Below are 72,089 nucleotides of genomic sequence, written 5' to 3'. Positions count from 1 at the left end.
AGTGTGATGAAAACTAGCTTGACGATAATTCCCATGTGTCCTCGAGAGCGTTTTCCTTTATATAAGAGTTTGTCCAGGCTTGTCCTTTGCTACAAAAAGGATTGGGCTACCTTGCTGCACTTGATTTACTCTTGTTAGTTGTTACCCGTTACAAATTACCTTATCACAAAACTATCTGTTACCGATAATTTCAGTGCTTGCAGAGAATACCTTACTAAAAACTGCTTGTCATTTCCTTCTGCTCCTCGTTGGGTTCGACACTCTTACTTAACGAAAGGACTACGATAGACCCCCTACACTTGTGGGTCATCAAGACTCTTTTCTGGCACCGTTGCCGGGGAGTGAAGCGCCTTTGGTAAGTGGAATTTGGTAAGGTAAAATTTATATAGTGTGCTGAAATTTATTGTCACTTGTTACTATGGAAAGTAATCCTTTGAGGGGCTTGTTCGGGGTATCTTCACCCGACCAGTAGAGCAAAGAGTTGCTCCTCAACCTACTGAACCTACTAAAAATGTTTACTTTGAAATTCCTTCGGGTATGATAGAGAAACTGCTAGATAATCCTTTCACAGGTGATGGAACATTGCACCCCGATTTGCACCTAATCTATGTGGATGAAGTTTGTGGATTATTTAAGCTTGCAGGTATGCCCGAGGATGTTATCAAGAAGAAGGTCTTCCCTTTATCTTTGAAAGGAAAGGCATTGACATGGTTTAGGCTATGTGATGATATGGGATCATGGAACTACAACTGATTGAAATTGGAATTTCATCAGAAGTTTTATCCTATGCATCTTGTTCATCGTGATCGTAATTATATATATAATTTTTGGCCTCGCAAAGGAGAAAGCATCGCTCAAGCTTGTGGGAGGCTTAATTCAATGTTATATTCATGCCCCAATCATGAGCTCTCAAGAGAAATTATTATTCAAAAAATTTATGCTCGGCTTTCTCTCAATAATCGCTCCATGCTCGATACTTCCTGTACTGGTTCTTTTATGATGAAGACTATTGAATTCAAATGGGATTTATTGGAAAGAATTAAACGCAACTCTGAAGATTGGGACCTCAACGAAGGTAAGGAGTTAGGTATAACACATAAGTTCGATTGTGTTAAATCTTTTATGGATACTGATGTTTTCCATGAACTTAGCACTAAATATGGACTTGACTCTGAGATAGTAGCTTCTTTCTGTGAAGCATTTGCTACTCATGTTGATCTCCCTAAGGAGAAGTGGTTTAAATATAATCCTCCCATTGAAGTAAAAGTAGTTGCATCTATTAAAGTTGAAGAAAAGACTATCACTTATAATGATCCTATTGTTCCTACTGCTTATATTGAGAAACCACCTTTCCTTGTTAGAATGAAGGATCATGCTAAAGCTTCAACTGTGGTCAACAAAAGTAATATTAGGACACCCAAACCCCCTGAGCAAATTAAAGTTGAACCTAGAATTGCTATGGTTAAAGATCTCTTGGTTGATAATATTGATGGGCATGTTATTTACTTCTGTGATGAAGCTGCTAGAATTGCTAGACCGGGCACTAAAAATAAAAATAGACCTGTGGTAGGCATGCCTGTTATTTATGTTAAAATAGGAGATCATTGTTATCATGGCTTGTGTGATATGGGTGCTAGTGCAAGTGCAATACCTCATTCCTTATACAAAGAAATTATGCATGATATTGCACCTGCTGAGATAGAAGAAATTGATGTTACAATTAAGCTTGCCAATAGAGATACTATTTCACCAGTTGGGATTGTTAGAGATGTTGAAGTCTTGTGTGGGAAAGTTAAATATCCTGCTGATTTTCTTGTTCTTGGTTCCCCACAAGATAACTTTTGTCCCATTATATTTGGTAGACCCTTCTTGAATACTGTTAATGCTAGGATAGACTGCGAAAAGGATGTTGTTACTATCGGTTTGGGGGATATGTCTCATGAGTTTAATTTTGCTAAATTTCGTAGACAACCCCGTGATGAGGAATTGCCTAGTAAAGATGAAATTATTGGTCTTTCTTCTATTGCCATGCCTCCTAGTGATCCTTTAGAGCAATATTTGCTCGATCATGAAAATGATATGTTTATGAATGAAAGAAGGGAAATAGATGAAGTATTCTTTAAATAAGGACCTATTTTGAAACACAACTTGCCTGTTGAAATCTTAGGGGATCCTCCTCCACCCAAGGGTGATCCCTTGTTTGAGCTTAAACCATTACCTGATACTCTTAAATATGCTTATCTTGATGAAAAGAAGATATATCCTGTTATTATTAGTGCTAACCTTTCAGAGAAGGAAGAAGAGAAATTATTGAAAAGTCTAAAGAAGCACCGTGCTGCTATTGGATATACTTTGGATGATCTTAAGGGCATTAGTCCCACTCTATGCCAACACAAAATAAAATTGGAGAAAGACGCTAAACCGGTTGTTGATCACCAACAACGGTTAAATCCTAAGATGAAGGAAGTGGTAAGAAAAGAAATACTAAAGCTTCCAGAGGCAGGTATAATTTATCCCGTTGCTGAGTCCATTGTGTCCCTAAGAAGGGAGGTATTACTGTTGTTCCTAATGATAAAGATGAATTGATCCCACAAAGAATTGTTACAGGTTATAGGATGGTAATTGATTTCCGCAAATTAAATAAAGCTACTAAAAAGGATCATTACCCTTTACCTTTTATTGATCAAATGCTAGAAAGATTATCCAAACATACACATTTTTGCTTTCTAGATGGTTACTCTGGTTTCTCTCAAATATCCGTGTCAAAAGAGGATCAAGAAAACACCACTTTTACTTGCCCTTTCGGTACCTTTGCTTATAGACGTATGCCTTTTGGTTTATGCAATGCACCTGCTACCTTTCAAAGATGCATGATGGCTATATTCTCTGATTTTTGTGAAAAGATTGTTGAGGTTTTCGTGGATGATTTCTCCGTATATGGAACTTCTTTTGATGATTGCTTGAGCAACGTTCATCGAGTTTTGCATAGATGTGAAGAAACTAATCTTGTGTTGAATTGGGAGAAGTGCCACTTTATGGTTAATGAAGGTATTGTCTTGGGGCATAAAATTTCTGAAAGAGGTATTGAAGTGGATAAAGCTAAAGTTGATGCTATTGAAAAGATGCCGTGTCCCAAGGACATCAAAGGTATAAGAAGTTTCCTTGGTCATGCCGGTTTTTATAGGAGGTTCATTAAGGACTTCTCAAAAATTTCTAGGCCTCTGACTAACCTTTTACAAAAAGATGTTCCTTTTGTGTTTGATGATGATTGTGTAGAAGCATTTGAAATACTTAAGAAAGCTTTGATTTCTGCACCTATTGTTCAGCCACCTGATTGGAATTTACCCTTTGAGATTATGTGTGATGCTAGTGATTATGCTGTAGGTGCTGTTCTAGGACAAAGAGTTGATCAGAAATTAAATGTTATTCAATATGCTAGTAAAACTCTAGACGGTGCCAGAGAAATTATGCTACTACTGAAAAAGAATTTTTAGCAGTTGTATTTGCTTGTGATAAGTTCAGACCTTATATGGTTGATTCAAAAGTAATTGTTCACACTGATCATGCTGCTATTAAATATCCTATGGAAAAGAAGGATGCTAAACCTAGACTTATTAGATGGGTTCTCTTACTACAAGAATTTGATTTGCGTATTATTGATAGAAAGGGAGCTGAGAACCCCGTTGCTGACAACTTGTCTAGGTTAGAAAATGTTCTTGATGACCCATTACCTATTGATGATAGCTTTCCTGATGAACAATTAGCTGTCATAAATGCTTCTCGTGCTGCTCCATGGTATGCTGATTATGCTAATTACATTGTTGCTAAATTTATACCACCAAGCTTCACATATCAGCAAAAGAAAAAGTTTTTCTATGATTTAAGACATTACTTCTGGGATGACCCACATCTTTATAAAGAAGGAGTAGATGGTGTTATTAGACGTTGTGTACCTGAGCATGAACAGGAACAGATCCTACGCAAGTGTCACTCTGAGGCTTATGGAGGACACCATGCTGGAGATAGAACTGCACATAAGGTATTGCAATCCCGTTTTTATTGGCCTACTCTCTTCAAGGATGCCCGCAAGTTTGTCTTGTCTTGTGATGAATGTCAAAGAATTGGTAATATTAGTAGACGTCAAGAAATGCCTATGTACTATTCACTTGTTATTGAACCATTTGATGATTGGGGCTTTGATTATATGAGACAATTTCCTTCCTCTAATGGCTATGCACATATTTTAGTTGCTGCTGATTACGTTACTAAGTGGGTAGAAGCTATTCCAACTAGTAGTGCTGATCATAACACCTCTATTAAGATGCTTAAAGAAGCTATTTTTTTCGAGGTTTGGAGTCCCTAGATATTTAATGACTGATGGCGGTTTACATTTTATTCATGGTGCCTTTCGTAAAATGCTTGCCAAGTATGATGTTAATCATAGAATTGCATCTCCGTACCATCAACAGTCTAGTGGTCAAGTAAAATTGAGCAATAGAGAGCTTAAATTAATTTTGCAAAAGACTGTCAATAGATCTAGAAAGAATTGGTCCAAGAAACTTGATGATGCATTATGGGCCTATAGAACTGCATATAAAAATCCTATGGGTATGTCTCCGCATAAAATGGTTTATGGAAAAGCATGTCACTTACCTCTCGAACTAGAACATAAGGCATATTGGGCTATTAAAGAGCTCAATTATGATTTCAAATTTGCCGGTGAGAAGATGCTATTTGACATTAGCTCACTTGATGAATGGAGAACCCAGGCCTATGAGAATGCCAAACTGTTTAAGGAAAAGGTTAAAAGATGGCATGACAAAAGGATACAAAAGCGTGAGTTTAATATAAGTTCTTATGTGTTGCTATTCAACTCTCGCTTAACATTTTTTGCAGGAAAGCTCCTCTCTAAATGGGAAGGTCCTTACGTTATCGAGGAGGTCTATCGTTCCGGTGCCATAAAAATCAACAACTTCGAAGGCACTAATCCGAAGGTGGTGAACGGTCAAAGAATCAAACATTATATCTCAGGTAACCCCATAAATGTTGAAACTAATGTTATTGAAACCGTAACCCCGGAAGAATACATAAGGGACACTTTCCGGAACATTTTAGACTCCGAAAAGGAATAGGTACGTGGTACGGTAAGTAAACCGACTCCAAAACAGTTCTAATGGTAATTTTTCTCTGTTTTGGAATATTTAAGAAAATATAAAAATAAGAAGCAGTCCGGGAAGGACACGAGGCGTCCACGAGGGTGGAGGGCGCGCCCTACCCCCCTGGGCACGCCCCCTGCCTCGTGGGCACCTCGTGTGCTCTCTGGACTCCGTTTTCTTGCATGATACTTCTTTTGGTCGGTAAAAATTCATTATATAATCTCCCGAAGGTCTTGACTCTCGTATCACGCAAATATCCTCTGTTTTTGTTTCGAGCTGTTTCTACTGCAGATTAGAGCAAGATGTCTTCTCAAGAGTCAGTCGGGGAGAGTCGGGTGTCTCATCCAACACCGGGACCAGGAGCAAACAGCGATGCTGACCACTTTGGGCCATCAACGGAGGAAGAGATGGAGGCCGACTTGAAAAGGATAGATGCCATGGAGGAGGATCAGGAAGTTACTTCTAGTTTCCGTGCCGGATTCACGATGGGGGAACTACAGAGCTCAGCTATTCCAAACTCGGTCATCCCTTCCAATGTTAGATTTCTTTCTTATGAAAATATGAAAAAGAGTGTCACTTGTTCTCCCGCAGCTATGCAACATCCTTGGGTGAAAGGAGCTTTAGCCGTCACGGGTAAGCTCCGTAAGGAAATAATGGACCTGAAGCAGCAAGTCAATAAGCTCAAGGAGGAGAATCGTATCCTGAGGGGCATCATCGCCAAGAATATCATATCACCGCCTCCGAAGAAAGAGACATAATCACATGGGCATGGGCACTCCCCTTGGCAACTGGCAAGCTTGGGGGAGGTGCCCTGGTATCGTATCACCATCACACTCCTATCTTTACCGTTTTTCTTAGTTCGATCCTTTTGGTAATATCTTGATCTAGTAGAATAAAGTTTTAGTATGATCTAGTTTTGAGTTTTGCTTTATGATCTCTCTATGTAATCGAGTCCGTGAGCTATATAATAAAGATTAGTGTTGAGTCAAGGGCTTGATTATCTTGCTATGTTCTTGAGGGAAAAAAAGAAAAAAAGAAAGAATAAAAAAGAATTAAAGAGATCATATTGATCTTATGGAGAGTAATGACTTCACATATAAAGAGTATGATGAATAAAAGTTGTTGAGAGTTGACAAACATAGTTTTGGTCATCGTTGCAATTAATAGGAAGTAATAAAGAAAGAGAGGTTCTCACATATAAATATACTATCTTGGACATCTTTTATGATTGTGAGCACTCATTAAAATATGACATGCTAAAGATTTGATGTTGGACCAGGAAGACAACGTAATGGGATATGTTTTCTTATATCCGAAATAAAGTATATTGTCATGGATCATCCAACATGTTGAGCTTGCCTTTCTCCCTCATGCTATAGCCAACTCTTTGCACCAAGTAGAGATACTACTTGTGCTTCCAAATACCCTTAAACCCAGTTTTGCCATGAGAGTCCACCATATCTACCTATGGATTGACAAAGATCCTTCAAGTAAGTTGTCATTGTTGCATGCAATAAAAATTGCTCTCTAAATATGTATGATTTATTAGTGTGGAGATAATAAGCTTTATACGATCTTGTGATGTGGAAGAAATAAAAGCGACGGACTGCATAATAAAGGTCCATATCACAAGTGGCAATATAAAGTGACGTTCTTTCGCATTAAGATTTTGTGCATCCAACCATAAAAGCACATGACAACCTCTGCTTCCCTCTACGAAGGGCCTATCTTTTATTATTGTCTTATACATTATACAAGAGTCATGGTGATATTCACCTTTCCTTTTTACATTTTATCCTTTGGCAAACACATTGTGTAGGAAAGATCCTGATATAAATATCCAATTGAATGTAAGTTATCATCAACTATTATTGTTGACATTACCCTTGAGGTAAAAGGTTGGGAGGCAACACTAGAAGCCCCTATCTTTCTTTGTGTCCGATTAAAACTCCATACCCATAAGTATTGCGTGAGTGTCAGCAATTGTGAAAGACTAAATGATAGTTGAGTATGTGGACATGCTGAAAAGCTCTTATATTGAATCTTTCCGATGTTATGATAAATTGCAATTGCTTCAATGACTGAGATTATAGTTTGTTAGTTTTCAATGAAGTTTCTGATTCATACTTGACATTGTGAAGTTGCTGTTATAAGAATGATCATGATGCCCTCATGTCCGTAATTTATTTTATCGACACCTCTATCTCTAAACATGTGGGCATATTTATAGTTATCGGCTTCCGCTTAAGGACAAGCGAGGTCTAAGCTTGGGGGAGTTGATACGTCCATTTTGCATCATGCTTTTATATCGATATTTACTGCATTATGGGCTGTTATTACACATTATGTCACAATACTTACGCCTATTCTCTCTTATCTTACAAGGTTTACACGAAGAGGGAGAATGCCGGCAGCTGGAATTCTAGGCTGGAAAAGGAGCAAATATTAGAGACCCATTCTGCACAACTCCAAAAGTCCTGAAACTCCACGGAAGTTATTTTTGGAATTAATAAAAAATACTGAGCCAAGAAAGTACCACACGGGGGCTACCCACCATCCACGAGGGTGGGGGGCGCGCCCTACCCCCTACCTCATGGGCCCCCTGGCAGGCCTCCGGTGTCCATCTTCTGCTATATGAAGTTTTTTACCCTGGAAAAAATCATAAGAAAGCTTTCGGGACGAAACACCGCCGCCGCGAGGCGGAACCTTGGCGGAACCAATCTAGGGCTCCGGCGGAGCTGTTCTGCCGGGGAAACATCCCTCCGGGAGGGGGAAATCATCACCATCGTCATCACCAATGATCCTCTCACCGGTTGGGGGTCAATCTTCATCAACATCTTCACCAGCACCATCTCCTCTCAAACCCTAGTTCGTCTCTTCTATCCAATCTTTGTCTCAAAACCTCAGATTGGTACCTGTAGGTTGCTAGTAGTGTTGATTACTCCTTGTAGTTGATGCTAGTTGGTTTATTCGGTGGAAGATCATATGTTCAGATCCTTTATGCATATTAATACCCCTCTGATTATGAACATGAATATGATTTGTGAGTAGTTACGTTTGTTCCTGAGGACATGGGAGAAGTCTTGCTATAACTAGTCATGTGAATTTGGTATTCGTTCGATATTTTGATGAGATGTATGTTGTCTTTCCTCTAGTGGTGTTATGTGAACGTCGACTACATGACGCTTCACCATTATTTGGGCCTAGGGGAAGGCATTGGGAAGTAATAAGTAGATGATGGGTTGCTAGAGTGACAGAAGCTTAAACCCTAGTTTATGCGTTGCTTCGTAAGGGGCTGATTTGGATCCATATGTTTCATGCTATGGTTAGGTTTACCTTAATACTTCTTTTGTAGTTGCGGATGCTTGTAATAGGGGTCAATCATAAGTGGGATGCTTGTCCACGGAAGGAAACACCCAAGCACCGTCCACCCACATATCAAATTATCAAAGTACCGAACGCGAATCATATGAGCGTGATGAAAACTAGCTTGACAATAATTCCCATGTGTCCTCGGGAGCGTTTTCCTTTATATAAGAGTTTTTCCAGGCTTGTCCTTTGCTACAAAAAGGATTGGGCCACCTTGCTGCACTTTATTTACACTTGTTACTTGTTACCCGTTACAAATTACCTTATCACAAAACTATCTGTTACCGATAATTTCAGTGCTTGCAGAGAATACCTTACTGAAAACTGCTTGTCATTTCCTTCTGCTCCTCGTTGGGTTCGACACTCTTACTTATCAAAAGGACTACGATAGATCCCCTACACTTGTGGGTCATCAATAGGCTGAGGGCTGAGGTCGAGTAACTGAAAATGGAGAAGGGGCGGTTGGATGATGAATTGATGAGAAGGACATGCTGAAGAATGAGGTCACCTTCAGAGATGCACTTTTTCTAGCTAAGGACTAGGGGCAGTTAAGATGCTGAAGATGCTGAAGATGTTAGAGAAGCAGTCGAAGCCACCATCACCTTGACCTTCATGTACCCCAGTCGCAGCACTAGAGCCAGAGGGTGGACATGTTTAGCAGAACTAGTCTTAATTTGAGGGTCTGACTTGTGGATACCCTAGTTTGCACACCCTTATTTTGGTTGTATGACTTAACGGTTATATCTACCGATGCATACAATAGAAACTCTATGTTTATTTATGTGTATAGTATGTCTAGCCAATGTTCGAGATATAGCTTTTTGTTTACATCTTGGTCAGCTTGTGATTAGAGACTTAAAAAATGGCCTATTAATGGGTTTTATGGGCCGAGTATTAATCAAAGGAGGCCATCACATATCATAATCGACTCCCTGGCCTTTCGAGAGGGAACATGTCCAATTTGTGAAGAGGGTGTGGGGCCCGATCCTCCATTTCCCTCAAAAAAATTTTGTGCTCACTAGAGTCCATTCCATGACACATGATACAAGATGGCTTTTTCGAGGGCCTCCTGCCATATTCTAGGCATTTACTGCAATTCTAGGGCTTAATACTGGAAATTCAAGAGTTGAGCTGCAACCACATAAAACCATGCCCGGAAATGGGTTGGAAGTCCCTACTCGTGGTCTTTGGTCCAAGACCAGGCAAGTGAACCAAAGTAAGAGCAAGGGACCAACACGAAGAACCACGGACATGCAGCCAATTAAGAACAAGCAAGCCGCCAAAAATTCACGGGATCTGATGCGATGTCAACACACAGACCCTAGAGGGTGTGGTAAGAACCTGAGGGCATTTCACAAAACGCTTCTTGGATGTTGTGTGTAAACATGACATTTTGAGAGGGAATGTGTTCGGTTTGTGAAGGGATTGTGAGGCTTGTACCTCCATTGGCTTGGAAATTTTATTATGCTCAGCAAAGTCCATTCCACGACACATGCCAGGTCGTGGCCTTTTTTGGGGGCCTCCTGCCATGTTTTGGGCATTTACTGCATTTCTAAGTGTTAAAGCCGGATATTGAAGATCTGAGTTACAACCTGATAAAATCATGGCCAGGAAAATACTGAAAGTCCCTACCTATGTTGTTTGGTACATGACCAAGCCCTTTGTACCCAACTGAGTGGGAGGTCCCATCAAGTAGTGTCTTGGCAATAGTAGTCTGGGATGCCCTCTCGACAGCTAACCAAACCAAATCCACCAGATGATTCACTAGGCTGGTCACAGTGGGAGTAACTTAGCTTGCAACTAACGGACCCCAAGCCAAGATTGCTTATGTGGCAAGTAGTTAATAAGGAGAGAGGTGTTTGGTGGCAAAATAATATGTTACCGTAACATAACGCACCCCAAAGCAAAATGAGTCTACATCTAAATGAATGAAGGACCACACATATGTCACTATCCACAATGAAGGTAGTAACATACTCCCAACCAGTAGCATATGCATGGTACTAGTCTAAGTTACTCCCCACTATGACCAATCTTATTAAGTCAAAGTTAAGTAGATATCTCATACCATTCACGAATATCAAGCAACCCTGCCCAAAATCCTATTAGTATGCCACAACAGTAAAATAAATCTTTTGGGAATACCCTACATATTTACTTTAAATAGCCAACAAACATGCATACTACTCTTGGTGAACTTCTACACTACATAGCAACTATGATCAATAGTGCAGCTTGCCTTGGTTGTTGTCGCACTCTAACTCCGGATAATAATTTTTTTGGCACTCCGAACAATTTTGACAATCTGACGTAAAAGAAAAGAAAGGCAAATAAGCAACGTGGTCCAGAAGAGTGCAATAAAATTAACAAAATAGTAAAGTTCAAAAGAACATCACAAAAAATCATTACCCGGGGTAGCTCTTAAAGTGATTTAGGTTCTTAAGATCAAGTTTTAACTGAAAAATAATCTTTGGTTTTGGAATTATGGTTAAATAGGCCCTAACTAAATAATAAACTTTGAATGGGGATTGAAAACCTAAAAAACATGGATTGAAATTATTCTTTCTTTTGGGTTCAGTATGCAAAAAGAGTCCTGGAACAATCCTGGAAGTTAAATTAACCGGTCGATCACTTTCCCGCCATCTCTTTCCTTTCCCGTAGAATGAAAAAACTTGGACAACAAAGATAAGGAACTTTCTCGGAGCAATAAACATCACTGTTGTCCTACTAATACCACAATACTCCCTCTATTAAGAAATATAAGAACATTTAGATCTACAAATTTTTGTTATGGAGGGAGTAGTAATCAAGCTGGTTTTGGTACGAGAATACTGTGACTTAACATCGTCTTCTTCCTCCCGTTCATCGACTAGCATAATAATGAGGATCGTCCTGTATCAAACTTTAAGACCAATGAAGCAGAAGTTCATTTACTCGAAAGGATGGGCATCTACTGCTATGAATTGATTTTCGTGTGACTTTGTGTTGCGTCGGTAGTTGGCTGCTCGCTCTGGCATCTACTGCTATCAATCAGGTTTGCTGACGTCCCCAGTGATCTGCTACAACATTGACACCCTGTAGTTCTTTCGTCCTACACCGGCGTCATCATTGCAATCTTTCCTTGAGATTATTCCACAAATATCCATTTTATTTTAGTTACATATATGCATGCCACACTGGTTTCCAGAGGCATGCATTTATGGGTATGTATTCATCTAAATTGGAACAACTAACTAAATTTATCGTGATTTGTTATTAGATCTTCTATGTGGCGAAGATCAAAAAAAGAAGGTCTTCTCTGTGGCAAATCATCAATTTTTTCTATCATTCTATGGTTTAAAAATTATTCAAAGCAAAGGAATGTTATAATGTTTTTTAATAACTAGGCTGTGCTAAAAAATATCAAGAAAACTGAAGAAGCGGTGACAGATTTTTTAGCTTCCGGAGCGGTTGCAGATACCAGTGAAATAGGAGATGACAAAGAGCAAATGAGGTTTGCTAAGCTTTGCATTACGGTCTTCAATAGTGTACGGCAGCTGGACACTGGTATAATGGTACATACACTGCTGTGTGAGTTGGACACTGGTACACTAGTACGTTAGTTGGATACTGTTGCATGACTTGGACACTGGTACACTGTTGCGTGACTTGGACACTGGTACCGAACTAAGTGTTGTCTCTTGTGTGATGATGATGAAGAACAAGAGAGCCATGAGGAAAGCTAATCACATTTTGATTGAAGCGTACCTGTCAAGAGCCTGTCACATTCTCGTTTTCGAAGAACAAACTTTTCTCATTGTAAAGCGATTTTGACGTAAATCTAGTTCGTTGGTACCCATTACGTCGTTGTGTCTTCTTTGTTTACAAACCAAATCAAGCAAACTAAACTCCGCGGAGTTGGCCAAGCCATCTACAACTTTAAGTTTGGAAAGTGATGGATGCTTTAATTCTTGTGGACTATTGGTATTTTTTTAACACAGTATAATCATAGATACTCTCAACACACACGCATATACACTCACCCCCTAGAAACACAGACACACAACACCTACCATTATAAGCACCTCCAAGATACTGAGACGGGAAAACATCATAGTCAACGGGTGTCTCCTACAACTAAACGAATCCTCGGAAAACCTGAACTAAATCTAGAAAATGTGAGCGCCCTGTGCTAAGTCTAGGATCTCAACCCTTGTGGGCTGGTTCCACCACATGGAAGCTAACCACCATATTCTATTGAATAGTACTAAGATGAATGTCACGTACATAGTATGTACAGCCGCGGCCTAGCACTATTGTTCCCATCTTCTATCGTCTATCCGTCCATGTACCATGTGCATGCCATGCGCTAGTGCAGCCCAGCATCCCTGCTTTGTGCTATAGGGATGTTTGATGGGGTCATTCTACTGCACTCAGTAACCATTTAACACCAGCGTGTTACGAGTGAGGAACCCATTGCTCTCCAATGAAGTACAAAATGCGCACGTTACAAAGTAAGCTTTCCATAGTAGTGTGGTTCTGGCGCTTGCCTTCCCAGCACGTGACGCCAGATCAAGCGTTCCCACGCGCGGCTGCGAAGGAGCCTTCTCACCTTTGTTGTAGCTTTCTTTCATCAATATTTGTTCATGCAATTTTATCTCACAAGTCACAAATATCCAGATCTAAGCAATGATACCATGGTTTTTTCTACGTACACCTACCTCATAATGGCAATCTTAATTTCCTTGAGATTATTCTACACATACCCATTTTTTCTGAGTCACATATATGCATGTCACAGTTGCCTTATCAGTATATATTCACCATAACTGATACAACTTATAAATGTCACACGATTTATTTCATGGTATTCTGCAGGGCAAGCGTGTGTTCATCATTTTTTTTCCGTCATGATAATTTCTACAAATATTCCTTGCAATGAAATAATGTTATGATTTTCTGGTTACTACAAGATAAAAGATGACAAAGATAAGCACACGGGAGAAGCGTTTGGAGCGGTCGAAGGTACTAAGCCTTGCATTACTACCATTAGTGTATGTAAGTTGGACATGGATTGAAGCTTTGTATTGTCGTTCCCCGAGGTTCTTGTTTTCTTCATTCCTTTTCGACGTTTTAGTGAACTAAGTGTTGTCACTTGTCTGATGATGATGCAAAGGAGAGCCGTGAGCAAGCTAATCATGTTTCGTGCATCAAAACATACCGTTCACGTTCTCTTTTCTAAAGGACAATATTTTCCCATTGGAAACCAATTTTGATGTTTATCTAGTTCGTGGTATCCATCTACCTTGCTGTCTAGTTCTTTGGTTAGAAACTAAATCAAGCAATATATAACAGTACTGGTAAAGAAATTAAACTCGGTTGAGTTGGCCAAGCAATCTACAATGTTAAGTTGTGGGAGAGATGTATTAATTCTTGTGGAGTACCGTGGCAATCGAACCATCAACAAAACTTTGTTAATTCTTGTGACTTGATAATGAGATGACACGTGCTGTAGATCCCACAACAGCAACGCACACACAGAATTCTTTTGAAGGCGTTGTCTTGGAGGCATGATGCACTCCATGAGGAGAACACATATTGTAGACTTTGTTTCCACACTGATTGTTGCATCCCTCTGTAAAGTATTGATTTTTGGTGCCCCGACAACTATTTTCTTGTCGGGTGGTTCCCTGACTACTATGTTGGGTGTTTCATCTTTGTGGCCGTCTTGTTGATCTTTAGTGTTGTAGTTTGTCAGATTACTGATGGCGGGTTTTCGTAATGTTAGCCACTATGACGCATATTTTGTATTTAGCAAGCCGTTTGGCATTTGGTGTTTGAGGAGGGACTTCAAATATCATAAACCTCATAACTTATAGTTTTTCAGGGGAAATGGAAGAGCTTGTGACGACGTTCCAAATTAGGTGATGTAAGGGAACACAAGATTTTCCCACTCACAAATGAGGTATCTGAGGAGTCTGCTCGGTCGAGGAAAAATGATGACTATTAATGGGGCACCTCTGTTTTGATTGTAGATAATTTAGTAATGAACTAGAAAATATGACTTCATGGCATTGGAGTGCCCCCATTCACCGCGGCCAATGCGTCTCCGAGATCCAGAACACCAAGTGTTAGATCTGAAGCTATGCACTGATCGAGTGACTCACACGAGAAAGTGGAGGAGCAGGAAGCAAGTATGACACAAGAGGCCAATATTTTTTTCTCCTTGATCAAAACAAAAGGTGCCCCATAAACCAGGAAGTATGGTAATGGAGGATGCATTGTTGTCCGTCGACAAACTGGAGGAGCAGGAAGGCAAAACACATAATGTTAAACAAGGAATATCCCTACTGTGCCATTTTATGTTTTATAAATGCTGGTAATTATTCCGAATTTCACCAAAAGCAAAGATGGGTGAGTTTTGAGGGGAGTTCGCACGCCCGCCACATCGGACTTCGACACACCAGGCGCACCCATAACAGCACACCCCTTTAGGAGCCATTTTCCCCCACATTGTCCGCCTCCTCATTCTCTATATCCGCAGATACTAAGACTGTTGTTGCCTCTACAGCGCACCAGCCATGGCCTAGTTCTTGTCAGACTACTGCTTCTCCACCCAGGCCCCTTGTATTTTCCTCTCGTTGCACCCCAAGTTCTATCCACAGCCCAGGTACCATCTGTCACCTACCGACGACGTCCATGCCGGACACTAATATCTAGTAGACAACTTTATTCTGGTAGACAATGATTGGCCTCCAAGCGCAAAGTATTGTAGGATAGTAGCAAATTTCCCTCAAGTGGATGATCTAAGGTTTATCAATCTATTGAAGATGTAGGATGAAGATGGTCTCTCTCAAACAATGTCACTATTAGGCAAAACCCTAGTAGTAGCGCGGGGTAATGGGCTAGCAGTATCGTGGGGCCCGCGCTACTGCTAGCGCGCTACAACTAATTGTTAGTATTAGCGCGGGCGTAACCCCGCGCTACTACTACTTGTGTCAGTAGTAGCGTGGGGTTGGACCCGCGCTACAGTTAAAATAGCAACAACGTCGGTTGTTGCCCCGCGCCACTACTATTCATGTGTATTTTATTTATTTATTTATATATTGTATTTATACACCATTATATAAATTCTTATATAGTATCAATGAAGAGGTTGTGGAAGAAACACGATTAGATTAAAGTGGATGGATCCAAGTGACCAAGTTGAATTAGTAGGACGATATAATGTTGGAACGGCACACAAGTGTTGAATGAATGCAATGCCTATCAATTGCTTCATAGGCATTGCGTTCGTTCGACGCTTGTGCGCCATCCCAATATCATATCACCCTACTAATTTAACTTGGTCACTTGGATCCGTCCACTTTAATCTAATCCGTGTTTCTTCCACCCCAATGATATAACAACTTATCATCATCATAATGACATAACAACTCATCTGTAGTCATATAACAATTCACCATCCGTAGTCATATAATAACTCATCATCGATAGTCATATAATAATTCTTCATCATTCTAGCACATGACAAGTACTACAACCTGCTCATCATCAACGTAGTCGTATAATAACTCATCATTCATAGTCCTATAATAACTCACCATCATTCTAGCACATGACAAGTTAACCACTACTAGCTAATTGTTCATTATAAGTAAATAACTTCCTAGCACATAACAACTACTGGCTAGGGCCTACTCCTCTCTCTTAGGTAAAATAGCATAAAACAGAAGAAAAACCTCCATCTCCATTGTGAATCATAGAGATCTATCGGTCTCCAATTTGTAGCGTATGCGCGTTCACAATTTTTGTGCATCCTTTGATTTTGAGGCCTCCATCTGTTTGAGAAGGCAAGTATGCACATTCAAAAGTCTCCGTCCCTAGCCATACATTAAAAATTGTCATCTGAACTTCGACAAACATCAGTGGAGGCACGACATCATTCGGGAGGTTCTATTGAATAATATAATAGTAAGTGTTGGGGATCGTAGCAGAAATTAAAATTTTCTACGCATCACCAAGATCAATCTATGGAGTTTACTAGCAACGAGAGGGGAGGAGTGCATCTACATACCCTTGTAGATCGCGAGCGGAAGCGTTCAAGAGAACGGGGTTGATGGAGTCGTACTCGTCGTGATCCAAATCACCGATGATCCAAGTGCTGAACGGACGGCACCTCCGTGTTCAACACACGTACGGAGCGGTGACGTCTCCCACACCTTGATCCAGCAAGGAGGAGGGAGAGGTTGAGGAAGGAGGCTCCAACAGTAGCACGACGGCGTGGTGGTGGTGGAGTGACAGTTCTCCGGCAGGGCTTCGCCAAGCACACGCGGAGGAGGAGAGGTGTTGGGGAGGGGAGGGGCTGCGCCTTGGATGTGGTCTTGCAGCCCTCTCCTCACCCCTCTATTTATAGGGAGAAGGAGGAAGGGGGCCGGCCCCTCTAGATGGGATCTAGAGGGGGGGCGGCGGCCAAGGGGGAGGTGGCTTGCCCCCCAAGCAAGGGGGGCGCCCCCTTTAGGGTTCCCCCAAACCCTAGGCGCATGGGCCCTAGGGGTTTTGGCGCCCCAGCCCACTTAGGGGCTGGTTCCCTTCCACCTACAGCCCATAAGGCCCTCCGGGGCAGGTGGACCCTCCCGGAACCCCTTCGGTGGTCCCGGTACAATACCGGCATACCCCCGAACATTTCCGGTGACCGTATGGTGACTTCCCATATATAAATCTTTACCTCCGGACCATTCCGGAACTCCTCGTGACGTCCGGGATCTCATCCGGGACTCCGAACAACATTCGGTAATCACATACAAACCTTCCTTATAACCCTAGCGTCATCGAACCTTAAGTGTGTAGACCCTACGGGTTCGGGAATCATGCAGACATGACCGAGACACCTCTCCGGCCAATAACCAATAGAAGGATCTGGATAACCATATTGGCTCCCACATGTTCCACGATGATCTCATCGGATGAACCACGATGTCGGGGATTCAATCAATCCCGTATACAATTCCCTTTGTCTATCGGTATGTTACTTGCCCGAGATTCGATCGTCGGTATCCCAATACCTCGTTCAATCTCGTTACCGGCAAGTCTCTTTACTCGTTCCGTAACGCATGATCCCGTGGCTAACTCCTTAGTCACATTGAGCTCATTATGATGATGCATTACCGAGTGGGCCAAATCCCAGTCTCGATTCGTGCCAACCCAACAGACACTTTCAGAGATACCTGTAGTGCACCTTTATAGCCACCCAGTTACGTTGTGACGTTTGGTACACCCAATGCATTCCTACGGTATCCGGGAGTTGCACAATCTCATGGTCTAAGGAAACGATACTTGACATTAGAAAAGCTCTTAGCAAACGAACTACACGATCTTGTGCTATGCTTAGGATTGGGTCTTGTCCATCACATCATTCTCCTAATGATGTGATCCCGTTATCAATGACATCCAATGTCCATGGTCAGGAAACTATAACCATCTATTGATCAACGAGCTAGTCAACTAGAGGCTTACTAGGGACATGTTGTGGTCTATGTATTCACACATGTATTACGGTTTCCAGTTAATACAATTATAGCATGAACAATAGATAATTATCATGAACAAGGAAATACAATAATAACCATTTTATTATTGCCTCTAGGGCATATTTCCAACAGTCTCCCACTTGCACTAGAGTCAATAATCTGGTTCACATCACCATGTGATTAACACTCAAAGTTCACATCGCCATGTGACTAATACCCAAGAGTTTACTAGAGTCAATAATCTAGTTTACATCACCATGTGATTAACACTCAATGAGTTCTAGGGTTTGATCATGTTATGCTTACGAGAGGCTTTAGTCAACGGGTCTGCAACATTCAGATCTGTGTGTGCTTTACAAATCTCTATGTCATCTTGTAGATGCAGCTACCACACGCTGCTTGGAGCTATTCCAAATAACTGCTCTACTATACGAACCCGGTTTACTACTCAGAGTCATCCGGATTAGTGTCAAAGTTTGCATCGACGTAACCCTTTACGACGAACTCCTTTTCCACCTCCATAATCGAGAAAATTCCTTAGTCCACTAGATACTAAAGATAAGTTCGACCATTGTCATGTGATCCATTCCTGGATCACTCTTGTACCCCTTGACTAATTCATGGCAAGGCACACTTTAGGTGCGGTACACAGCATAGCATACTGTAGATCCTACGTCTAAAGCATAGGGGACGACCTTCGTCCTTTCTCTCTCTTCTGCCATGGTCAGGCCTTGAGTCTTACTCAATACTCACACCTTGTAACACAGCCAAGAACTCCTTCTTTGCTGATCTATTTTGAACTCCTTCAAAATCTTGTCACAGTATGTATTCATTTGAAAGTACTATTAAGCGTTTTTGATCTATCCTTATAGATCTTGATGCTCAATGTTCAAGTAGCTTAATCCAGGTTTTCCATTGAAAAACACTTTTCAAATAACCCTGTATGCTTTTCAGAAATTCTACATCATTTCTGATCAACAATATGTCAACAACATATACTCATCAGAAATTCTATAGTGCTCCCACTCACTTCTTTGGAAATACAAGTTTCTCTTTGTATAAACCCAAAATCTTTGATCATCTCATCAAAGCGTATATTCCAACTCCGAGATGCTTACTCCAGTCCTTAGAAGGATTGCTGGAGCTTTGCATACTTGTTAGCATCTTTTAGGATTGACAAAAATCTTCTGGTTGTATCACATACAACCTTTCCTCAAGAAAATCGTCGAGGAAACAATGGTTTTTGACATCCTATCTGCAAGATTTCATAAATAATGCAGTAACTGCTAATATAATTCCAACAGACTCTTAGCATCGCTACGAGTGAGAAAATCTCATCGTAGTCAACTCCTTGAACTTGTCGGAAAACATCTTAACGACAAGTCGAGCTTTCTTAATGGTGACACTTACCATCATTGTCCGTCTTCCTTTTAAAATCCATCTGTACCTAACAGCCTTACGACCATCAAGTAGTTCTTCCAAAGTCTATACTTTGTTTTATACATGGATCCTCTCTCGGATTTTATGGCCTCGAGCCATTCGTCGGAATCCGGGCCCACCATCGCTTCTCCATAGCTCGTAGGTTCATTGTTGTCTAGCAACATGACTCCCAAGACAGGATTACGTACCACTCTGAAGTAGTACGCATCCTTGTCGTCCTACGAGGTTTGGTAGTGACTTGATCCGAAGTTTCATGATCACTATCATAAGCTTCCACTTCAATTGGTGTAGGTGCCACAGGAACAACTTCTTGTGCCCTGCTACACACTAGTTGAAGTGACGGTTCAATAACCTCATCAAGTCTCCACCATCCTCCCACTCAATTCTTTCGAGAGAAACTTTTCCTCGAGAAAGGACCCGTTTCTAGAAACAATCACCTTGCTTCCGGATCTGAAATAGGAGGTATACCCAACTGTTTTGGGTATTCTATGAAGATGCATTTATCCGCTTTGGGTTCGAGCTTATCAGCCTGAAACTTTTTCACATAAGCGTCGCAGCCCCAAACTTTTAAGAAACGACATCTTAGGTTTCTCTAAACCATAGTTCATACGGTGTCGTCTCAACGGAATTGCGTGGTGCCCTATTTAAAGTGAATGCGGTTGTCTCTAATGCCTAACCCATAAACGATAGTGGTAATTCGATAAGAGACATCATGGTATGCACCATATCCAATAGGGTGCAGTTATGATGTTCGGACACACCATCACACTATGGTGTTCCAGGCGGTATTAGTTGTGAAACAATTTCCACAATGTCTTAATTGTGTGCCAAACTCGTAACTCAGATATTCATCTCTATGATCACATCATAGAAATTTTATCCCCTTGTCACGACGATCTTCAACTTCACTCTGAAATTACTTGAACGTTTCAATAATTCAGACTTGTGTTTCATCAAGTAAATATTCTTAGCATCTACTCAAATCATCTGTGAAGTAAGAACATAATGATATCCACTGCGTGCCTCAGCACTCATTGGACTGCATACATCAAAATGTATTACTTCCAACAAGTTGCTTTCTTGATCCATCTTACTAAAAACGAGGCCTTTCAGTCATCTTGCCCATGTGGTATGATTTGCATGTCTCAAGTGATTCAAAATCAAGTGAGTCCAAACGATCCATCTGTATGGAGTTTCTTCATGCATATCTACCAATAGACATGGTTCACATGTCTCAATCTTTTCAAAAATGAGTGAGTCCAAAGATCCATCAACATGGTGCTTCTTCATGCGTTTTATACCAATATGACTCAAATGGCAGTGCCACAAGTATGTGGTACTATCATTACTATCTTATATCTTTTGGCATGAACATGTTTATCACTACAATTAAGATTCAATAAACCATTCATTTTAGGTGCAAGACCATTGAAGGTATTACTCAAATAAACAGAGTAACCATTATTCTTCTTAAATGAATAACCGTATTGCGATAAACATAATCCAATCATGTCTATGCTCAACGCAAACACCAAATAACAATTATTTAGGTTTAACACCAATCTCGATGGTAGAGGGAGCATGCGATGCTTGATCACATCAACCTTGGAAACACTTCCAACACATATCGTCATCTCACCTTTAGCTAGTCTCCGTTTATTCCGTAGCTTTTTATTTCGAGTTACCGACACTTAGCAACCGAACCGGTATCTAATACCCTGGTGCTACTAGGAGTACTAGTAAAGGACACATTAATATAATGTATATCCAATATACTTCTGTCGACCTTGCCTGCCTTCTCATCTACCAAGTATCTAGGGTAGTTCTGCTTCAGTGACCGTTCCCCTCATTATAGAAGCACTTAGTCTCGGGTTTGGGTTCAACCTTGGGTTTCTTCACTAGAGCAGCAACTGATTTGCCGTTTCATGAAGTATCCCTTCTTTCCCTTTCCCTTCTTGAAACTAGTGGTTTTACTAACCATCAACAATTGATGCTCCTACTTGATTTCTACTTTCGCGGTGTCAAACATCGTGAGTTGCTCAAGGATCATCATGTCTGTCCCTGATATGTTATAGTTCATCACGAAGCTCTAATAGCTTGGTGGCAGTGACTATGGAGAACCATCACTATCTCATCTAGAAGATTAACTCCCACTCGATTCAAGCGATTGTAGTACTCAGACAATCTGAGCACATGCTCAACGATTGAGCTTTTCTCCCTTAGTTTGCAGGCTTAAGAAACTTGTCAGAGGTCTCATACCTCTTGACGTGGGCACTAGTCTGAAATCCCAATTTCAGTCTTTGGAACATCTCATATGTTTTGCGACGTTTCAAAAACGTCTTTGGCGCCTCAATTCTAAACCGTTAGCATTACGCACTGAACTATCACGTAGTCATCAAAACGTGTATGTCAGATGTTCGCAACATCCACAAACGACGCTCGAGGTTCAGCACACCGAGCGGTGCATTAAGGAAATAAGCCTTCTGTGCAGCAATGAGGACAATCCTCAATTTATGGACCCAGTCCGCATAATTGCTACTATCAACTTTCAACTAAATTTTCTCTAGGAACATATCTTAAACAGTAGAACTAAAGCGTAAGCTACGACATAATTTGCAAAGACCTTTTGACTATGTTCATGATAGTTAAGTTCATCTGATTATTTAATGAACTCCCACTTAGATAGACATCCCTCTAGTCATCTAAGTGATACATGATCCGAGTCAACTAGGCCGTGTCCGATCATCACGTGAGACGGACTAGTCATCATCGGTGAACATCTTCATGTTGATCGTATCTACTATACAACTCATGTTCGACCTTTCGGTCTCTTGTGTTCCGAGGCCATGTCTATACATGCTAGGCTCGTCAAGTCAACCTAAGTGTTTCGCATGTGTAAATCTGGCTTACACCCGTTTTATGCGAACGTTAGAATCTATCACACCCGATCATCACGTGGTGCTTCGAAACAACGAACCTTCGCAACGGTGCACAGTTAGGGGGAACACATCTCTTGAAATTTTAGTGAGGGATCATCTTATTTATGCTACCGTCGTTCTAAGCAAATAAGATGTAAACATGACAAACATCACATGCAAATCATAAAGTGACATGATATGGCCAATATCATCTTGCGCCTTTTGATCTCCATCTTCGAGGCGCGGCATGATCACCTTCGTCACCGGCATGACACCATGATCTCCATCATCGTGTCTTCATGAAGTTGTCTCCCCAACTATTACTTCTACTACTATGGCTAACGGTTAGAAATAAATTAAAGTAATTACATGGCGTTTTTCATTGACATGCAGGTCATACAATAAATTAAGACAACTCCTATGGCTCCTGCCGGTTGTCATACTCATCGACATGCAAGTCGTGATTCCTATTACAAGAACATGATCAATCTCATACATCACATATATATAATTCATCACATCCTTTTGGCCATATCACATCACATAGCATACCCTGCAAAAACAAGTTAGACGTCCTCTAATTGTCTTTGCATGTTTTACGTGGCTGCTATGGGTTTTTAGCAAGAACGTTTCTTACCTACGCAAAAGTCACAACGGTGATATGTCAATTGCTATTTACCCTTCATAAGGACCCTCTTCATCGAATCCGATCCGACTAAAGTGGGAGAGACAGACACCCGCTAGCCACCTTATGCATCAAGTGCATGTCAGTCGGTGGAACCTGTCTCACGTAAGTTTACGTGTAAGGTCGGTCCGGGCCGCTTCATCCCACAATGCCGCCGAATCAAGATAAGACTAGTAACGGCAAGCAAATTGAACAAATCATCGCCCACAACTACTTTGTGTTCTACTCGTGCAAAGAATCTACGCATAGACCTAGCTCATGATGCCACTGTTGGGGATCGTAGCAGAAATTAAAATTTTCTACGCATCACCAAGATCAATCTATGGAGTTTACTAGCAACGAGAGGGGAGGAGTGCATCTACATACCCTTGTAGATCGCGAGCGGAAGCGTTCAAGAGAACGGGGTTGATGGAGTCGTACTCGTCGTGATCCAAATCACCGATGATCCAAGCGCTGAACGGACGGCACCTCCGTGTTCAACACACGTACGGAGTGGTGACGTCTCCCACACCTTGATCCAGCAAGGAGGAGGGAGAGGTTGAGGAAGAAGGCTCCAATAGCAGCATGACGGCGTGGTGGTGGTGGAGTGACAGTTCTCCGGCAGGGCTTCGCCAAGCACACGCGGAGGAGGAGAGGTGTTGGGGAGGGGAGGGGCTGCGCCTTGGATGTGGTCTTGCAGCCCTCCCCTCACCCCTCTATTTATAGGGAGAAGGAGGAAGAGGGCCGGCCCCTCTAGATGGGATCTAGAGGGGGGGCGGCGGCCAAGGGGGAGGTGGCTTGCCCCCCAAGCAAGGGGGGGGGCGCCCCCTTTAGGGTTCCCCCAAACCCTAGGCGCATGGGCCCTAGGGGTTTTGGCGCCCCAGCCCACTTAGGGGCTGGTTCCCTTCCACCTACAACCCATAAGGCCCTCCGGGGCAGGTGGACCCTCCCGGTGGACCCCCGGAACCCCTTCGATGGTCCCGGTACAATACCGGCATACCCCCGAACACTTCCGGTGACCGTATGGTGACTTCCCATAGATAAATCTTTACCTCCGGACCATTCCGGAACTCCTCGTGACGTTCGGGGTCTCATCCGGGACTCCGAACAACATTCGGTAATCACATGCAAACCTTCCTTATAGCCCTAGCGTCATCAAACCTTAAGTGTGTAGACCCTACGGGTTCGGGAATCATGCAGACATGACCGAGACACCTCTCCGGCAAATAACCAATAGCGGGATCTGGATACCCATATTGGCTCCCACATGTTCCACGATGATCTCATCGGATGAACCACGATGTCCGGGATTCAATCAATCCCGTATACAATTCCCTTTATCTATCGGTATGTTACTTGCCCGAGATTCGATCGTCGGTATCCCAATACCTCGTTCAATCTCGTTACCGGCAAGTCTCTTTACTCGTTCCGTAACGCATGATCCCGTGGCTAACTCCTTAGTCACATTGAGCTCATTATGATGATGCATTACCGAGTGGGCGCAGAGATACCTCTCCGTCATACAGAGTGACAAATCCCAGTCTCGATTCGTGCCAACCCAACAGACACTTTCGGAGATACCTGTAGTGCACCTTTATAGCCACCCAGTTACATTGTGACGTTTGGTACACCCAAAGCATTCCTACGGTATCCGGGAGTTGCACAATCTCATGGTCTAAGGAAACGATACTTGACATTAGAAAAGCTCTTAGCAAACAAACTACACGATCTTGTGCTATGCTTAGGATTGGGTCTTGTCCATCACATCATTCTCCTAATGATGTGATCCCGTTATCAATGACATCCAATGTCCATGGTCAGGAAACTATAACCATCTATTGATCAACGAGCTAGTCAACTAGAGGCTTACAAGGGACATGTTGTGGTCTATGTATTCACACATGTATTACGGTTTCCAGTTAATACAATTATAGCATGAACAATAGATAATTATCATGAACAAGGAAATACAATAATAACCATTTTATTATTGCCTCTAGGGCATATTTCCAACAGTAAGATAGTTAGCAATGAGTTTACTTGAGAAGAATATATGAAGAAGATGGACTAGTGACATAATAGTAAAAAAATCTTACCATGATATTTGCATGAATGCTACTACCATTCAACTCGTGGACTAGTGGCACGTATCCACTATAATTTTGGCCAGCTCCAAGAATTTTCTTAAAAGTCAGAACAACAATAACAAAAGGACACAAGCGAATTCCTTCTCCTCCAAGTTAGCTCTGAGCCATAACTGTAGTAGGTTTTGTCTATTATCTTTCGCGCATCTTTGGATGAAAGGAAATAAGCTGTCAATTATAAATAAAAAAGTTTAGTAGGGATGAATAACAACTATTTTTAAATCAGCAATATATATTATTTAACAAATTAGTTTAACAAACTCACATCAAGGTAGAATTGGAATCATGTCCACATCCACTCAAATGTCTTTATCATGTCCGGCATCAACTTGAGGAATGCCAATATCAAAGGTTATTGTCATACCCTCCTCAAATCCGTAGGCATTGCGTAGTTCTCTCCAATTTGAACCACCAAAATGTGTGCGATTGACTGCATTGTAGAGCTTAACCTCAAAAATGAAACCATGTTTCGTCTTAAGGTTAGCTTTCTTCGTCTCCACACTCTCCCTATCTTTGAAATCAAGCTTCTATAAGACATAATATCTTGCATAGCAAGGGATGCACTAGTAGAATTGTAAAACACATAAATTACACGTTGAAGCAAAAATCTTAATTTATGCTTAATTACAAAAAAACACTTGTCGTAGTTAGATACCGTAAAATATTCGAAGGCCTCCTTCAGCACGAGGGAGAAGCACCTATTGGTTTCCAGGTGAGGCCTGTCGGACATACCCCTACGTCGATGCAGTGAAATCACTCGGGGATCCTATCATCATCAGACATTTCCTGTGTTCATAATTCAAAGATAAAAAATCGATGGCAAGTAACAGGAACTCAACACATAGATCACTATTCAGCATGGGTCCTTGGTTGGCTGGTGGTAGGCTATCTGCATACTCGCCCATCTCCTTCTCCCGGTCCTCTGGATCCTCCGATGCACCTTCAAGGATGCTAGTGAGATCTTCGATGTTGGCGATCAGTTGTCTGGTCGTTGGGACAACATTTTTGATGTGCTACTCATGGGCGCCTTGGACAATCAGCACGCTGCGGAACCCCTGACATACTCTAGGTTGTCGAATTTGACGATCCGGTCCGGGGCGTAGTTCTCGACTTGGCCAATCTTGTCATTCAAGTCGGCGACGAGCGTGACTACACCGAAGATGAACATCTGACCGGTGTCTATGAACCGGTCTATAACAAGGGGTGAGTATTTAAAAGGGTTCTTATAGTGTCCTAGCAATCCTCTAGTAGCCTAGGATGGCCTCTCGACAGCTAACCAAACCAAATCCACGTAGATGATTCATTATTACATGGAAATTAAGTTGATCTCTCATACCATTCACGAATATCAAACATCCCTCCCCAAAATCTTTTTAGCAGACCAAAAACTAAAATGAACCTTTTGGAATATCATACATATTTAGTTTAAGTAGTCACCAACATGCATACTATTCTTGGTGAACTTCTATGTTGCCTGACAAATATGATCAATACGTGCAGCTTGCCTTGTTTGTTGTTGTGGCACTCTAGCTCTTGAAACTAATTTCTTCCGCACTCCAGACAATTTTGACAATCTGGCGTAAAAGAAAGGACAGATGTTTACTCTCCATTTCAAAATAAGTCTTTTTAGAGATTTCAATACGGAATACATATGGATGCATATAGACATAGTTTAGAGTGTGAATTCACTCATTTTGCTTTGTTTGTAGTCTATATTAGAATCTCTAAAAAGACATAGATTTAGGAATGGAGGGAGTACTTGATTTTCGAATTATGGACAAATAGGCCCCAATTAAATAAATTTTTTTGAAAAGGGATTGAAAACCAATAACACTTCGTTTGAAATTGCTCTTTCTTTCGAGTTTCACCTTAGATTCAATATGCAAAAAGAATCAGTCAATAATTTGCTATGGAATTGAAATTATGAATAAATTAGGTTTAAATAATATTGAATTCAAATTAACTTGACTTATAAAACTATGAAACCTTGTTGTTAGGTGAAAGGGTGCTTCAAGCGCCTCAGTACCCAAAAAAGTTATCTCGAAAGATGTTCTAGATTTCATGTTATTGCCGAATTTAGGTTTAAATTCAGATTTGAGAAAGAAATTAATAATTTCTCTGGGTAGAAGACTTCAAATTAAGAATACGCCAGAACTTTCATCAAGTATCGATCTACAGATTAAAACTCTGAGACCTTATTGTTAGGTGAAAGGGTGCTTCAAGCTGCTCACTACGCAAAAAAATTCATCTCGAAAGATGTTCTAGATTTCCTGTTATAGCCGAATTTAGCTTTTCTGCAATGATGAAATTTTGGCGCACCAAGGACACTTGGCGTTCCTAGGGTGCATTGCTAGGCTTTAAACGTGAGGGCACAAGCAAGCCCTCCAATGATTTATGGTTTGATGCATTTCTGCCAATCCCGAAACATGGGAGCTATCTGTTTCCTTTGACATAGAAAGAAAAACTTGGACAGCGAAGATAATCAACTTTTTGGGAGCAGTAAACGTCACTGTTGTCCTATTAATACCGTAGTACTGATCAGGCTGGTTTTGCTTCGGGAAATACTGTGACTTAACATCCTCTTTTTCCACCTGTTCCTGGAGTAGGAATGCAATATGTAATGATGGAGGATAATTCTAACCAACGAAAGGATGGGCGTCTACTGCTATGAAGTGACTTTGCGTTGCGTCGGTGGGCTGCTCGCTCGAGCAATGCCTTTTGTTGAACATTTACCACCATATATCAATCCGGTCTGTTGATCTACTACAACATTTTTATCATTTCGAGCGGATCTATCAGAACATTGACACCACGTACTTCTTTGGTCCTACACCGGCGTCATCATCGCAATCCTTCTTTGAGATTTTTCCACAAATACCCATTTTATTTTAATTAAATATATGCATGGCACTCTGCCTTGATATATGTACTTATGAGTATATATTCTTGTAAACTGAAACAATTTATTAATTTTTACATGCTTTATTATTATGTATTTGTGTGACAAAATCATAAAAAACATGTTATTCAATGTTTTGACAAATATTTCTTGCAAGGAATGTTATAATGTTTTTTAATAGATGGGTCGTGCTAAAAAGAACAAGAAAACCGAAGAAGACAAAGATCATTCCTTACAATGTAATAATGTTATGATTGTTATAATCTTTGCATGACTTCTAGATATTGGTGGAAACAGATGATGACAAAGAGCAACGAAAGTGTGCTAATCTTTGCATGACTTCCTTCTGTAGTGATGTCAGTTGTACACTGATACAATGGTACGTACACTGTTGCGTGAGTTGGACACTGGTACATTAGTTGGACACTCCTGCATGTGTTGGACATTGGTACACTGGTACTCCATGTGTTCCGGAATGTAGTGCGAATAAGCGCCTTTGCACGAAGATATCCGTCCCCTGGACCACTGGAATGAAGCTGCATGCACTCACATGCGTGACAGTCAGACAAAAGCAAGGGACAATTCTAGTCCAAATAAAAGTGCCAGCAAATTTCTTTGTATAAGCGTTACAAACAAGGTGCACTATATAGGGGAATGGAGGGAGTAGGTGACTTGGACACTATTAAGTGAGTTAGCCACTGGTACACTGTTGCTTGACATGGTCGCGTGTATCGAAATAAGTGTTGTCTCTTTTGTGATGATGATGCAGAATAAAATAGTTGTGAGCAAAGCTAACCACATTTTGACAGAAGCATCAAAACGTAATTGTCACAAATCTGTTACATTTTCTTTTCGGAAAGACGAACGTTTGCCATTTGAAAACAATTTTGACGTAAATCTAGCTTGTACCCATCTACCTCACTTCATCTTCATCTTATGTCAGAAATGAAACCAAGAAGAAGTAGCTAGGTGTAAGTCGCTGAAAAACTTTTTGGTGTTATTTGATATGAGCCCTCGGATGCAAGATGAATGGGCAGATCAGCTTCTTCAGCCAACAAACCTCGTGTTCATCCCCAAAACAACCCCACATACCGCTGGCCCAACGGCCAATCTCCGTGGCCCGTTGCTTCCGGCGCTCCCGCAGCAGCCTCGTCCCACCGCCCTTCCCCCACCGCCCACCACCTTGCTTGCCGCCTCCCCCGGCCGTCCCTCTAAATTGTGAACCAACCGAATTTTTCGGCGAACCTCCAACCCCTCCCGGCACACCTAAGATAGACAAGCAGGCTGCTGCTTCTCCAGCGCCCCCTGCACCGTAAGATAGACAAGGAGGCTACTGCTTGCTCTGCACCCCACTGCACCCTAAGATAGACAAGATAAAATCTGCCGACGGCGGCCTCGCTGCTTCGAGGGTGCTTCTTCCTTATACACCGAATCAACTGGCTCAAAATCAATAATCTAGTGACTCAAAACTGAAATCAAGCAAATTTAACTCTGTGGAGTTGGCCAAGGCATCTACACCATTAAGTTATGAAAAGTGATGGATGTGCTTTTAAATTATTGTGGACTACCGAGCTTTTTTAACATAGTACACCAGAGATGCTCACACACGCACACATACACACACCCCTATTAAGGCATGTGCACACGCCCTACCCCTATGATCACCTCTGAGATACTGAGCCAGCACAACATCTTCAGATTGACGAAGTCGCTATATGTATCTTGTAGTCCACAACGACATCTCCTCCGAGTGACGTACATCTCCGAAAAATCAGAAATAAATCTAGGAAAATGCGAGCACCATTGCGAAGTCTAGGAATTAAGCCCCTAGTGGGTTGGCTCAACTAGGAGGAACCTAACCATCTGAGCTACAATCAGTATTTTTAGGGATTTCAATACGGACTGCATATGGATGTATATAGACATAGTTTAGAGTGTAAATTCACGCATTTTGCTTTGTTTGTTGTCTATATTGGAATCTCTAAAAAGACATTTATTTCGGAATGTAGGGAGTACTTGATTTTGGAATTATGGCCAAATAGGGCCCAATTAAATAACAAAATTTGAAAAGGGATTGAAAACCAATAATACTTCGTTTGAAATTGTTGTTTCTCTCGAGTTTCACCTCAGATTCAATATGCAAAAGAATGAGTCAATAATTTGCTATGGAATGGAAGTTATGAATAAATTCGGTTTACATAATATTGAATTCAAATTAACTTGACTTGTTGAAACTCTGAAACCTTGCTGTGAGGTGAAAGGGTGATTCAAGCGGCTCACTACCCGAAAAAGTTATCTCGATAGATGTTCTAGATTTCATGTTATAGCCGAATTTAGGTTTGAATTCAGATTTGAGAAAGAAATTAAAATTTTCTCTGGGTAGAAGAATTCAAATTAAGAATATGCCAAAACTTTCATCAAGTATTGATCTACAGATTAAAACTCTGAAACCATGCAGTTAGGTGAAAGGGTGCTTCAAGCTGCTTACTACGCAAAAAAGTCATCTCGAAAGATTTTATTTTAATTAAATATATGCATGACACTCTGCCATGATATATGTATTTATGAGTATATATTCTTGTAAACTTAAACAATTTATTAATTTTTACATCCTTTATTATTTTGCATTTGTGTGACAAAATCATCAAAAAAATGTTATTCTATGTTTTGACAAATATTTCTTGCAAGATGTTATAATTTTTTTTAGTAGCTGGGCCGTGCTAAAAAGAACAAGAAAACCGAAGAAGATACAGACCATTCCTTACAATGAATTAATGTTATGATTGTTATAAGCTTTCGAAGCGGTGTCAGATATTGGTGGAAACAGGAGATGACAAAGAGCAACGGAAGTGTGCTAATCTTTGCATGACTTCCGTCTGTAGCGATGTCAGTTGTACACTGGTACAATGGTATGTACACTGTTGCATGAGTTGGACACTGGTACACCGGTACTCCATGTGTTCCTTATTTTAGTGCGTACAAAGTTTTGGGTTGAATCCCGGAATGTAGTGCGAATAAGCGCCTTTGCTCGAAGATATCCGTCCCCTGGACCACTGCAATGAGGCTGCATGCACCCACATGCGTGACAGTCAGACAAAAGCAAGGGACAATTCTAGTCCAAATAAAACTGCCAGAAAATTTCTTGGTATAAGCATTACAAACAAGGTGCACTATATAGGGGAATGGAGGGAGTAGGTGAGTTGGACACTATTAAGTGAGTTGGACACTGGTACACTGTTGCGTGACATGGTCACTGGTATCGAAATAAGTGTTGTATCTTTTGTGATGATGAAGAAGAATAAAAGAGTTGTGAGCAAAGCTAACCACATTTTGACTGAAGCATCAAAACGTAATTGTCACAAGTCTGTTACATTTTCTTTTTGGAAAGACGAACTTTTGCCATTTGAAAACAATTTTGACGTAAATCTAGCTTGTACCCATCTACCTCACTGCATCTTCATCTTATGTTAGAAACGAAATCAAGCAGAAGTAGCTAGGTGTAAGTCGCTGAAAAACTTTTTGGTGAGTTTATTTGATATGAGCCCTCGGATGCAAGATGAATGGGCAGATCAGCTTCTTCAGCCAACAAACCTCGTGCTCATCCCCGAAACAACCCCACATACCGCTCGCCCAACGGCCAATCTCCGCGGCCCGTTGCCTACGACGCTCCCACAACAGCCTCGTCACACCGCCCTTCGCCCCACCGCCCACCACCGTGCTTGCCGCCTCCCCCGGCCGTCCCTCTAAACCGCGAACCACCCGAATTTTACGGAGAACCTCCACCCCCTCCCGGCACACCTAAGATAGACAAGCAGGCTGCTGCTTACCCAGCGCCCCCTGCACCGTAAGATAGACAAGGAGGCTACTGCTTTCTCTGCACCCCACTGCACCCTAAGATAGACAAGATAAAATCTGCTGATGGCGGCCTCGCTGCTTCAAGGTTGCATCTTCCTTCTACACTGAATCAACTGGCCCAAAATCAATATTCCATCGACTCAAAACTGAAATCAAGCAAATTTAACTCTGTGGAGTTGGCCAAGACATCTACACCATTAAGTTGTGAAAAGTGATGGATGTGCTTTAATTCTTGTGGACTACCGAGTTTCTTTTAACATAGTACACCAGAGATGCTCACACACGCGCGCACATACACACACCCCTATTAAGGCATGTGCACACGCCCTACCCCTATGAGCACCTCTGAGATACTGAGCCGGCACAACATCTTCAGATTGACGAAGTCGCTATACGTATCATGTAGTCGACAATGACATCTCCTCTGAGTGACGTACATCGCCTAAAAATAAGAAATAAATCTAGGAAAATGCGAGCGCCATTGCGAAGTCTAGGAATAAATCCCCTAGTGGGTTGCCTCAACTAGGAGGAACCTAACCATCTGAGCTATAATCAGTCTTTTTAGAGATTTCAATATGGACTACATATGGATGTATATATACATAGTTTAGAGTGTAAATTCACTCATTTTGCTTCGTTTGTAGTCTATATTAGAATATCTAAAAAGACATATATTAGGAATGGAGGGAGTTCTTGATTTTCTAATTATGGCCAAATAGGCCCAAATCAAATAACAAAATTCGAAAAGGGATTGAAAACAAATAATACTTCGTTTGAAATTGTTGTTTCTCTCGAGTTTCACCTCAGATTCAATATGCAAAAGAATGAGTCAAAAATTTTCTATGGAATGGAAGTTATGAATAAATTCGGTTTACATAATATTGAATTCAAATTAACTTGACTTGTTGAAACTCTGAAACCTTGCTGTTAGGTCAAAGGGTGCTTCAAGCTGCTCACTACCCAAAAAAGTTATCTCGAAAGATGTTCTAGATTTCATTTTATTGCCGAATTTAGGTTTGAATTCAGATTTGAGAAAGAAATTAAAATTTTCTCTGGGTAGAAGACTTCAAATTAAGAATATGCCAAAACTTTCATCAAGTATTGATCTACAGATTAAAACTCTGAAACCATGCAGTTAGGTGAAAGGGTGCTTCAAGCTGCTCACTACCCAAAAAAAGTCATCTCGAAAGATGTTCTAGATTTCATTTTATAGCCGAATGTAGCTTTTCTGCGCCGATGGAATTTTGGCGCACGAGGGACACTTGGCGTTCCCAGGGTGCATTGCTGGTCTTGAAACGTGAGGGCACAAGCAAGCCCTCCAATGATTTATGGTTTGATGCATTTCCGCCAATCCTAAAACACGGGAGCAATCTCTTTCCTTTGCCATAGAAAGAAAAGATTGAAAAGCGAACGTATTCAACTTTTTGGGAGGAGTAAACGTCATTGTTTTCCTATTAATACGATAGTACTGATCAGGCTGGTTTTGCTACGGGAAATAGTGTGAATTAACATCCTCTTTTTCCACCTGTTCCTGGAGTAGGAATGCAATATGTAATGATGGAGGATCGTTCTAACCAACTTGAAAGTATGGGCATCTACTGCTATGAATTGATTTTCGTGTGACTTTGCGTTGCGTCGGTGGGCTGCTCGCTCGAGCAATGCCTTTTGTTGAGCATGTACCCCCATATATCAATCAAGTCCGGGCGATCTGCTACAGCATTTTTATCATGATGAGCGGATCTGCCACAACATTGACACCACGTACTTCTTTGGTCCTGCACCGGCGTCATCATTGCAATCCTTCTTTGAGATTGTTCCACACATACCCATTTTATTTTAATTAAATATATGCATGACACTCTACCTTGATATATGTTTTTATGAGTATATATTCTTGTAAAATTAGACAATTTACTAATTTTTACATCCTTCATTATTATGTATTTGTGTGACAAAATCATCAAAAAAATGTTATTCTATGTTTTGACAAATATTTCTTGCAAGGTATGTTAAAAAGATTTTAATAGCTGGGCGTGCTAAAAAGAACAAGAAAACCGAAGAAGACAAAGACCATTCCTTACAATGAAATAATGTTATGATTGTTATAAGCTTTCGATGCGGTGTCAGATATTGGTGGAAACAGGAGATGACAAAGAGCAACAGAAGAGAAATTATTGAAAAGTCTAAAGAAGCACCGTGCTGCTATTGGATATACTTTGGATGATCTTAAGGGCATTAGTCCCACTCTATGCCAACACAAAATAAAATTGGAGAAAGACGCTAAACCGGTTGTTGATCACCAACAACGGTTAAATCCTAAGATGAAGGAAGTGGTAAGAAAAGAAATACTAAAGCTTCCAGAGGCAGGTATAATTTATCCCGTTGCTGAGTCCATTGTGTCCCTAAGAAGGGAGGTATTACTGTTGTTCCTAATGATAAAGATGAATTGATCCCACAAAGAATTGTTACAGGTTATAGGATGGTAATTGATTTCCGCAAATTAAATAAAGCTACTAAAAAGGATCATTACCCTTTACCTTTTATTGATCAAATGCTAGAAAGATTATCCAAACATACACATTTTTGCTTTCTAGATGGTTACTCTGGTTTCTCTCAAATATCCGTGTCAAAAGAGGATCAAGAAAACACCACTTTTACTTGCCCTTTCGGTACCTTTGCTTATAGACGTATGCCTTTTGGTTTATGCAATGCACCTGCTACCTTTCAAAGATGCATGATGGCTATATTCTCTGATTTTTGTGAAAAGATTGTTGAGGTTTTCGTGGATGATTTCTCCGTATATGGAACTTCTTTTGATGATTGCTTGAGCAACGTTCATCGAGTTTTGCATAGATGTGAAGAAACTAATCTTGTGTTGAATTGGGAGAAGTGCCACTTTATGGTTAATGAAGGTATTGTCTTGGGGCATAAAATTTCTGAAAGAGGTATTGAAGTGGATAAAGCTAAAGTTGATGCTATTGAAAAGATGCCGTGTCCCAAGGACATCAAAGGTATAAGAAGTTTCCTTGGTCATGCCGGTTTTTATAGGAGGTTCATTAAGGACTTCTCAAAAATTTCTAGGCCTCTGACTAACCTTTTACAAAAAGATGTTCCTTTTGTGTTTGATGATGATTGTGTAGAAGCATTTGAAATACTTAAGAAAGCTTTGATTTCTGCACCTATTGTTCAGCCACCTGATTGGAATTTACCCTTTGAGATTATGTGTGATGCTAGTGATTATGCTGTAGGTGCTGTTCTAGGACAAAGAGTTGATCAGAAATTAAATGTTATTCAATATGCTAGTAAAACTCTAGACGGTGCCAGAGAAATTATGCTACTACTGAAAAAGAATTTTTAGCAGTTGTATTTGCTTGTGATAAGTTCAGACCTTATATGGTTGATTCAAAAGTAATTGTTCACACTGATCATGCTGCTATTAAATATCCTATGGAAAAGAAGGATGCTAAACCTAGACTTATTAGATGGGTTCTCTTACTACAAGAATTTGATTTGCGTATTATTGATAGAAAGGGAGCTGAGAACCCCGTTGCTGACAACTTGTCTAGGTTAGAAAATGTTCTTGATGACCCATTACCTATTGATGATAGCTTTCCTGATGAACAATTAGCTGTCATAAATGCTTCTCGTGCTGCTCCATGGTATGCTGATTATGCTAATTACATTGTTGCTAAATTTATACCACCAAGCTTCACATATCAGCAAAAGAAAAAGTTTTTCTATGATTTAAGACATTACTTCTGGGATGACCCACATCTTTATAAAGAAGGAGTAGATGGTGTTATTAGACGTTGTGTACCTGAGCATGAACAGGAACAGATCCTACGCAAGTGTCACTCTGAGGCTTATGGAGGACACCATGCTGGAGATAGAACTGCACATAAGGTATTGCAATCCCGTTTTTATTGGCCTACTCTCTTCAAGGATGCCCGTAAGTTTGTCTTGTCTTGTGATGAATGTCAAAGAATTGGTAATATTAGTAGACGTCAAGAAATGCCTATGTACTATTCACTTGTTATTGAACCATTTGATGATTGGGGCTTTGATTATATGAGACAATTTCCTTCCTCTAATGGCTATGCACATATTTTAGTTGCTGCTGATTACGTTACTAAGTGGGTAGAAGCTATTCCAACTAGTAGTGCTGATCATAACACCTCTATTAAGATGCTTAAAGAAGCTATTTTTTTCGAGGTTTGGAGTCCCTAGATATTTAATGACTGATGGCGGTTTACATTTTATTCATGGTGCCTTTCGTAAAATGCTTGCCAAGTATGATGTTAATCATAGAATTGCATCTCCGTACCATCAACAGTCTAGTGGTCAAGTAAAATTGAGCAATAGAGAGCTTAAATTAATTTTGCAAAAGACTGTCAATAGATCTAGAAAGAATTGGTCCAAGAAACTTGATGATGCATTATGGGCCTATAGAACTGCATATAAAAATCCTATGGGTATGTCTCCGCATAAAATGGTTTATGGAAAAGCATGTCACTTACCTCTCGAACTAGAACATAAGGCATATTGGGCTATTAAAGAGCTCAATTATGATTTCAAATTTGCCGGTGAGAAGATGCTATTTGACATTAGCTCACTTGATGAATGGAGAACCCAGGCCTATGAGAATGCCAAACTGTTTAAGGAAAAGGTTAAAAGATGGCATGACAAAAGGATACAAAAGCGTGAGTTTAATATAAGTTCTTATGTGTTGCTATTCAACTCTCGCTTAACATTTTTTGCAGGAAAGCTCCTCTCTAAATGGGAAGGTCCTTACGTTATCGAGGAGGTCTATCGTTCCGGTGCCATAAAAATCAACAACTTCGAAGGCACTAATCCGAAGGTGGTGAACGGTCAAAGAATCAAACATTATATCTCAGGTAACCCCATAAATGTTGAAACTAATGTTATTGAAACCGTAACCCCGGAAGAATACATAAGGGACACTTTCCGGAACATTTTAGACTCCGAAAAGGAATAGGTACGTGGTACGGTAAGTAAACCGACTCCAAAACAGTTCTAATGGTAATTTTTCTCTGTTTTGGAATATTTAAGAAAATATAAAAATAAGAAGCAGTCCGGGAAGGACACGAGGCGTCCACGAGGGTGGAGGGCGCGCCCTACCCCCCTGGGCACGCCCCCTGCCTCGTGGGCACCTCGTGTGCTCTCTGGACTCCGTTTTCTTGCATGATACTTCTTTTGGTCGGTAAAAATTCATTATATAATCTCCCGAAGGTCTTGACTCTCGTATCACGCAAATATCCTCTGTTTTTGTTTCGAGCTGTTTCTACCGCAGATTAGAGCAAGATGTCTTCTCAAGAGTCAGTCGGGGAGAGTCGGGTGTCTCATCCAACACCGGGACCAGGAGCAAACAGCGATGCTGACCACTTTGGGCCATCAACGGAGGAAGAGATGGAGGCCGATTTGAAAAGGATAGATGCCATGGAGGAGGATCAGGAAGTTACTTCTAGTTTCCGTGCCGGATTCACGATGGGGGAACTACAGAGCTCAGCTATTCCAAACTCGGTCATCCCTTCCAATGTTAGATTTCTTTCTTATGAAAATATGAAAAAGAGTGTCACTTGTTCTCCCGCAGCTATGCAACATCCTTGGGTGAAAGGAGCTTTAGCCGTCACGGGTAAGCTCCGTAAGGAAATAATGGACCTGAAGCAGCAAGTCAATAAGCTCAAGGAGGAGAATCGTATCCTGAGGGGCATCATCGCCAAGAATATCATATCACCGCCTCCGAAGAAAGAGACATAATCACATGGGCATGGGCACTCCCCTTGGCAACTGGCAAGCTTGGGGGAGGTGCCCTGGTATCGTATCACCATCACACTCCTATCTTTACCGTTTTTCTTAGTTCGATCCTTTTGGTAATATCTTGATCTAGTAGAATAAAGTTTTAGTATGATCTAGTTTTGAGTTTTTCTTTATGATCTCTCTATGTAATCGAGTCCGTGAGCTATATAATAAAGATTAGTGTTGAGTCAAGGGCTTGATTATCTTGCTATGTTCTTGAGGGAAAAAAAGAAAAAAAGAAAGAATAAAAAAGAATTAAAGAGATCATATTGATCTTATGGAGAGTAATGACTTCACATATAAAGAGTATGATGAATAAAAGTTGTTGAGAGTTGACAAACATAGTTTTGGTCATCGTTGAAATTAATAGGAAGTAATAAAGAAAGAGAGGTTCTCACATATAAATATACTATCTTGGACATCTTTTATGATTGTGAGCACTCATTAAAATATGACATGCTAAAGATTTGATGTTGGACCAGGAAGACAACGTAATGGGATATGTTTTCTTATATCCGAAATAAAGTATATTGTCATGGATCATCCAACATGTTGAGCTTGCCTTTCTCCCTCATGCTATAGCCAACTCTTTGCACCAAGTAGAGATACTACTTGTGCTTCCAAATACCCTTAAACCCAGTTTTGCCATGAGAGTCCACCATATCTACCTATGGATTGACAAAGATCCTTCAAGTAAGTTGTCATTGTTGCATGCAATAAAAATTGCTCTCTAAATATGTATGATTTATTAGTGTGGAGATAATAAGCTTTATACGATCTTGTGATGTGGAAGAAATAAAAGCGACGGACTGCATAATAAAGGTCCATATCACAAGTGGCAATATAAAGTGACGTTCTTTCGCATTAAGATTTTGTGCATCCAACCATAAAAGCACATGACAACCTCTGCTTCCCTCTACGAAGGGCCTATCTTTTATTATTGTCTTATACATTATACAAGAGTCATGGTGATATTCACCTTTCCTTTTTACATTTTATCCTTTGGCAAACACATTGTGTAGGAAAGATCCTGATATAAATATCCAATTGGATGTAAGTTATCATCAACTATTATTGTTGACATTACCCTTGAGGTAAAAGGTTGGGAGGCAACACTAGAAGCCCCTATCTTTCTTTGTGTCCGATTAAAACTCCATACCCATAAGTATTGCGTGAGTGTCAGCAATTGTGAAAGACTAAATGATAGTTGAGTATGTGGACATGCTGAAAAGCTCTTATATTGAATCTTTCCGATGTTATGATAAATTGCAATTGCTTCAATGACTGAGATTATAGTTTGTTAGTTTTCAATGAAGTTTCTGATTCATACTTGACATTGTGAAGTTGCTGTTATAAGAATGATCATGATGCCCTCATGTCCGTAATTTATTTTATCGACACCTCTATCTCTAAACATGTGGGCATATTTATAGTTATCGGCTTCCGCTTAAGGACAAGCGAGGTCTAAGCTTGGGGGAGTTGATACGTCCATTTTGCATCATGCTTTTATATCGATATTTACTGCATTATGGGCTGTTATTACACATTATGTCACAATACTTACGCCTATTCTCTCTTATCTTACAAGGTTTACACGAAGAGGGAGAATGCCGGCAGCTGGAATTCTAGGCTGGAAAAGGAGCAAATATTAGAGACCCATTCTGCACAACTCCAAAAGTCCTGAAACTCCACGGAAGTTATTTTTGGAATTAATAAAAAATACTGAGCCAAGAAAGTACCACACGGGGGCTACCCACCATCCACGAGGGTGGGGGGCGCGCCCTACCCCCTACCTCATGGGCCCCCTGGCAGGCCTCCGGTGTCCATCTTCTGCTATATGAAGTTTTTTACCCTGGAAAAAATCATAAGAAAGCTTTCGGGACGAAACACCGCCGCCGCGAGGCGGAACCTTGGCGGAACCAATCTAGGGCTCCGGCGGAGCTGTTCTGCCGGGGAAACATCCCTCCGGGAGGGGGAAATCATCACCATCGTCATCACCAATGATCCTCTCACCGGTTGGGGGTCAATCTTCATCAACATCTTCACCAGCACCATCTCCTCTCAAACCCTAGTTCGTCTCTTCTATCCAATCTTTGTCTCAAAACCTCAGATTGGTACCTGTAGGTTGCTAGTAGTGTTGATTACTCCTTGTAGTTGATGCTAGTTGGTTTATTCGGTGGAAGATCATATGTTCAGATCCTTTATGCATATTAATACCCCTCTGATTATGAACATGAATATGATTTGTGAGTAGTTACGTTTGTTCCTGAGGACATGGGAGAAGTCTTGCTATAACTAGTCATGTGAATTTGGTATTCGTTCGATATTTTGATGAGATGTATGTTGTCTTTCCTCTAGTGGTGTTATGTGAACGTCGACTACATGACGCTTCACCATTATTTGGGCCTAGGGGAAGGCATTGGGAAGTAATAAGTAGATGATGGGTTGCTAGAGTGACAGAAGCTTAAACCCTAGTTTATGCGTTGCTTCGTAAGGGGCTGATTTGGATCCATATGTTTCATGCTATGGTTAGGTTTACCTTAATACTTCTTTTGTAGTTGCGGATGCTTGTAATAGGGGTCAATCATAAGTGGGATGCTTGTCCACGGAAGGAAACACCCAAGCACCGTCCACCCACATATCAAATTATCAAAGTACCGAACGCGAATCATATGAGCGTGATGAAAACTAGCTTGACAATAATTCCCATGTGTCCTCGGGAGCGTTTTCCTTTATATAAGAGTTTTTCCAGGCTTGTCCTTTGCTACAAAAAGGATTGGGCCACCTTGCTGCACTTTATTTACACTTGTTACTTGTTACCCGTTACAAATTACCTTATCACAAAACTATCTGTTACCGATAATTTCAGTGCTTGCAGAGAATACCTTACTGAAAACTGCTTGTCATTTCCTTCTGCTCCTCGTTGGGTTCGACACTCTTACTTATCAAAAGGACTACGATAGATCCCCTACACTTGTGGGTCATCAATAGGCTGAGGGCTGAGGTCGAGTAACTGAAAATGGAGAAGGGGCGGTTGGATGATGAATTGATGAGAAGGACATGCTGAAGAATGAGGTCACCTTCAGAGATGCACTTTTTCTAGCTAAGGACTAGGGGCAGTTAAGATGCTGAAGATGCTGAAGATGTTAGAGAAGCAGTCGAAGCCACCATCACCTTGACCTTCATGTACCCCAGTCGCAGCACTAGAGCCAGAGGGTGGACATGTTTAGCAGAACTAGTCTTAATTTGAGGGTCTGACTTGTGGATACCCTAGTTTGCACACCCTTATTTTGGTTGTATGACTTAACGGTTATATCTACCGATGCATACAATAGAAACTCTATGTTTATTTATGTGTATAGTATGTCTAGCCAATGTTCGAGATATAGCTTTTTGTTTACATCTTGGTCAGCTTGTGATTAGAGACTTAAAAAATGGCCTATTAATGGGTTTTATGGGCCGAGTATTAATCAAAGGAGGCCATCACATATCATAATCGACTCCCTGGCCTTTCGAGAGGGAACATGTCCAATTTGTGAAGAGGGTGTGGGGCCCGATCCTCCATTTCCCTCAAAAAAATTTTGTGCTCACTAGAGTCCATTCCATGACACATGATACAAGATGGCTTTTTCGAGGGCCTCCTGCCATATTCTAGGCATTTACTGCAATTCTAGGGCTTAATACTGGAAATTCAAGAGTTGAGCTGCAACCACATAAAACCATGCCCGGAAATGGGTTGGAAGTCCCTACTCGTGGTCTTTGGTCCAAGACCAGGCAAGTGAACCAAAGTAAGAGCAAGGGACCAACACGAAGAACCACGGACATGCAGCCAATTAAGAACAAGCAAGCCGCCAAAAATTCACGGGATCTGATGCGATGTCAACACACAGACCCTAGAGGGTGTGGTAAGAACCTGAGGGCATTTCACAAAACGCTTCTTGGATGTTGTGTGTAAACATGACATTTTGAGAGGGAATGTGTTCGGTTTGTGAAGGGATTGTGAGGCTTGTACCTCCATTGGCTTGGAAATTTTATTATGCTCAGCAAAGTCCATTCCACGACACATGCCAGGTCGTGGCCTTTTTTGGGGGCCTCCTGCCATGTTTTGGGCATTTACTGCATTTCTAAGTGTTAAAGCCGGATATTGAAGATCTGAGTTACAACCTGATAAAATCATGGCCAGGAAAATACTGAAAGTCCCTACCTATGTTGTTTGGTACATGACCAAGCCCTTTGTACCCAACTGAGTGGGAGGTCCCATCAAGTAGTGTCTTGGCAATAGTAGTCTGGGATGCCCTCTCGACAGCTAACCAAACCAAATCCACCAGATGATTCACTAGGCTGGTCACAGTGGGAGTAACTTAGCTTGCAACTAACGGACCCCAAGCCAAGATTGCTTATGTGGCAAGTAGTTAATAAGGAGAGAGGTGTTTGGTGGCAAAATAATATGTTACCGTAACATAACGCACCCCAAAGCAAAATGAGTCTACATCTAAATGAATGAAGGACCACACATATGTCACTATCCACAATGAAGGTAGTAACATACTCCCAACCAGTAGCATATGCATGGTACTAGTCTAAGTTACTCCCCACTATGACCAATCTTATTAAGTCAAAGTTAAGTAGATATCTCATACCATTCACGAATATCAAGCAACCCTGCCCAAAATCCTATTAGTATGCCACAACAGTAAAATAAATCTTTTGGGAATACCCTACATATTTACTTTAAATAGCCAACAAACATGCATACTACTCTTGGTGAACTTCTACACTACATAGCAACTATGATCAATAGTGCAGCTTGCCTTGGTTGTTGTCGCACTCTAACTCCGGATAATAATTTTTTTGGCACTCCGAACAATTTTGACAATCTGACGTAAAAGAAAAGAAAGGCAAATAAGCAACGTGGTCCAGAAGAGTGCAATAAAATTAACAAAATAGTAAAGTTCAAAAGAACATCACAAAAAATCATTACCCGGGGTAGCTCTTAAAGTGATTTAGGTTCTTAAGATCAAGTTTTAACTGAAAAATAATCTTTGGTTTTGGAATTATGGTTAAATAGGCCCTAACTAAATAATAAACTTTGAATGGGGATTGAAAACCTAAAAAACATGGATTGAAATTATTCTTTCTTTTGGGTTCAGTATGCAAAAAGAGTCCTGGAACAATCCTGGAAGTTAAATTAACCGGTCGATCACTTTCCCGCCATCTCTTTCCTTTCCCGTAGAATGAAAAAACTTGGACAACAAAGATAAGGAACTTTCTCGGAGCAATAAACATCACTGTTGTCCTACTAATACCACAATACTCCCTCTATTAAGAAATATAAGAACATTTAGATCTACAAATTTTTGTTATGGAGGGAGTAGTAATCAAGCTGGTTTTGGTACGAGAATACTGTGACTTAACATCGTCTTCTTCCTCCCGTTCATCGACTAGCATAATAATGAGGATCGTCCTGTATCAAACTTTAAGACCAATGAAGCAGAAGTTCATTTACTCGAAAGGATGGGCATCTACTGCTATGAATTGATTTTCGTGTGACTTTGTGTTGCGTCGGTAGTTGGCTGCTCGCTCTGGCATCTACTGCTATCAATCAGGTTTGCTGACGTCCCCAGTGATCTGCTACAACATTGACACCCTGTAGTTCTTTCGTCCTACACCGGCGTCATCATTGCAATCTTTCCTTGAGATTATTCCACAAATATCCATTTTATTTTAGTTACATATATGCATGCCACACTGGTTTCCAGAGGCATGCATTTATGGGTATGTATTCATCTAAATTGGAACAACTAACTAAATTTATCGTGATTTGTTATTAGATCTTCTATGTGGCGAAGATCAAAAAAAGAAGGTCTTCTCTGTGGCAAATCATCAATTTTTTCTATCATTCTATGGTTTAAAAATTATTCAAAGCAAAGGAATGTTATAATGTTTTTTAATAACTAGGCTGTGCTAAAAAATATCAAGAAAACTGAAGAAGCGGTGACAGATTTTTTAGCTTCCGGAGCGGTTGCAGATACCAGTGAAATAGGAGATGACAAAGAGCAAATGAGGTTTGCTAAGCTTTGCATTACGGTCTTCAATAGTGTACGGCAGCTGGACACTGGTATAATGGTACATACACTGCTGTGTGAGTTGGACACTGGTACACTAGTACGTTAGTTGGATACTGTTGCATGACTTGGACACTGGTACACTGTTGCGTGACTTGGACACTGGTACCGAACTAAGTGTTGTCTCTTGTGTGATGATGATGAAGAACAAGAGAGCCATGAGGAAAGCTAATCACATTTTGATTGAAGCGTACCTGTCAAGAGCCTGTCACATTCTCGTTTTCGAAGAACAAACTTTTCTCATTGTAAAGCGATTTTGACGTAAATCTAGTTCGTTGGTACCCATTACGTCGTTGTGTCTTCTTTGTTTACAAACCAAATCAAGCAAACTAAACTCCGCGGAGTTGGCCAAGCCATCTACAACTTTAAGTTTGGAAAGTGATGGATGCTTTAATTCTTGTGGACTATTGGTATTTTTTTAACACAGTATAATCATAGATACTCTCAACACACACGCATATACACTCACCCCCTAGAAACACAGACACACAACACCTACCATTATAAGCACCTCCAAGATACTGAGACGGGAAAACATCATAGTCAACGGGTGTCTCCTACAACTAAACGAATCCTCGGAAAACCTGAACTAAATCTAGAAAATGTGAGCGCCCTGTGCTAAGTCTAGGATCTCAACCCTTGTGGGCTGGTTCCACCACATGGAAGCTAACCACCATATTCTATTGAATAGTACTAAGATGAATGTCACGTACATAGTATGTACAGCCGCGGCCTAGCACTATTGTTCCCATCTTCTATCGTCTATCCGTCCATGTACCATGTGCATGCCATGCGCTAGTGCAGCCCAGCATCCCTGCTTTGTGCTATAGGGATGTTTGATGGGGTCATTCTACTGCACTCAGTAACCATTTAACACCAGCGTGTTACGAGTGAGGAACCCATTGCTCTCCAATGAAGTACAAAATGCGCACGTTACAAAGTAAGCTTTCCATAGTAGTGTGGTTCTGGCGCTTGCCTTCCCAGCACGTGACGCCAGATCAAGCGTTCCCACGCGCGGCTGCGAAGGAGCCTTCTCACCTTTGTTGTAGCTTTCTTTCATCAATATTTGTTCATGCAATTTTATCTCACAAGTCACAAATATCCAGATCTAAGCAATGATACCATGGTTTTTTCTACGTACACCTACCTCATAATGGCAATCTTAATTTCCTTGAGATTATTCTACACATACCCATTTTTTCTGAGTCACATATATGCATGTCACAGTTGCCTTATCAGTATATATTCACCATAACTGATACAACTTATAAATGTCACACGATTTATTTCATGGTATTCTGCAGGGCAAGCGTGTGTTCATCATTTTTTTTCCGTCATGATAATTTCTACAAATATTCCTTGCAATGAAATAATGTTATGATTTTCTGGTTACTACAAGATAAAAGATGACAAAGATAAGCACACGGGAGAAGCGTTTGGAGCGGTCGAAGGTACTAAGCCTTGCATTACTACCATTAGTGTATGTAAGTTGGACATGGATTGAAGCTTTGTATTGTCGTTCCCCGAGGTTCTTGTTTTCTTCATTCCTTTTCGACGTTTTAGTGAACTAAGTGTTGTCACTTGTCTGATGATGATGCAAAGGAGAGCCGTGAGCAAGCTAATCATGTTTCGTGCATCAAAACATACCGTTCACGTTCTCTTTTCTAAAGGACAATATTTTCCCATTGGAAACCAATTTTGATGTTTATCTAGTTCGTGGTATCCATCTACCTTGCTGTCTAGTTCTTTGGTTAGAAACTAAATCAAGCAATATATAACAGTACTGGTAAAGAAATTAAACTCGGTTGAGTTGGCCAAGCAATCTACAATGTTAAGTTGTGGGAGAGATGTATTAATTCTTGTGGAGTACCGTGGCAATCGAACCATCAACAAAACTTTGTTAATTCTTGTGACTTGATAATGAGATGACACGTGCTGTAGATCCCACAACAGCAACGCACACACAGAATTCTTTTGAAGGCGTTGTCTTGGAGGCATGATGCACTCCATGAGGAGAACACATATTGTAGACTTTGTTTCCACACTGATTGTTGCATCCCTCTGTAAAGTATTGATTTTTGGTGCCCCGACAACTATTTTCTTGTCGGGTGGTTCCCTGACTACTATGTTGGGTGTTTCATCTTTGTGGCCATCTTGTTGATCTTTAGTGTTGTAGTTTGTCAGATTACTGATGGCGGGTTTTCGTAATGTTAGCCACTATGACGCATATTTTGTATTTAGCAAGCCGTTTGGCATTTGGTGTTTGAGGAGGGACTTCAAATATCATAAACCTCATAACTTATAGTTTTTCAGGGGAAATGGAAGAGCTTGTGACGACGTTCCAAATTAGGTGATGTAAGGGAACACAAGATTTTCCCACTCACAAATGAGGTATCTGAGGAGTCTGCTCGGTCGAGGAAAAATGATGACTATTAATGGGGCACCTCTGTTTTGATTGTAGATAATTTAGTAATGAACTAGAAAATATGACTTCATGGCATTGGAGTGCCCCCATTCACCGCGGCCAATGCGTCTCCGAGATCCAGAACACCAAGTGTTAGATCTGAAGCTATGCACTGATCGAGTGACTCACACGAGAAAGTGGAGGAGCAGGAAGCAAGTATGACACAAGAGGCCAATATTTTTTTCTCCTTGATCAAAACAAAAGGTGCCCCATAAACCAGGAAGTATGGTAATGGAGGATGCATTGTTGTCCGTCGACAAACTGGAGGAGCAGGAAGGCAAAACACATAATGTTAAACAAGGAATATCCCTACTGTGCCATTTTATGTTTTATAAATGCTGGTAATTATTCCGAATTTCACCAAAAGCAAAGATGGGTGAGTTTTGAGGGGAGTTCGCACGCCCGCCACATCGGACTTCGACACACCAGGCGCACCCATAACAGCACACCCCTTTAGGAGCCATTTTCCCCCACATTGTCCGCCTCCTCATTCTCTATATCCGCAGATACTAAGACTGTTGTTGCCTCTACAGCGCACCAGCCATGGCCTAGTTCTTGTCAGACTACTGCTTCTCCACCCAGGCCCCTTGTATTTTCCTCTCGTTGCACCCCAAGTTCTATCCACAGCCCAGGTACCATCTGTCACCTACCGACGACGTCCATGCCGGACACTAATATCTAGTAGACAACTTTATTCTGGTAGACAATGATTGGCCTCCAAGCGCAAAGTATTGTAGGATAGTAGCAAATTTCCCTCAAGTGGATGATCTAAGGTTTATCAATCTATTGAAGATGTAGGATGAAGATGGTCTCTCTCAAACAATGTCACTATTAGGCAAAACCCTAGTAGTAGCGCGGGGTAATGGGCTAGCAGTATCGTGGGGCCCGCGCTACTGCTAGCGCGCTACAACTAATTGTTAGTATTAGCGCGGGCGTAACCCCGCGCTACTACTACTTGTGTCAGTAGTAGCGTGGGGTTGGACCCGCGCTACAGTTAAAATAGCAACAACGTCGGTTGTTGCCCCGCGCCACTACTATTCATGTGTATTTTATTTATTTATTTATATATTGTATTTATACACCATTATATAAATTCTTATATAGTATCAATGAAGAGGTTGTGGAAGAAACACGATTAGATTAAAGTGGATGGATCCAAGTGACCAAGTTGAATTAGTAGGACGATATAATGTTGGAACGGCACACAAGTGTTGAATGAATGCAATGCCTATCAATTGCTTCATAGGCATTGCGTTCGTTCGACGCTTGTGCGCCATCCCAATATCATATCACCCTACTAATTTAACTTGGTCACTTGGATCCGTCCACTTTAATCTAATCCGTGTTTCTTCCACCCCAATGATATAACAACTTATCATCATCATAATGACATAACAACTCATCTGTAGTCATATAACAATTCACCATCCGTAGTCATATAATAACTCATCATCGATAGTCATATAATAATTCTTCATCATTCTAGCACATGACAAGTACTACAACCTGCTCATCATCAACGTAGTCGTATAATAACTCATCATTCATAGTCCTATAATAACTCACCATCATTCTAGCACATGACAAGTTAACCACTACTAGCTAATTGTTCATTATAAGTAAATAACTTCCTAGCACATAACAACTACTGGCTAGGGCCTACTCCTCTCTCTTAGGTAAAATAGCATAAAACAGAAGAAAAACCTCCATCTCCATTGTGAATCATAGAGATCTATCGGTCTCCAATTTGTAGCGTATGCGCGTTCACAATTTTTGTGCATCCTTTGATTTTGAGGCCTCCATCTGTTTGAGAAGGCAAGTATGCACATTCAAAAGTCTCCGTCCCTAGCCATACATTAAAAATTGTCATCTGAACTTCGACAAACATCAGTGGAGGCACGACATCATTCGGGAGGTTCTATTGAATAATATAATAGTAAGTGTTGGGGATCGTAGCAGAAATTAAAATTTTCTACGCATCACCAAGATCAATCTATGGAGTTTACTAGCAACGAGAGGGGAGGAGTGCATCTACATACCCTTGTAGATCGCGAGCGGAAGCGTTCAAGAGAACGGGGTTGATGGAGTCGTACTCGTCGTGATCCAAATCACCGATGATCCAAGCGCTGAACGGACGGCACCTCCGTGTTCAACACACGTACGGAGCGGTGAAGTCTCCCACACCTTGATCCAGCAAGGAGGAGGGAGAGGTTGAGGAAGGAGGCTCCAACAGCAGCACGACGGCGTGGTGGTGGTGGAGTGACAGTTCTCCGGCAGGGCTTCGCCAAGCACACGCGGAGGAGGAGAGGTGTTGGGGAGGGGAGGGGCTGCGCCTTGGATGTGGTCTTGCAGCCCTCTCCTCACCCCTCTATTTATAGGGAGAAGGAGGAAGGGGGCCGGCCCCTCTAGATGGGATCTAGAGGGGGGGCGGCGGCCAAGGGGGAGGTGGCTTGCCCCCCAAGCAAGGGGGGCGCCCCCTTTAGGGTTCCCCCAAACCCTAGGCGCATGGGCCCTAGGGGTTTTGGCGCCCCAGCCCACTTAGGGGCTGGTTCCCTTCCACCTACAGCCCATAAGGCCCTCCGGGGCAGGTGGACCCTCCCGGAACCCCTTCGGTGGTCCCGGTACAATACCGGCATACCCCCGAACATTTCCGGTGACCGTATGGTGACTTCCCATATATAAATCTTTACCTCCGGACCATTCCGGAACTCCTCGTGACGTCCGGGATCTCATCCGGGACTCCGAACAACATTCGGTAATCACATACAAACCTTCCTTATAACCCTAGCGTCATCGAACCTTAAGTGTGTAGACCCTACGGGTTCGGGAATCATGCAGACATGACCGAGACACCTCTCCGGCCAATAACCAATAGAGGGATCTGGATAACCATATTGGCTCCCACATGTTCCACGATGATCTCATCGGATGAACCACGATGTCGGGGATTCAATCAATCCCGTATACAATTCCCTTTATCTATCGGTATGTTACTTGCCCGAGATTCGATCGTCGGTATCCCAATACCTCGTTCAATCTCGTTACCGGCAAGTCTCTTTACTCGTTCCGTAACGCATGATCCCGTGGCTAACTCCTTAGTCACATTGAGCTCATTATGATGATGCATTACCGAGTGGGCCAAATCCCAGTCTCGATTCGTGCCAACCCAACAGACACTTTCAGAGATACCTGTAGTGCACCTTTATAGCCACCCAGTTACGTTGTGACGTTTGGTACACCCAATGCATTCCTACGGTATCCGGGAGTTGCACAATCTCATGGTCTAAGGAAACGATACTTGACATTAGAAAAGCTCTTAGCAAACGAACTACACGATCTTGTGCTATGCTTAGGATTGGGTCTTGTCCATCACATCATTCTCCTAATGATGTGATCCCGTTATCAATGACATCCAATGTCCATGGTCAGGAAACTATAACCATCTATTGATCAACGAGCTAGTCAACTAGAGGCTTACTAGGGACATGTTGTGGTCTATGTATTCACACATGTATTACGGTTTCCAGTTAATACAATTATAGCATGAACAATAGATAATTATCATGAACAAGGAAATACAATAATAACCATTTTATTATTGCCTCTAGGGCATATTTCCAACAGTCTCCCACTTGCACTAGAGTCAATAATCTGGTTCACATCACCATGTGATTAACACTCAAAGTTCACATCGCCATGTGACTAATACCCAAGAGTTTACTAGAGTCAATAATCTAGTTTACATCACCATGTGATTAACACTCAATGAGTTCTAGGGTTTGATCATGTTATGCTTACGAGAGGCTTTAGTCAACGGGTCTGCAACATTCAGATCTGTGTGTGCTTTACAAATCTCTATGTCATCTTGTAGATGCAGCTACCACACGCTGCTTGGAGCTATTCCAAATAACTGCTCTACTATACGAACCCGGTTTACTACTCAGAGTCATCCGGATTAGTGTCAAAGTTTGCATCGACGTAACCCTTTACGACGAACTCCTTTTCCACCTCCATAATCGAGAAAATTCCTTAGTCCACTAGATACTAAAGATAAGTTCGACCACTGTCATGTGATCCATTCCTGGATCACTCTTGTACCCCTTGACTAATTCATGGCAAGGCACACTTTAGGTGCGGTACACAGCATAGCATACTGTAGATCCTACGTCTAAAGCATAGGGGACGACCTTCGTCCTTTCTCTCTCTTCTGCCATGGTCAGGCCTTGAGTCTTACTCAATACTCACACCTTGTAACACAGCCAAGAACTCCTTCTTTGCTGATCTATTTTGAACTCCTTCAAAATCTTGTCACAGTATGTATTCATTTGAAAGTACTATTAAGCGTTTTTGATCTATCCTTATAGATCTTGATGCTCAATGTTCAAGTAGCTTAATCCAGGTTTTCCATTGAAAAACACTTTTCAAATAACCCTGTATGCTTTTCAGAAATTCTACATCATTTCTGATCAACAATATGTCAACAACATATACTCATCAGAAATTCTATAGTGCTCCCACTCACTTCTTTGGAAATACAAGTTTCTCTTTGTATAAACCCAAAATCTTTGATCATCTCATCAAAGCGTATATTCCAACTCCGAGATGCTTACTCCAGTCCTTAGAAGGATTGCTGGAGCTTTGCATACTTGTTAGCATCTTTTAGGATTGACAAAAATCTTCTGGTTGTATCACATACAACCTTTCCTCAAGAAAATCGTCGAGGAAACAATGGTTTTTGACATCCTATCTGCAAGATTTCATAAATAATGCAGTAACTGCTAATATAATTCCAACAGACTCTTAGCATCGCTACGAGTGAGAAAATCTCATCGTAGTCAACTCCTTGAACTTGTCGGAAAACATCTTAACGACAAGTCGAGCTTTCTTAATGGTGACACTTACCATCATTGTCCGTCTTCCTTTTAAAATCCATCTGTACCTAACAGCCTTACGACCATCAAGTAGTTCTTCCAAAGTCTATACTTTGTTTTATACATGGATCCTCTCTCGGATTTTATGGCCTCGAGCCATTCGTCGGAATCCGGGCCCACCATCGCTTCTCCATAGCTCGTAGGTTCATTGTTGTCTAGCAACATGACTTCCAAGACAGGATTACGTACCACTCTGAAGTAGTACGCATCCTTGTCGTCCTACGAGGTTTGGTAGTGACTTGATCCGAAGTTTCATGATCACTATCATAAGCTTCCACTTCAATTGGTGTAGGTGCCACAGGAACAACTTCTTGTGCCCTGCTACACACTAGTTGAAGTGACGGTTCAATAACCTCATCAAGTCTCCACCATCCTCCCACTCAATTCTTTCGAGAGAAACTTTTCCTCGAGAAAGGACCCGTTTCTAGAAACAATCACCTTGCTTCCGGATCTGAAATAGGAGGTATACCCAACTGTTTTGGGTATTCTATGAAGATGCATTTATCCGCTTTGGGTTCGAGCTTATCAGCCTGAAACTTTTTCACATAAGCGTCGCAGCCCCAAACTTTTAAGAAACGACATCTTAGGTTTCTCTAAACCATAGTTCATACGGTGTCGTCTCAACGGAATTGCGTGGTGCCCTATTTAAAGTGAATGCGGTTGTCTCTAATGCCTAACCCATAAACGATAGTGGTAATTCGATAAGAGACATCATGGTATGCACCATATCCAATAGGGTGCAGTTATGATGTTCGGACACACCATCACACTATGGTGTTCCAGGCGGTATTAGTTGTGAAACAATTTCCACAATGTCTTAATTGTGTGCCAAACTCGTAACTCAGATATTCATCTCTATGATCACATCATAGAAATTTTATCCCCTTGTCACGACGATCTTCAACTTCACTCTGAAATTACTTGAACCTTTCAATAATTCAGACTTGTGTTTCATCAAGTAAATATTCTTAGCATCTACTCAAATCATCTGTGAAGTAAGAACATAATGATATCCACTGCGTGCCTCAGCACTCATTGGACTGCATACATCAAAATGTATTACTTCCAACAAGTTGCTTTCTTGATCCATCTTACTAAAAACGAGGCCTTTCAGTCATCTTGCCCATGTGGTATGATTTGCATGTCTCAAGTGATTCAAAATCAAGTGAGTCCAAACGATCCATCTGTATGGAGTTTCTTCATGCATATCTACCAATAGACATGGTTCACATGTCTCAATCTTTTCAAAAATGAGTGAGTCCAAAGATCCATCAACATGGTGCTTCTTCATGCGTTTTATACCAATATGACTCAAATGGCAGTGCCACAAGTATGTGGTACTATCATTACTATCTTATATCTTTTGGCATGAACATGTTTATCACTACAATTAAGATTCAATAAACCATTCATTTTAGGTGCAAGACCATTGAAGGTATTACTCAAATAAACAGAGTAAGCATTATTCTTCTTAAATGAATAACCGTATTGCGATAAACATAATCCAATCATGTCTATGCTCAACGCAAACACCAAATAACAATTATTTAGGTTTAACACCAATCTCGATGGTAGAGGGAGCATGCGATGCTTGATCACATCAACCTTGGAAACACTTCCAACACATATCGTCATCTCACCTTTAGCTAGTCTCCGTTTATTCCGTAGCTTTTTATTTCGAGTTACCGACACTTAGCAACCGAACCGGTATCTAATACCCTGGTGCTACTAGGAGTACTAGTAAAGGACACATTAATATAATGTATATCCAATATACTTCTGTCGACCTTGCCTGCCTTCTCATCTACCAAGTATCTAGGGTAGTTCTGCTTCAGTGACCGTTCCCCTCATTATAGAAGCACTTAGTCTCGGGTTTGGGTTCAACCTTGGGTTTCTTCACTAGAGCAGCAACTGATTTGCCGTTTCATGAAGTATCCCTTCTTTCCCTTTCCCTTCTTGAAACTAGTGGTTTTACTAACCATCAACAATTGATGCTCCTACTTGATTTCTACTTTCGCGGTGTCAAACATCGTGAGTTGCTCAAGGATCATCATGTCTGTCCCTGATATGTTATAGTTCATCACGAAGCTCTAATAGCTTGGTGGCAGTGACTATGGAGAACCATCACTATCTCATCTAGAAGATTAACTCCCACTCGATTCAAGCGATTGTAGTACTCAGACAATCTGAGCACATGCTCAACGATTGAGCTTTTCTCCCTTAGTTTGCAGGCTTAAGAAACTTGTCAGAGGTCTCATACCTCTTGACGTGGGCACTAGTCTGAAATCCCAATTTCAGTCTTTGGAACATCTCATATGTTTTGCGACGTTTCAAAAACGTCTTTGGCGCCTCAATTCTAAACCGTTAGCATTACGCACTGAACTATCACGTAGTCATCAAAACGTGTATGTCAGATGTTCGCAACATCCACAAACGACGCTCGAGGTTCAGCACACCGAGCGGTGCATTAAGGAAATAAGCCTTCTGTGCAGCAATGAGGACAATCCTCAATTTATGGACCCAGTCCGCATAATTGCTACTATCAACTTTCAACTAAATTTTCTCTAGGAACATATCTTAAACAGTAGAACTAAAGCGTAAGCTACGACATAATTTGCAAAGACCTTTTGACTATGTTCATGATAGTTAAGTTCATCTGATTATTTAATGAACTCCCACTTAGATAGACATCCCTCTAGTCATCTAAGTGATACATGATCCGAGTCAACTAGGCCGTGTCCGATCATCACGTGAGACGGACTAGTCATCATCGGTGAACATCTTCATGTTGATCGTATCTACTATACAACTCATGTTCGACCTTTCGGTCTCTTGTGTTCCGAGGCCATGTCTATACATGCTAGGCTCGTCAAGTCAACCTAAGTGTTTCGCATGTGTAAATCTGGCTTACACCCGTTTTATGCGAACGTTAGAATCTATCACACCCGATCATCACGTGGTGCTTCGAAACAACGAACCTTCGCAACGGTGCACAGTTAGGGGGAACACATCTCTTGAAATTTTAGTGAGGGATCATCTTATTTATGCTACCGTCGTTCTAAGCAAATAAGATGTAAACATGACAAACATCACATGCAAATCATAAAGTGACATGATATGGCCAATATCATCTTGCGCCTTTTGATCTCCATCTTCGAGGCGCGGCATGATCACCTTCGTCACCGGCATGACACCATGATCTCCATCATCGTGTCTTCATGAAGTTGTCTCCCCAACTATTACTTCTACTACTATGGCTAACGGTTAGAAATAAATTAAAGTAATTACATGGCGTTTTTCATTGACATGCAGGTCATACAATAAATTAAGACAACTCCTATGGCTCCTGCCGGTTGTCATACTCATCGACATGCAAGTCGTGATTCCTATTACAAGAACATGATCAATCTCATACATCACATATATATAATTCATCACATCCTTTTGGCCATATCACATCACATAGCATACCCTGCAAAAACAAGTTAGACGTCCTCTAATTGTCTTTGCATGTTTTACGTGGCTGCTATGGGTTTTTAGCAAGAACGTTTCTTACCTACGCAAAAGTCACAACGGTGATATGTCAATTGCTATTTACCCTTCATAAGGACCCTCTTCATCGAATCCGATCCGACTAAAGTGGGAGAGACAGACACCCGCTAGCCACCTTATGCATCAAGTGCATGTCAGTCGGTGGAACCTGTCTCACGTAAGTTTACGTGTAAGGTCGGTCCGGGCCGCTTCATCCCACAATGCCGCCGAATCAAGATAAGACTAGTAACGGCAAGCAAATTGAACAAATCATCGCCCACAACTACTTTGTGTTCTACTCGTGCAAAGAATCTACGCATAGACCTAGCTCATGATGCCACTGTTGGGGATCGTAGCAGAAATTAAAATTTTCTACGCATCACCAAGATCAATCTATGGAGTTTACTAGCAACGAGAGGGGAGGAGTGCATCTACATACCCTTGTAGATCGCGAGCGGAAGCGTTCAAGAGAACGGGGTTGATGGAGTCGTACTCGTCGTGATCCAAATCACCGATGATCCAAGCGCTGAACGGACGGCACCTCCGTGTTCAACACACGTACGGAGTGGTGACGTCTCCCACACCTTGATCCAGCAAGGAGGAGGGAGAGGTTGAGGAAGAAGGCTCCAATAGCAGCATGACGGCGTGGTGGTGGTGGAGTGACAGTTCTCCGGCAGGGCTTCGCCAAGCACACGCGGAGGAGGAGAGGTGTTGGGGAGGGGAGGGGCTGCGCCTTGGATGTGGTCTTGCAGCCCTCCCCTCACCCCTCTATTTATAGGGAGAAGGAGGAAGAGGGCCGGCCCCTCTAGATGGGATCTAGAGGGGGGGCGGCGGCCAAGGGGGAGGTGGCTTGCCCCCCAAGCAAGGGGGGGGGGCGCCCCCTTTAGGGTTCCCCCAAACCCTAGGCGCATGGGCCCTAGGGGTTTTGGCGCCCCAGCCCACTTAGGGGCTGGTTCCCTTCCACCTACAACCCATAAGGCCCTCCGGGGCAGGTGGACCCTCCCGGTGGACCCCCGGAACCCCTTCGATGGTCCCGGTACAATACCGGCATACCCCCGAACACTTCCGGTGACCGTATGGTGACTTCCCATAGATAAATCTTTACCTCCGGACCATTCCGGAACTCCTCGTGACGTTCGGGGTCTCATCCGGGACTCCGAACAACATTCGGTAATCACATGCAAACCTTCCTTATAGCCCTAGCGTCATCAAACCTTAAGTGTGTAGACCCTACGGGTTCGGGAATCATGCAGACATGACCGAGACACCTCTCCGGCAAATAACCAATAGCGGGATCTGGATACCCATATTGGCTCCCACATGTTCCACGATGATCTCATCGGATGAACCACGATGTCCGGGATTCAATCAATCCCGTATACAATTCCCTTTATCTATCGGTATGTTACTTGCCCGAGATTCGATCGTCGGTATCCCAATACCTCGTTCAATCTCGTTACCGGCAAGTCTCTTTACTCGTTCCGTAACGCATGATCCCGTGGCTAACTCCTTAGTCACATTGAGCTCATTATGATGATGCATTACCGAGTGGGCGCAGAGATACCTCTCCGTCATACAGAGTGACAAATCCCAGTCTCGATTCGTGCCAACCCAACAGACACTTTCGGAGATACCTGTAGTGCACCTTTATAGCCACCCAGTTACATTGTGACGTTTGGTACACCCAAAGCATTCCTACGGTATCCGGGAGTTGCACAATCTCATGGTCTAAGGAAACGATACTTGACATTAGAAAAGCTCTTAGCAAACAAACTACACGATCTTGTGCTATGCTTAGGATTGGGTCTTGTCCATCACATCATTCTCCTAATGATGTGATCCCGTTATCAATGACATCCAATGTCCATGGTCAGGAAACTATAACCATCTATTGATCAACGAGCTAGTCAACTAGAGGCTTACAAGGGACATGTTGTGGTCTATGTATTCACACATGTATTACGGTTTCCAGTTAATACAATTATAGCATGAACAATAGATAATTATCATGAACAAGGAAATACAATAATAACCATTTTATTATTGCCTCTAGGGCATATTTCCAACAGTAAGATAGTTAGCAATGAGTTTACTTGAGAAGAATATATGAAGAAGATGGACTAGTGACATAATAGTAAAAAAATCTTACCATGATATTTGCATGAATGCTACTACCATTCAACTCGTGGACTAGTGGCACGTATCCACTATAATTTTGGCCAGCTCCAAGAATTTTCTTAAAAGTCAGAACAACAATAACAAAAGGACACAAGCGAATTCCTTCTCCTCCAAGTTAGCTCTGAGCCATAACTGTAGTAGGTTTTGTCTATTATCTTTCGCGCATCTTTGGATGAAAGGAAATAAGCTGTCAATTATAAATAAAAAAGTTTAGTAGGGATGAATAACAACTATTTTTAAATCAGCAATATATATTATTTAACAAATTAGTTTAACAAACTCACATCAAGGTAGAATTGGAATCATGTCCACATCCACTCAAATGTCTTTATCATGTCCGGCATCAACTTGAGGAATGCCAATATCAAAGGTTATTGTCATACCCTCCTCAAATCCGTAGGCATTGCGTAGTTCTCTCCAATTTGAACCACCAAAATGTGTGCGATTGACTGCATTGTAGAGCTTAACCTCAAAAATGAAACCATGTTTCGTCTTAAGGTTAGCTTTCTTCGTCTCCACACTCTCCCTATCTTTGAAATCAAGCTTCTATAAGACATAATATCTTGCATAGCAAGGGATGCACTAGTAGAATTGTAAAACACATAAATTACACGTTGAAGCAAAAATCTTAATTTATGCTTAATTACAAAAAAACACTTGTCGTAGTTAGATACCGTAAAATATTCGAAGGCCTCCTTCAGCACGAGGGAGAAGCACCTATTGGTTTCCAGGTGAGGCCTGTCGGACATACCCCTACGTCGATGCAGTGAAATCACTCGGGGATCCTATCATCATCAGACATTTCCTGTGTTCATAATTCAAAGATAAAAAATCGATGGCAAGTAACAGGAACTCAACACATAGATCACTATTCAGCATGGGTCCTTGGTTGGCTGGTGGTAGGCTATCTGCATACTCGCCCATCTCCTTCTCCCGGTCCTCTGGATCCTCCGATGCACCTTCAAGGATGCTAGTGAGATCTTCGATGTTGGCGATCAGTTGTCTGGTCGTTGGGACAACATTTTTGATGTGCTACTCATGGGCGCCTTGGACAATCAGCACGCTGCGGAACCCCTGACATACTCTAGGTTGTCGAATTTGACGATCCGGTCCGGGGCGTAGTTCTCGACTTGGCCAATCTTGTCATTCAAGTCGGCGACGAGCGTGACTACACCGAAGATGAACATCTGACCGGTGTCTATGAACCGGTCTATAACAAGGGGTGAGTATTTAAAAGGGTTCTTATAGTGTCCTAGCAATCCTCTAGTAGCCTAGGATGGCCTCTCGACAGCTAACCAAACCAAATCCACGTAGATGATTCATTATTACATGGAAATTAAGTTGATCTCTCATACCATTCACGAATATCAAACATCCCTCCCCAAAATCTTTTTAGCAGACCAAAAACTAAAATGAACCTTTTGGAATATCATACATATTTAGTTTAAGTAGTCACCAACATGCATACTATTCTTGGTGAACTTCTATGTTGCCTGACAAATATGATCAATACGTGCAGCTTGCCTTGTTTGTTGTTGTGGCACTCTAGCTCTTGAAACTAATTTCTTCCGCACTCCAGACAATTTTGACAATCTGGCGTAAAAGAAAGGACAGATGTTTACTCTCCATTTCAAAATAAGTCTTTTTAGAGATTTCAATACGGAATACATATGGATGCATATAGACATAGTTTAGAGTGTGAATTCACTCATTTTGCTTTGTTTGTAGTCTATATTAGAATCTCTAAAAAGACATAGATTTAGGAATGGAGGGAGTACTTGATTTTCGAATTATGGACAAATAGGCCCCAATTAAATAAATTTTTTTGAAAAGGGATTGAAAACCAATAACACTTCGTTTGAAATTGCTCTTTCTTTCGAGTTTCACCTTAGATTCAATATGCAAAAAGAATCAGTCAATAATTTGCTATGGAATTGAAATTATGAATAAATTAGGTTTAAATAATATTGAATTCAAATTAACTTGACTTATAAAACTATGAAACCTTGTTGTTAGGTGAAAGGGTGCTTCAAGCGCCTCAGTACCCAAAAAAGTTATCTCGAAAGATGTTCTAGATTTCATGTTATTGCCGAATTTAGGTTTAAATTCAGATTTGAGAAAGAAATTAATAATTTCTCTGGGTAGAAGACTTCAAATTAAGAATACGCCAGAACTTTCATCAAGTATCGATCTACAGATTAAAACTCTGAGACCTTATTGTTAGGTGAAAGGGTGCTTCAAGCTGCTCACTACGCAAAAAAATTCATCTCGAAAGATGTTCTAGATTTCCTGTTATAGCCGAATTTAGCTTTTCTGCAATGATGAAATTTTGGCGCACCAAGGACACTTGGCGTTCCTAGGGTGCATTGCTAGGCTTTAAACGTGAGGGCACAAGCAAGCCCTCCAATGATTTATGGTTTGATGCATTTCTGCCAATCCCGAAACATGGGAGCTATCTGTTTCCTTTGACATAGAAAGAAAAACTTGGACAGCGAAGATAATCAACTTTTTGGGAGCAGTAAACGTCACTGTTGTCCTATTAATACCGTAGTACTGATCAGGCTGGTTTTGCTTCGGGAAATACTGTGACTTAACATCCTCTTTTTCCACCTGTTCCTGGAGTAGGAATGCAATATGTAATGATGGAGGATAATTCTAACCAACGAAAGGATGGGCGTCTACTGCTATGAAGTGACTTTGCGTTGCGTCGGTGGGCTGCTCGCTCGAGCAATGCCTTTTGTTGAACATTTACCACCATATATCAATCCGGTCTGTTGATCTACTACAACATTTTTATCATTTCGAGCGGATCTATCAGAACATTGACACCACGTACTTCTTTGGTCCTACACCGGCGTCATCATCGCAATCCTTCTTTGAGATTTTTCCACAAATACCCATTTTATTTTAATTAAATATATGCATGGCACTCTGCCTTGATATATGTACTTATGAGTATATATTCTTGTAAACTGAAACAATTTATTAATTTTTACATGCTTTATTATTATGTATTTGTGTGACAAAATCATAAAAAACATGTTATTCAATGTTTTGACAAATATTTCTTGCAAGGAATGTTATAATGTTTTTTAATAGATGGGTCGTGCTAAAAAGAACAAGAAAACCGAAGAAGACAAAGATCATTCCTTACAATGTAATAATGTTATGATTGTTATAATCTTTGCATGACTTCTAGATATTGGTGGAAACAGATGATGACAAAGAGCAACGAAAGTGTGCTAATCTTTGCATGACTTCCTTCTGTAGTGATGTCAGTTGTACACTGATACAATGGTACGTACACTGTTGCGTGAGTTGGACACTGGTACATTAGTTGGACACTCCTGCATGTGTTGGACATTGGTACACTGGTACTCCATGTGTTCCGGAATGTAGTGCGAATAAGCGCCTTTGCACGAAGATATCCGTCCCCTGGACCACTGGAATGAAGCTGCATGCACTCACATGCGTGACAGTCAGACAAAAGCAAGGGACAATTCTAGTCCAAATAAAAGTGCCAGCAAATTTCTTTGTATAAGCGTTACAAACAAGGTGCACTATATAGGGGAATGGAGGGAGTAGGTGACTTGGACACTATTAAGTGAGTTAGCCACTGGTACACTGTTGCTTGACATGGTCGCGTGTATCGAAATAAGTGTTGTCTCTTTTGTGATGATGATGCAGAATAAAATAGTTGTGAGCAAAGCTAACCACATTTTGACAGAAGCATCAAAACGTAATTGTCACAAATCTGTTACATTTTCTTTTCGGAAAGACGAACGTTTGCCATTTGAAAACAATTTTGACGTAAATCTAGCTTGTACCCATCTACCTCACTTCATCTTCATCTTATGTCAGAAATGAAACCAAGAAGAAGTAGCTAGGTGTAAGTCGCTGAAAAACTTTTTGGTGTTATTTGATATGAGCCCTCGGATGCAAGATGAATGGGCAGATCAGCTTCTTCAGCCAACAAACCTCGTGTTCATCCCCAAAACAACCCCACATACCGCTGGCCCAACGGCCAATCTCCGTGGCCCGTTGCTTCCGGCGCTCCCGCAGCAGCCTCGTCCCACCGCCCTTCCCCCACCGCCCACCACCTTGCTTGCCGCCTCCCCCGGCCGTCCCTCTAAATTGTGAACCAACCGAATTTTTTGGCGAACCTCCAACCCCTCCCGGCACACCTAAGATAGACAAGCAGGCTGCTGCTTCTCCAGCGCCCCCTGCACCGTAAGATAGACAAGGAGGCTACTGCTTGCTCTGCACCCCACTGCACCCTAAGATAGACAAGATAAAATCTGCCGACGGCGGCCTCGCTGCTTCGAGGGTGCTTCTTCCTTATACACCGAATCAACTGGCTCAAAATCAATAATCTAGTGACTCAAAACTGAAATCAAGCAAATTTAACTCTGTGGAGTTGGCCAAGGCATCTACACCATTAAGTTATGAAAAGTGATGGATGTGCTTTTAAATTATTGTGGACTACCGAGCTTTTTTAACATAGTACACCAGAGATGCTCACACACGCACACATACACACACCCCTATTAAGGCATGTGCACACGCCCTACCCCTATGATCACCTCTGAGATACTGAGCCAGCACAACATCTTCAGATTGACGAAGTCGCTATATGTATCTTGTAGTCCACAACGACATCTCCTCCGAGTGACGTACATCTCCGAAAAATCAGAAATAAATCTAGGAAAATGCGAGCGCCATTGCGAAGTCTAGGAATTAAGCCCCTAGTGGGTTGGCTCAACTAGGAGGAACCTAACCATCTGAGCTACAATCAGTATTTTTAGGGATTTCAATACGGACTGCATATGGATGTATATAGACATAGTTTAGAGTGTAAATTCACGCATTTTGCTTTGTTTGTTGTCTATATTGGAATCTCTAAAAAGACATTTATTTCGGAATGTAGGGAGTACTTGATTTTGGAATTATGGCCAAATAGGGCCCAATTAAATAACAAAATTTGAAAAGGGATTGAAAACCAATAATACTTCGTTTGAAATTGTTGTTTCTCTCGAGTTTCACCTCAGATTCAATATGCAAAAGAATGAGTCAATAATTTGCTATGGAATGGAAGTTATGAATAAATTCGGTTTACATAATATTGAATTCAAATTAACTTGACTTGTTGAAACTCTGAAACCTTGCTGTGAGGTGAAAGGGTGATTCAAGCGGCTCACTACCCGAAAAAGTTATCTCGATAGATGTTCTAGATTTCATGTTATAGCCGAATTTAGGTTTGAATTCAGATTTGAGAAAGAAATTAAAATTTTCTCTGGGTAGAAGAATTCAAATTAAGAATATGCCAAAACTTTCATCAAGTATTGATCTACAGATTAAAACTCTGAAACCATGCAGTTAGGTGAAAGGGTGCTTCAAGCTGCTTACTACGCAAAAAAGTCATCTCGAAAGATTTTATTTTAATTAAATATATGCATGACACTCTGCCATGATATATGTATTTATGAGTATATATTCTTGTAAACTTAAACAATTTATTAATTTTTACATCCTTTATTATTTTGTATTTGTGTGACAAAATCATCAAAAAAATGTTATTCTATGTTTTGACAAATATTTCTTGCAAGATGTTATAATGTTTTTTTAGTAGCTGGGCCGTGCTAAAAAGAACAAGAAAACCGAAGAAGATACAGACCATTCCTTACAATGAATTAATGTTATGATTGTTATAAGCTTTCGAAGCGGTGTCAGATATTGGTGGAAATAGGAGATGACAAAGAGCAACGGAAGTGTGCTAATCTTTGCATGACTTCCGTCTGTAGCGATGTCAGTTGTACACTGGTACAATGGTATGTACACTGTTGCATGAGTTGGACACTGGTACACCGGTACTCCATGTGTTCCTTATTTTAGTGCGTACAAAGTTTTGGGTTGAATCCCGGAATGTAGTGCGAATAAGCGCCTTTGCTCGAAGATATCCGTCCCCTGGACCACTGCAATGAGGCTGCATGCACCCACATGCGTGACAGTCAGACAAAAGCAAGGGACAATTCTAGTCCAAATAAAACTGCCAGAAAATTTCTTGGTATAAGCATTACAAACAAGGTGCACTATATAGGGGAATGGAGGGAGTAGGTGAGTTGGACACTATTAAGTGAGTTGGACACTGGTACACTGTTGCGTGACATGGTCACTGGTATCGAAATAAGTGTTGTATCTTTTGTGATGATGAAGAAGAATAAAAGAGTTGTGAGCAAAGCTAACCACATTTTGACTGAAGCATCAAAACGTAATTGTCACAAGTCTGTTACATTTTCTTTTTGGAAAGACGAACTTTTGCCATTTGAAAACAATTTTGACGTAAATCTAGCTTGTACCCATCTACCTCACTGCATCTTCATCTTATGTTAGAAACGAAATCAAGCAGAAGTAGCTAGGTGTAAGTCGCTGAAAAACTTTTTGGTGAGTTTATTTGATATGAGCCCTCGGATGCAAGATGAATGGGCAGATCAGCTTCTTCAGCCAACAAACCTCGTGCTCATCCCCGAAACAACCCCACATACCGCTCGCCCAACGGCCAATCTCCGCGGCCCGTTGCCTACGACGCTCCCACAACAACCTCGTCACACCGCCCTTCGCCCCACCGCCCACCACCGTGCTTGCCGCCTCCCCCGGCCGTCCCTCTAAACCGCGAACCACCCGAATTTTACGGAGAACCTCCACCCCCTCCCGGCACACCTAAGATAGACAAGCAGGCTGCTGCTTACCCAGCGCCCCCTGCACCGTAAGATAGACAAGGAGGCTACTGCTTTCTCTGCACCCCACTGCACCCTAAGATAGACAAGATAAAATCTGCTGATGGCGGCCTCGCTGCTTCAAGGTTGCATCTTCCTTCTACACTGAATCAACTGGCCCAAAATCAATATTCCATCGACTCAAAACTGAAATCAAGCAAATTTAACTCTGTGGAGTTGGCCAAGACATCTACACCATTAAGTTCTGAAAAGTGATGGATGTGCTTTAATTCTTGTGGACTACCGAGTTTCTTTTAACATAGTACACCAGAGATGCTCACACACGCGCGCACATACACACACCCCTATTAAGGCATGTGCACACGCCCTACCCCTATGAGCACCTCTGAGATACTGAGCCGGCACAACATCTTCAGATTGACGAAGTCGCTATACGTATCATGTAGTCGACAATGACATCTCCTCTGAGTGACGTACATCGCCTAAAAATAAGAAATAAATCTAGGAAAATGCGAGCGCCATTGCGAAGTCTAGGAATAAAACCCCTAGTGGGTTGCCTCAACTAGGAGGAACCTAACCATCTGAGCTATAATCAGTCTTTTTAGAGATTTCAATATGGACTACATATGGATGTATATATACATAGTTTAGAGTGTAAATTCACTCATTTTGCTTCGTTTGTAGTCTATATTAGAATATCTAAAAAGACATATATTAGGAATGGAGGGAGTTCTTGATTTTCTAATTATGGCCAAATAGGCCCAAATCAAATAACAAAATTCGAAAAGGGATTGAAAACAAATAATACTTCGGTTGAAATTGTTGTTTCTCTCGAGTTTCACCTCAGATTCAATATGCAAAAGAATGAGTCAAAAATTTTCTATGGAATGGAAGTTATGAATAAATTCGGTTTACATAATATTGAATTCAAATTAACTTGACTTGTTGAAACTCTGAAACCTTGCTGTTAGGTCAAAGGGTGCTTCAAGCTGCTCACTACCCAAAAAAGTTATCTCGAAAGATGTTCTAGATTTCATTTTATTGCCGAATTTAGGTTTGAATTCAGATTTGAGAAAGAAATTAAAATTTTCTCTGGGTAGAAGACTTCAAATTAAGAATATGCCAAAACTTTCATCAAGTATTGATCTACAGATTAAAACTCTGAAACCATGCAGTTAGGTGAAAGGGTGCTTCAAGCTGCTCACTACCCAAAAAAAGTCATCTCGAAAGATGTTCTAGATTTCATTTTATAGCCGAATGTAGCTTTTCTGCGCCGATGGAATTTTGGCGCACGAGGGACACTTGGCGTTCCCAGGGTGCATTGCTGGTCTTGAAACGTGAGGGCACAAGCAAGCCCTCCAATGATTTATGGTTTGATGCATTTCCGCCAATCCTAAAACACGGGAGCAATCTCTTTCCTTTGCCATAGAAAGAAAAGATTGAAAAGCGAACGTATTCAACTTTTTGGGAGGAGTAAACGTCATTGTTTTCCTATTAATACGATAGTACTGATCAGGCTGGTTTTGCTACGGGAAATAGTGTGAATTAACATCCTCTTTTTCCACCTGTTCCTGGAGTAGGAATGCAATATGTAATGATGGAGGATCGTTCTAACCAACTTGAAAGTATGGGCATCTACTGCTATGAATTGATTTTCGTGTGACTTTGCGTTGCGTCGGTGGGCTGCTCGCTCGAGCAATGCCTTTTGTTGAGCATGTACCCCCATATATCAATCAAGTCCGGGCGATCTGCTACAGCATTTTTATCATGATGAGCGGATCTGCCACAACATTGACACCACGTACTTCTTTGGTCCTGCACCGGCGTCATCATTGCAATCCTTCTTTGAGATTGTTCCACACATACCCATTTTATTTTAATTAAATATATGCATGACACTCTGCCTTGATATATGTTTTTATGAGTATATATTCTTGTAAAATTAGACAATTTACTAATTTTTACATCCTTCATTATTATGTATTTGTGTGACAAAATCATCAAAAAAATGTTATTCTATGTTTTGACAAATATTTCTTGCAAGGTATGTTAAAAAGATTTTAATAGCTGGGCGTGCTAAAAAGAACAAGAAAACCGAAGAAGACAAAGACCATTCCTTACAATGAAATAATGTTATGATTGTTATAAGCTTTCGATGCGGTGTCAGATATTGGTGGAAACAGGAGATGACAAAGAGCAACCGAAGTGTGCTAATCTTTGCATGACTTCCGTCTGTAGCGATGTCAGTTGTACACTGGTACAATGGTACGTACACTGTTGCGTGAGTTGGACACTCTTGCATGAGTTGGACACTGGTACACTGGTACTCCATGTGTTCCTTATTATAGTGCGTACAAAGTTTTGGGTTGAATCCCGGAATGTAGTGCGAATAAGCGCCTTTGCTCGAAGATATCCGTCCCCTGGACCACTGCAATGAGGCTGCATGCACCCACATGCGTGACAGTCAGACAAAAGCAAGGGACAATTCTAGTCCAAATAAAACTGCCAGCAAATTTCTTGGTATAAGCATTACAAACAAGGTGCACTATATAGGGGAATGGAGGGAGTAGGTGAGTTGGACACTATTAAGTGAGTTGGACACTGGTACACTGTTGCGTGACATGGTCACTGGTATCGAAATAAGTGTTGTATCTTTTGTGATGATGATGAAGAATAAAAGAGTTGTGAGCAAAGCTAACCACATTTTGACTGAAGCATCAAAACGTAATTGTCACAAGTCTGTTACATTTTCTTTTTGGAAAGACGAACTTTTGCCATTTGAAAACAATTTTGACGTAAATCTAGCTTGTACCCATCTACCTCACTGCATCTTCATCTTATGTTAGAAATGAAATCAAGCAGAAGTAGCTAGGTGTAAGTCGCTGAAAAACTTTTTGGTGAGTTTATTTGATATGAGCCCTCGGATGCAAGATGAATGGGCAGATCACCTTCTTCAGCCAACAAACCTCGTGCTCATCCCCGAAACAAACCCACATACCGCTCGCCCAACGGCCAATCACCACGGCCCGTTGCCTACGACGCTCCCACAGCAGCCTCGTCACACCGCCCTTCGCTCCACCGCCCACCACCGTGCTTGCCGCCTCCCCCGGCCGTCCCTCTAAACCGCGAACCAACCGAATTTTACGGAGAACCTCCACCCCCTCCCGGCACACCTAAGATAGATAAGCAGGCTGCTGCTTACCCAGCGCCCCCTGCACCGTAAGATAGACAAGGAGGCTACTGCTTGCTCTGCACCCCACTGCACCCTAAGATACACAAGATAAAATCTGCCGATGGCGGCCTCGCTGCTTCAAGGTTGCATCTTCCTTCTACACTGAATCAACTGGCCCAAAATCAATATTCCATCGACTCGAAACTGAAATCAAGCAAATTTAACTCTGTGGAGTTGGCCAAGACATCTACACCATTAAGTTGTGAAAAGTGATGGATGTACTTTAATTCTTGTGGACTACCGAGTTTCTTTTAACATAGTACACCAGATATGCTCACACACGCGCGCACATACACACACCCCTATCAAGGCATGTGCACACGCCCTACCCCTATGAGCACCTCTGAGATACTGAGCCGGCACAACATCTTCAGATTGACGAAGTCGCTATACGTATCATGTAGTCGACAACGACATCTCCTCTGAGTGACGTACATCGCCTAAAAATAAGAAATAAATCTAGGAAAATGCGAGCGCCATTGCGAAGTCTAGGAATTAAACCCCTAGTGGGTTGGCTCCACTAGGAGGAACCTAACCATCTGAGCTATAATCAGTCTTTTTAGAGATTTCAATATGGACTACATATGGATGTATATATACATAGTTTAGAGTGTAAATTCACTCATTTTGCTTCGTTTGTAGTCTATATTAGAATATCTAAAAAGACATATATTTAGGAATGGAGGGAGTACTTGATTTTGTAATTATGGCCAAATAGGCCCAAATTAAATAACAAAATTCGAAACGGGATTGAAAACAATTTTGACGTAAATCTAGCTTGTACCCATCTACCTCACTGCATCTTCATCTTATGTTAGAAACGAAATCAAGCAGAAGTAGCTAGGTGTAAGTCGCTGAAAAACTTTTTGGTGAGTTTATTTGATATGAGCCCTCGGATGCAAGATGAATGGGCAGATCAGCTTCTTCAGCCAACAAACCTCGTGCTCATCCCCGAAACAACCCCACATACCGCTCGCCCAACGGCCAATCTCCGCGGCCCGTTGCCTACGACGCTCCCACAACAACCTCGTCACACCGCCCTTCGCCCCACCGCCCACCACCGTGCTTGCCGCCTCCCCCGGCCGTCCCTCTAAACCGCGAACCACCCGAATTTTACGGAGAACCTCCACCCCCTCCCGGCACACCTAAGATAGACAAGCAGGCTGCTGCTTACCCAGCGCCCCCTGCACCGTAAGATAGACAAGGAGGCTACTGCTTTCTCTGCACCCCACTGCACCCTAAGATAGACAAGATAAAATCTGCTGATGGCGGCCTCGCTGCTTCAAGGTTGCATCTTCCTTCTACACTGAATCAACTGGCCCAAAATCAATATTCCATCGACTCAAAACTGAAATCAAGCAAATTTAACTCTGTGGAGTTGGCCAAGACATCTACACCATTAAGTTCTGAAAAGTGATGGATGTGCTTTAATTCTTGTGGACTACCGAGTTTCTTTTAACATAGTACACCAGAGATGCTCACACACGCGCGCACATACACACACCCCTATTAAGGCATGTGCACACGCCCTACCCCTATGAGCACCTCTGAGATACTGAGCCGGCACAACATCTTCAGATTGACGAAGTCGCTATACGTATCATGTAGTCGACAATGACATCTCCTCTGAGTGACGTACATCGCCTAAAAATAAGAAATAAATCTAGGAAAATGCGAGCGCCATTGCGAAGTCTAGGAATAAAACCCCTAGTGGGTTGCCTCAACTAGGAGGAACCTAACCATCTGAGCTATAATCAGTCTTTTTAGAGATTTCAATATGGACTACATATGGATGTATATATACATAGTTTAGAGTGTAAATTCACTCATTTTGCTTCGTTTGTAGTCTATATTAGAATATCTAAAAAGACATATATTAGGAATGGAGGGAGTTCTTGATTTTCTAATTATGGCCAAATAGGCCCAAATCAAATAACAAAATTCGAAAAGGGATTGAAAACAAATAATACTTCGGTTGAAATTGTTGTTTCTCTCGAGTTTCACCTCAGATTCAATATGCAAAAGAATGAGTCAAAAAATTTCTATGGAATGGAAGTTATGAATAAATTCGGTTTACATAATATTGAATTCAAATTAACTTGACTTGTTGAAACTCTGAAACCTTGCTGTTAGGTCAAAGGGTGCTTCAAGCTGCTCACTACCCAAAAAAGTTATCTCGAAAGATGTTCTAGATTTCATTTTATTGCCGAATTTAGGTTTGAATTCAGATTTGAGAAAGAAATTAAAATTTTCTCTGGGTAGAAGACTTCAAATTAAGAATATGCCAAAACTTTCATCAAGTATTGATCTACAGATTAAAACTCTGAAACCATGCAGTTAGGTGAAAGGGTGCTTCAAGCTGCTCACTACCCAAAAAAAGTCATCTCGAAAGATGTTCTAGATTTCATTTTATAGCCGAATGTAGCTTTTCTGCGCCGATGGAATTTTGGCGCACGAGGGACACTTGGCGTTCCCAGGGTGCATTGCTGGTCTTGAAACGTGAGGGCACAAGCAAGCCCTCCAATGATTTATGGTTTGATGCATTTCCGCCAATCCTAAAACACGGGAGCAATCTCTTTCCTTTGCCATAGAAAGAAAAGATTGAAAAGCGAACGTATTCAACTTTTTGGGAGGAGTAAACGTCATTGTTTTCCTATTAATACGATAGTACTGATCAGGCTGGTTTTGCTACGGGAAATAGTGTGAATTAACATCCTCTTTTTCCACCTGTTCCTGGAGTAGGAATGCAATATGTAATGATGGAGGATCGTTCTAACCAACTTGAAAGTATGGGCATCTACTGCTATGAATTGATTTTCGTGTGACTTTGCGTTGCGTCGGTGGGCTGCTCGCTCGAGCAATGCCTTTTGTTGAGCATGTACCCCCATATATCAATCAAGTCCGGGCGATCTGCTACAGCATTTTTATCATGATGAGCGGATCTGCCACAACATTGACACCACGTACTTCTTTGGTCCTGCACCGGCGTCATCATTGCAATCCTTCTTTGAGATTGTTCCACACATACCCATTTTATTTTAATTAAATATATGCATGACACTCTGCCTTGATATATGTTTTTATGAGTATATATTCTTGTAAAATTAGACAATTTACTAATTTTTACATCCTTCATTATTATGTATTTGTGTGATAAAATCATCAAAAAAATGTTATTCTATGTTTTGACAAATATTTCTTGCAAGGTATGTTAAAAAGATTTTAATAGCTGGGCGTGCTAAAAAGAACAAGAAAACCGAAGAAGACAAAGACCATTCCTTACAATGAAATAATGTTATGATTGTTATAAGCTTTCGATGCGGTGTCAGATATTGGTGGAAACAGGAGATGACAAAGAGCAACCGAAGTGTGCTAATCTTTGCATGACTTCCGTCTGTAGCGATGTCAGTTGTACACTGGTACAATGGTATGTACACTGTTGCGTGAGTTGGACACTCTTGCATGAGTTGGACACTGGTACACTGGTACTCCATGTGTTCCTTATTATAGTGCGTACAAAGTTTTGGGTTGAATCCCGGAATGTAGTGCGAATAAGCGCCTTTGCTCGAAGATATCCGTCCCCTGGACCACTGCAATGAGGCTGCATGCACCCACATGCGTGACAGTCAGACAAAAGCAAGGGACAATTCTAGTCCAAATAAAACTGCCAGCAAATTTCTTGGTATAAGCATTACAAACAAGGTGCACTATATAGGGGAATGGAGGGAGTAGGTGAGTTGGACACTATTAAGTGAGTTGGACACTGGTACACTGTTGCGTGACATGGTCACTGGTATCGAAATAAGTGTTGTATCTTTTGTGATGATGATGAAGAATAAAAGAGTTGTGAGCAAAGCTAACCACATTTTGACTGAAGCATCAAAACGTAATTGTCACAAGTCTGTTACATTTTCTTTTTGGAAAGACGAACTTTTGCCATTTGAAAACAATTTTGACGTAAATCTAGCTTGTACCCATCTACCTCACTGCATCTTCATCTTATGTTAGAAACGAAATCAAGCAGAAGTAGCTAGGTGTAAGTCGCTGAAAAACTTTTTGGTGAGTTTATTTGATATGAGCCCTCGGATGCAAGATGAATGGGCAGATCACCTTCTTCAGCCAACAAACCTCGTGCTCATCCCCGAAACAAACCCACATACCGCTCGCCCAACGGCCAATCACCACGGCCCGTTGCCTACGACGCTCCCACAGCAGCCTCGTCACACCGCCCTTCGCTCCACCGCCCACCACCGTGCTTGCCGCCTCCCCCGGCCGTCCCTCTAAACCGCGAACCAACCGAATTTTACGGAGAACCTCCACCCCCTCCCGGCACACCTAAGATAGATAAGCAGGCTGCTGCTTACCCAGCGCCCCCTGCACCGTAAGATAGACAAGGAGGCTACTGCTTGCTCTGCACCCCACTGCACCCTAAGATACACAAGATAAAATCTGCCGATGGCGGCCTCGCTGCTTCAAGGTTGCATCTTCCTTCTACACTGAATCAACTGGCCCAAAATCAATATTCCATCGACTCGAAACTGAAATCAAGCAAATTTAACTCTGTGGAGTTGGCCAAGACATCTACACCATTAAGTTGTGAAAAGTGATGGATGTACTTTAATTCTTGTGGACTACCGAGTTTCTTTTAACATAGTACACCAGATATGCTCACACACGCGCGCACATACACACACCCCTATCAAGGCATGTGCACACGCCCTACCCCTATGAGCACCTCTGAGATACTGAGCCGGCACAACATCTTCAGATTGACGAAGTCGCTATACGTATCATGTAGTCGACAACGACATCTCCTCTGAGTGACGTACATCGCCTAAAAATAAGAAATAAATCTAGGAAAATGCGAGCGCCATTGCGAAGTCTAGGAATTAAACCCCTAGTGGGTTGGCTCCACTAGGAGGAACCTAACCATCTGAGCTATAATCAGTCTTTTTAGAGATTTCAATATGGACTACATATGGATGTATATATACATAGTTTAGAGTGTAAATTCACTCATTTTGCTTCGTTTGTAGTCTATATTAGAATATCTAAAAAGACATATATTTAGGAATGGAGGGAGTACTTGATTTTGTAATTATGGCCAAATAGGCCCAAATTAA

Source organism: Aegilops tauschii, chromosome 4 (genome assembly GCF_002575655.3).
Source record: "Aegilops tauschii subsp. strangulata cultivar AL8/78 chromosome 4, Aet v6.0, whole genome shotgun sequence".
In the NCBI taxonomy this organism is placed as follows: domain Eukaryota; kingdom Viridiplantae; phylum Streptophyta; class Magnoliopsida; order Poales; family Poaceae; genus Aegilops; species Aegilops tauschii.
This window is presented reverse-complemented; position numbering follows the sequence as displayed.